The sequence below is a fragment of the Hordeum vulgare genome, chromosome 2H, assembly GCF_904849725.1.
Source record: "Hordeum vulgare subsp. vulgare chromosome 2H, MorexV3_pseudomolecules_assembly, whole genome shotgun sequence".
Lineage (NCBI taxonomy): Eukaryota > Viridiplantae > Streptophyta > Magnoliopsida > Poales > Poaceae > Hordeum > Hordeum vulgare.
In genome coordinates, this window is record NC_058519.1 from 368,791,571 (window position 1) to 368,863,659 (window position 72,089).

The following is a 72,089-nucleotide window of genomic DNA, read 5'->3' on the forward strand; positions in this document are numbered from 1 at the left end:
TCCCTTGTGCCCTAGACTTGTGCACGGGCACCGGCAACACCCCTGGCAGCCACGCACGAGGAAGACCGGCAGGAAGACAAACCAAGACCCACTGAAGCCACGCCCCCTCTCTGAGGGCGTAGAAGTATAGAAGCTTCAGGCACAAGGCCCCGACAAGCCCTCCTTGCTGGGAAGATTCGCAAGGCCCCAGCAAGCCCTCTTTGCCGGGAAGGCTCGCAAGGTTTCGCAAAGCCCCGGCAAGCCATCCTTGACGGGAAGACTCCTAAGGACTATCAAGGCCCCGGCAAGCCCTCCTTGTCGGGAAGATGTTCAAGCCCCCAGCAAGCCTTCCTTGCCGGGAAGATACTCAAGCTCTCCGACACGGACACCAGGCCACCAAGCTCCTTTCGCTCGCGAGGTGTCCTCCACCGTTTTTCTACCACAATCCCACCGCTCCAACACATCCCACATGCGCCAGCACAAGACCCAGGTGTCGATACACCTGGGTATGTGTCGCGACCACCTCGCTGCAGGTCAGGGGTCAGACAAGGCATTTATTGCCCCTGACACCACCGTAGAAGAAGAGCGGTGAACACTGTTCACTATGCGACCCATGGGCACACTGTTAGTGACCCCTTTGCCTATAAAAGGAGGCCCAAGGCTCATTCTCTAGGGGTTAGACTTTTTGGGATTTGAGACTCCCTAATCGCCAAACTATGAAAGTAGCATGTAATCGTGTCAGTTTATTGCTACTGTTTTCTGCATGTCAAGTATCTGTTTCTATGACCATGAGATCATGCAACTCCCGGGCACCGGAGAAATGCCTTGTGTGTATCAAACGTCACAATGTAACTGGGTGACTATAAAGGTGCTTGATAACCCACAAGTATAGGGGATCAATTGTAACCTTTCTCGATAAGTAAGAGTTCGAACCCAACGAGGAGCTAAAGGTAGGACAAATATTCCCTCAAGTTTTATCGACCACCGATACAACTCTACGCACACTTTACGTTCGCTTTACCTAGAACAAGTATGAAACTAGAAGTACTTTGTAGGTGTGATAGGATAGGTTTGCAAGAAAAGAAAGAACACGTAAATAAAAACTAGGGGCTGGTTAGAAACAAGTACGTTAGTTTAACGAGTGTGGAAAAGTGGTGGTAGGAGTTGCGGAATTGTCCCTAAGCAATTGACTACGTTACTAGACCGATAGCAAGTTTTATGTGGGAGAGGCCACTGCTAGCATGTCATCCCTTACTTGGAATTCTATGCACTTATGATTGGAACTATTAGCAAGCATCCGCAACTACTAATGTTCATTAAGGTAAAACCCAACCATAGCAATAAGATATATTGGTCCCCATTCAATCCCGTATGCATCAATTTCTATGCTAGGCTGAAGCTTCTGTCACCCTTGCCCTCCAATACATAGTCCTATCAACATACTACTTACCCTATGGTGTGATCCACATGCGCGCTCATATGATGGGCACCAAAGGACAACAAAATAACCACAAGCAAATTAAACCAATCATAGCAATTCATCAATCACCGATAGGACAACGAAAATCTACTCAGACATCATAGGATGGCAACACATCATTGGACAATAATATGAAGCATAAAGCACCATGTTCAAGTAGAGGGTACAATGGGTTGCAGGAGAGTGGACCGTTGAATATAGATGGGGGAAGGTGATGGAGGTGTTGGTGAAGATGACGGAGGTGTTGGTGTAGATCGCAGTCACGCGATGATGTCCCGGGCTGCGTTCCGGCGCCGCCGGGAGAGAGGGGGAGAGAGCCCCCCTTCTTATTATTCTTCCTTTACCTCCTCCCTAGATGGGAGAAGAGTTTCCCCTCTGGTTCATGGTCTCCATGGCGCGGAGGGGCGAGAGCCCCTCCGAGATTGGATCTCTCTCTCTGTGTCCTTCTGTTTCTGCGTTCCCAGATTCTGCCTTTCACCGTTTCTTAAATTCCCGGAGATCTGTAACTCCTATTGGGATGAAATTGTAACACAATTTTCTCCCGGATATTATCTTTCTTGTGGCGAAAGAAGGACCCCATCCTCCTTAGGGATTGGTCACAAGCCTGCTAGCCACGGCCTAGGGGGGGGGGGCGCCTCCTCGGCTTGTGACCCCCTCGGGCATCGTTTCGCGTTGATTCTTCTTCCCAAAAATCATAAATATTCCTTAAAAATCATCGTATGTTTTTTATTGCGTTTGAACTTCGTTTGGTATGGATATTCTGCGAAACAAAAAACATGCAACAAACAGGAACTTGCACTGGGCACTGGATCAATATGTTAGTCCCAGAAATAGTATAAAAAGTTGCCAAAAGTATATGAACGTTGTAGAATATTGGCATGAAACAATAAAAAATTATAGATACGACGGAGATGTATCAACATCCCCAAGCTTAATTCCTGCTCGTCCTCGAGTAGGTAAATGATAAAAAAGATAATTTTTGATGTGGAACGCTACCTAGCATAATCTTGATCATATAATCTAATCATGGCATGAATACTGAAACACGAGTGATTCGAAGCAATAGTCTATCATTTGACATAAAGACAATAATATTTCAAGCATACTAACAAAGCAATCATGTCTTCTCAAAATATCATGGCCAAAGAAAGTTATCCCTACAAAATCATATAGTCTGGCTATGCTCCATCTTCCCGACACAACGTATTTAAATCATGCACAACCCCGGTTTTAGCCAAGCAATTGTTTCATACTTTAGTGTTCTCAAACTTTTTCAACTTTCACGCAATACATGAGCGTGAGCCATGGACATAGCACTATAGGTGGAATAGAATATGGTGGTGATTGTGAGGCAAAAAGGAGGAGATGGTCACATCAACTAGGCACATCAACGGGCTATGGAGATGCCCATCAATAGATATCAATGTGAGCGAGTAGGGATTGCCATGCAAGAGATGCACAAGAGCTATAAGTTTATGAAAGCTCAAAAAGAAACTAAGTGGGTGTGCATCGAACTCCCTTGCTCACGAAGACCTAGGGAAATTGAGGATGCCCATCATTGGAATATACAAGCCAAGTTCTATAATGAAAATTCCCACTAGTATATGAAAGTGACAATATAGGAGACTCTCTATCATGAAGATCATGGTGCTACTTTGAAGCACAAGTGTGGTAAAGGATAGTAGCATTGTTGCTTCTCTCTTTTCTCTCATTTTTTTTATTATCATTTTTTTCTCTTTTTTTTGGTGGGCTTCTTTGGCCTTTTTTTTTATTTGGGCTTCATTGGCCTCTTTTATTACTTCCTCACATGGGAAAATGCTCTAATAATGATGATCATCACACTTTTATTTAATTACAACTCGATATTTAGAACAAAATATGACTCTATATGAATGCCTCCGGCGGTGTACCGGGATGTGCAATGATCTAGCGTAGCAATGACATAAAAAAACGGACAAGCCATGAAAACATCATGCTAGCTATCTTACGATCATGCAAAGCAATATGACAATGATGGTGCGTGTCATAATAAACGGAACGATGGAAGTTGCATGGCAATATATCTCAGAATGTCTATGAAAATGCCATAATAGGTAGGTATGGTGGCTGTTTTGAGGAAGGGTATATGGTGGGTGTAATGCTCCGGCGAAAGTTGTGCGGTACTAGAGAGGCTAGCAATGGTGGAAGGGTGCGTATAATCCATGGACTCAACATTAGTCATAAATAACTCACATACTTATTGCAAACGTCTATTAGTCATCGAAACAAGATACTACACGCATGCTCCTAGGGGAAGGGTTGGCAGGAATTATCCATTGCGCGATCCCGACCTCCACACAAAGGATGACAATCAATAAATAAATCATGCTCCGACTTCGTCACATAACGGTTCAACATACGTGCACGCTATGGGAATCACAAACCTTAACACAAGTATTTCTACGAATACACAATTACTCACTAGCATGACTCTAATATCACATCTTCATGTCGCAAAACTATTGCAAGGAATCAAACATATCATATTCAGTGATCTGCAAGTTTTATGTAGGATTTTATGACTAACCATGTGAATGAGCAACTCCTGTTAACTCTCTAAATAGGTATAAGTGAAGCATGAGAGTTTAATTCTTTCTACAAAAGATATGCCCCGCTCTAACAAATATAAGTGAAGCAAAAGAGCATTCTACAAACGGCGGTTTTCTATGTGTAGGGAAACAGGCAATCCAAACTTCAAATGATATAAGTGAAGCACATGAAGCATTCTATAAAGCCATACTCAAAAGATATAAGTGAAGTGCAAAGAGCATTATATAAATCAACCAAGGACTATCTCATACCATCATGGTGCATAAAGGAAAAAGGAAAAATAAACACAAAAGACGCTCCAAGCATTTGCACATATCATGTGACGAATAAAAATATAGCTCCGAGTAAAATTACCGATAGATTGTAGAAGAAAGAGGGGATGCCTTCCGGGGCATCCCCAAGCTTAGACGCTTGAGTCTTCCTTGAATATTACCTTGGGGTGCCTCAGGCATCCCCAAGCTTAGGCTCTTGCCTCTCCTTATTCCTTCATCCATCATGGTCTCACCCAAAACTTGAAAACTTCAGTCACACAAAACTCAACAAAACCTTCATGAGATCCGTTAGTATAATAAAGTAAATCACCACTTTAATTACGGTTGTGGACTCATTCCAAATTCATATTAGCATTATATCTACTGTAATCCAACTTCACCATGGTTCATACCCCCCGATAGTACCCATAGATTCATCAAAATAAGAGAACAATGCATAGAAAACAGAATCTGTCAAAAACATAACAGTTTGTAGTAATATGAACGCATACCATACTTCTGATACTCCAACAATTCTGAAAAAATTGTGAAAATTAGGGCTATTTGCATATCAATCAACAGCAAAAAGAATCAACTCAAAAGCTCTTTCTGGATAGGAATTAAAATAATTTCGTGAGCACAAAGTTTCTGTCTTTTTTCAGCATGATCAAACAACTATCACCCAAACTAATCATAAAGGATTTACTTGGCACATTATTTTTATACTACAATGGAATTGTACAAGGGGATAATTATTTTTGCGAGAAACTTCCATGAAAAATTCTACATTGTTTCCGTGAGCATGAACACAAATGTTCAAGGTCGACCCTCACTTCCGCAATGCATCACCTTTCAATCGCTTCTCTTTTTGAAAAAAGTTTTAAGTTCCCCTCTATATATATTTTTTGTTTTTAAACTATATAAAAGCACTCAACAGAAATAAATGAATCTCTAAAACTTCCGAGTTGTCTCCCAGACATCGCTTTCTTTAAAGCCATTAAGCTAGGCATAAAGTGCTCAAGTAATGGATCCACCCGGATCCCAAGGTATATCAAAGCCAATTGTAATTAACAATGATTTGTAATTTAGTAGTGAGCACAAGGTAACATATATCATGCAATGACGAAGTCTAACTCTCTTCCTATGCATTGGCATGTCATAAAAGAACAATTCATGCACATCAAGTAAAGGCCAATACATAGCATAAGCGGTTTCTTGCAATTTTATCGTATTGGAAACATGGAGAGGTGGAGATGTAGTTACTCTCTCATAATAATTGCAAGTAGGAGCAGCTAGCACATCCATATTATATTCATCAAAATCATCATGTGTAATAGTAGAAGGCAACCCATCTATGTAATCCCTAATAAGAGCAAACTTCTCCGATATAGTGTAGTTGGGAGAGTTCAAAAAGATAATAGGACTCTCATAAGTGGGTGCAATAGCAACAATTTCATGTTTAACATAAGGAACTATAGCAAGTTCATCTTCAGAAGCATCATTCCTATTGGCATTATGGCCACAAGCATAGCAAGCATCAAGTTCATCAAAAAGGGATATTTCAAATGAATCCAAGGGATCATAGCAATCAACATGGAATTCATCCTTCGGTAAGAACGAAGGGAAATTAAACAATGTATGAGTTGAAGAGTTACTCTAATTAGAAGGTGGGCACAGGTAGCTAGTCCGCTGTTCCTCCTTTTGTTCTTCGCTCTCCCCGTCATCTTTTTCATCTAATGAGCTCACAGTTTCGACATTTTCTTCTTCCATAGTTTCCTGCAAAATATTAGTCTCTTCTTGGGAAGCATAGAATTTATCCATAAATCAATCAATATGGGCATTATATTCATAATTAGTATAACAATAACGAAGCATAACCAAATTTTCAGATCGGCAAGTAGCATCATCATTATCATCACACCTTTTAAACAGAGCTTCAATTTCATAAGCACCCATAAAAGCAACAAACTCTTCTATTTGTTCCACATAATAGTAATCATATATACCATTAGCATAAGAAGCCAAGGTTTCATTAGCATTAAATTTACAAGAAAAGGGAAGGTGTTTAGCCTTCATCCTAGAGCAACAAGTAATATCATATCTCGAGCATAGCTCCCAAGCATACCATTTCAACATATGAATTTGTTCCCATAATAGTTTCCCTTTTTGAGTCAGGCGATAATCCCTAAAGTATTCACGTTGATCCAACGTGTATCCCATTATATAATTTAATGGGGTTTTCTCAGGATTATTAAAGAAGTGCATAATATTTTCCACATAACGAGCATCGAGGGTTTTAGGAGGTTCCCCATCTCCATGAGTAGCAAGTACACCTAATTTTTCTGGTATTTCGTGTTCCGTATCCATAATTAAAGATAGAGAACAACTTAGAACAGCAAATAAATCTACTTAGTGATAAAGCAAACAAGCACACACGAGAATATTCACCCCACGCTATTGCTCCCCGGCAACGACGCCAGAAAAAGGTCTTGATAACCCACAAGTATAGGGGATCAATTGTAGCCTTTCTTGATAAGTAAGAGTGTCGAACCCAACGAGGAGCTACAGGTAGGACAAATATTCGTCAAGTTCTATCGACCACCGATACAACTCTACGCACACTTTACGTTCGCTTTACCTAGAACAAGTATGAAACTAGAAGTACTTTGTAGGTGTGATAGGATAGGTTTGGAAGAAAAGAAAGAACACGTAAATAAAAACTACGGGCTGGTTAGAAACAAATACTTTAGTTTAACGAGTGTGGAAAAGTGGTGGTAGGAGTTGCGGAATTGTCCCTAAGCAATTGACTACGTTACTAGACCGATACCAAGTTTTATGTGGGAGAGGCCACTGCTAGCATGTCATCCCTTACTTGGAATTCTATGCACTTATGATTGGAACTATTAGCAAGCATCCGCAACTACTAACGTTCATTAAGGTAAAACCCAACCATAGCAATAAGATATATTGGTCCCCCTTCAATCCTGTACGCATCAATTTCTATGCTAGGCTGAAGCTTCTGTCACCCTTGCCCTCCAATACATAGTCCTATCAACATACTACTTACCCTATGGTGTGATCCACGCGGGCGCTCATATGATGGGCACCAAAGGACAACAACATAACCACAAGCAAATTAAACCAATCATAGCAATTCATCAATCACCGATAGGACAACGAAAATCTACTCAGACATCATAGGATGGCAACACATCATTGGTTAATAATATGAAGCATAAAGCACCATGTTCAAGTAGAGGGTACAGCGGGTTGCGGGAGAGTGGACCGCTGAATATAGATGGGGGAAGATGATGGAGGTGTTGGTGAAGATGACGGAGGTGTTGGTGTAGATCACCGTCACACGATGATGTCCCGGGCGGCGTTCCGACGCCGCCGGGAGAGAGGGGGAGAGAGCCCCCTTCTTCTTCTTCTTCCTTAACCTCCTCCCTAGATGGGAGACGGGGTTTCCCCTCTAGTCCATGGTCTCCATGGCGGCGGAGGGGCGAGAGCCCCTCCGAGATTGGATCTCTCTCTCTATGTCCTTCTGTTTCTGCGCACCCAGATTCTGCCTTTGAGCGTTTCTTAAATTCCCGGAGATCCATAACTCCGATTAGGATGAAATTTTAACACGATTTTCTTCCGGATATTAGCTTTCTTGCGGCAAAACAAGGGCCCCAACCGCCTTAGGGATTGGTCACAAGCCTGCCGGCCGCGGCCTAGGGGGGCATGCCTCCTCGGCTTGTGACCCCCTCGGGCATCGTTTCGCGTTGATTCTTCTTCCCAAAAATCATAAATTTTCCATAAAAAATCACCATAGGTTTTTTTATTGCGTTTGGACTTCGTTTGGTATGGATATTCTGCGAAACAAAAAACATGCAACAAACATGAACTGGCACTGGGCACTGGATCAATATGTTAGTTCCAAAAATAGTATAAAAAGTTGCCAAAATTATATGAAAGTTGTAGAATATTGGCATGAAACAATCAAAAATTATAGATACGACGGAGACATATCAGTGCTCTACAGGTATCTCCGAAGGTGTCTGTTGGGTTGGCGTGAATCGATATTGGGTTTTGTCACTCCGTATGACAGAGGGGTATCTCTGTGTTGGAGAACGTCGCATGGGAAACAAAAAATTTCCTACGCGCACGAAAACCTATCATGGTGATGTCCATCTACGAGAGGGGATACTCGATCTACGTACCCTTGTAGATCGCACAGCAGAAGCGTTAGTGAACGCGGTTGATGTAGTGGAACGTCCTCACGTCCCTCGATCCACCCCGCGAACCGTCCCGCGATCAGTCCCACGATCTAGTGCCGAACGGACGGCACCTCCTCGTTCAGCACACGTACAGCTCGACGATGATCTCGGCCTTCTTGATCCAGCAAGAGAGACAGAGAGGTAGATGAGTTCTCCGGCAGCGTGACGGCGCTCCGAAGGTTGGTGGTGATCTAATCTCAGCAGGGCTCCGCCCGAGCTCCGCAGAAACGCGATCTAGAGGTAAAACCGTGGAGATATGTGGTCGGGCTGCCGTGGCAAAGTTGTCTCAAATCAGCCCTAAAACCTCCGTATATATAGGGGGAAGAGGGGGAGCCTTGCCTTGGGGTCCAAGGACCCTCAAGGGGTTCGGCCGAGCCAAGGGGGGGAGTCCCCCCCTTCCAAACCGAATCCAACTAGGTTTGGAAGGAGGAGTCCTTCCCCCTTTTCCCACCTCCTCTTTTTTTCTCTTTGATTTTCTTCCTATGGCGCATAGGGCCTTCTTGGGCTGTCCCACTAGCCCACTAAGGGCTGGTGCGCCACCCCCAAGGCCTATGGGCTTCCCCGGGGTGGGTTGCCCCCCCGGTGAACACCCGGAACCCATTCGTCATTCCCGGTACATTCCTGGTAACTCCGAAAACCTTCCGGTAATCAAATGAGGTCATCCTATATATCAATCTTCGTTTCCGGACCATTCCGGAAACCCTCGTGACGTCCGTATCCGCATACCTATTTCAATCTCGTTTACCGGCAAGTCTCTTTACTCGTTCCGTAATACAAGATCCCGCAAGTTACACTAAGTCAGATTGCTTGCAAGGCTTGTGTGTGATGTTGTATTACCGAGTGGGCCCCGAGATACCTCTTCGTCACACGGAGTGACAAATCCCAGTCTCGATCCATACTAACTCAACGAACACCTTCGGAGATACCTGTAGAGCATCTTTATAGTCACCCAGTTACGTTGCGACGTTTGATACACACAAAGCATTCCTCCGGTGTCAGTGAGTTATATGATCTCATGGTCATAGGAACAAATACTTGACACGCAGAAAACAGTAGCAACAAAATGACACGATCAATATGCTACGTCTATTAGTTTGGGTCTAGTCCATCACGTGATTCTCCTAATGACGTGATCCAGTTATCAAGCAACAACACCTTGTTCATAATCAGAAGACCCTGACTATCTTTGATCAACTGGCTAGCCAACTAGAGGCTTGCTAGGGACAGTGTTTCGTCTATGTATCCACACATGTATATAAGTCTTCATTCAATACAATTATAGCTTGGATAATAAACGATTATCTTGATACAAGAATTATAATAATAACTATATTTATTATTGCCTCTAGGGCATAATTCCAACAGTCTCCCACTTGCACTAGAGTCAATAATCTAGCCCTCACATCATCATGTGAATTACATTGTAATAAATCTAACACCCATACAGTTCTGGTGTTGATCATGCTTTGCCAGTGGAAGAGGCTTAGTCAGCGGGTCTGCTACATTCAGATCCGTGTGCACTTTGCATATATTTACGTCCTCCCCTTCGACGTAGTCGCGGATGAGGTTGAAGCGTCGTTTGATGTGTTTGGACTTCTTGTGAAACCGTGGTTCCTTTGCTAGGGCAATGGCACCCGTTTTGTCACAGAACAAGGTTATTGGATTCAGTGCGCTTGGCACTACTCCAAGATCCGTCATGAACCGCTTCATCCAGACACCCTCCTTAGCCGCCTCCGAGGCAGCCATGTACTCCGCTTCACATGTAGAATCTGCTACGACGCTTTGCTTGGAACTGCACCAGCTTACCGCACCCCCATTAAGAATAAATACGTATCCGGTCTGCGACTTAGAGTCGTCCGGATCTGTGTCAAAGCTTGCATCGACGTAACCCTTTATGGCGAGCTCTTCGTCACCTCCATACACAAGAAACATCTCCTTAGTCCTTTTCAGGTACTTCAGGATATTCTTTACCGCCGTCCAGTGATCCACTCCTGGATTACTCTGGAACCTGCCTGCCATACTTATGGCCAAACTAACGTCCGGAATAGTGCACAGCATTGCATACATGATAGAACCTATGGCTGAAGCATAGGGGACGGTGCTCATATGCTCTCTATCCTCATCAGTTGCTGGGCACTGAGTCTTACTCAATCTCGTACCTTGTAAAACTGGCAAGAACCCTTTCTTGGACTGTTCCATTTTGAACCTCTTCAAAACTTTATCAAGGTATGTGCTTTGTGAAAGTCCTATCAGGCGTTTCGATCTATCCCTGTAGATCTTAATGCCTAGAATGTAAGCATCTTCTCCTAGGTCCTTCACAGAGAAACTTTTATTCAAGTAATCCTTTATGCTCTCCAAAAACTCTACATTGTTTCCAATCAGCAATATGTCATCCACATATAATATTAGAAACGCCACAGAGCTCCCACTCACTTTCTTGTAAATACAAGATTCTCCAACCACTTGTATAAACCCAAATGCTTTGATCACCTCATCAAAGCGTTTGTTCCAACTCCGAGATGCTTGCACCAGCCCATAAATGGGTCGCTGGAGCTTGCACACCTTGTTAGCATTCTTAGGATTGACAAAACCTTTGGGTTGCATCATATACAACTCTTCCTTAAGGAAACCGTTAAGGAACGCCGTTTTGACATCCATCAGCCAGATTTCATAATCGAAAAATGCAGCTATTGCTAACATGATTCTGACGGACTTAAGCATCGCTACGGGTGAGAATGTCTCATCGTAGTCAACTCCTTGAACTTGTGAAAAACCCTTTGCCACAAGTCGAGCTTTATAAACGGTCACATTGCCGTCAGCGTCCGTCTTCTTCTTAAAGATCCATTTGTTCTGAATAGCCTTGCGGCCCTCAGGTAGTACTTCCAAAGTCCATACTTTGTTCTCATACATGGATCCAATCTCGGACTTCACGGCCTCTAGCCATTTGTTGGAATCTGGGCCCACCATTGCTTCTTCATAATTTGCAGGTTCATTGTTGTATAACAACATGATTGACATGACGGGATTACCGTACCACTCTGGAGCAGCACGTGGTCTCGTCGACCTGCGTGGTTCAACAGGAACTTGAACCGGAGTTTCATGATCATCATCATTAACTTCCTCCTCAACCGGCGTCGCAATGACAGAGGTTTCCCCTTGCCCTGCGCCACCATCTAGAGGGATGAGAGGTTCGACAACCTCATCAAGCTCTATCTTCCTCCCACTCAATTCTCTCGAGAGAAACTCCTTCTCGAGAAAAGCTCCGTTTTTAGCAACAAACACTTTGCCCTCGGATTTGAGATAGAAGGTGTACCCAACTGTCTCTTTTGGGTAACCTGTGAAGATGCACTTTTCCGCTTTGGGTTCCAGCTTTTTAGGCTGAAGCTTTTTGACATAAGCATCACATCCCCAAACTTCAAGAAACGACAACTTTGGCCTTTTGCCATACCACAGTTCGTATGGTGTCGTCTCAACGGATTTTGATGGTGCCCTATTTAAAGTGAATGCAGCTGTTTCTAATGCATAACCCCAAAATGACAAGGCAAATCGGTAAGAGACATCATAGATCGCACCATCTCTAATAAAGTACGATTACGACGTTCGGACACACCATTACGCTGTGGTGTTCCAGGCGGTGTCAACTGTGAAACAATTCCACATTGTCTTAAGTGAGCACCAAACTCGAAACTCAGATATTCACCCCCACGATCAGACCGTAGGAACTTGATCTTCTTGTTACGATGATTTTCAACTTCACTCTGAAATTGCTTGAACTTTTCAAATGTTTCAGACTTGTGCTTCATTAAGTTGACATAACCATATCTACTCAAATCGTTAGTGAAGGTGAGAAAATAACGATATCCGCCGCGTGCCTCTACGCTCATCGGACCGCACACATCGGTATGTATGATTTCCAACAAGTCACTTAAACGCTCCATTGTTCCGGAGAACGGAGTTTTAGTCATCTTGCCCATGAGGCATGGTTCGCACGTGTCAAGTGAATCAAAGTCAAGTGACTCCAAAAGTCCATCGGCATGGAGTTTCTTCATGCGCTTTACACCAATATGACCCAAGCGGCAGTGCCACAAAAATATGGCGCTATCATTGTTAACTCTAACTCTTTTGGTCTCAATGTTATGTATGTGTGTATCACTATCAAGATTCAATATGAACAATCCTCTCACATTGGGTGCATGACCATAAAAGATGTTACTCATAGAAATAGAACAACCATTATTCTCTGACTTAAAAGAGTAACCGTCTCGCAATAAACAAGATCCAGATATAATGTTCATGCTCAACGCAGGCACTAAATAACAATGATTCAAGTTCATAACTAATCCTGATGATAACTGAAGTGAAACTGTGCCGACGGCGATTGCATCAACCTTGGAACCATTTCCTACGCGCATCGTCACTTCATCTTTCGCCAGCCTTCGTCTATTCCGCAGTTCCTATTTCGAGTTGCAAATATGAGCAACAGAACCGGTATCGAATACCCAGGCACTACTATGAGAGCCGGTTAAGTACACATCAATAACATGTATATCAAATATACCTGATTTTTCTTTGGCCGCCTTCTTATCAGCCAGATACTTGGGGCAGTTGCGCTTCCAGTGACCCATACCCTTGCAATAGTAACACTCTGTTTCAGGCTTAGGTCCAGCTTTGGGTTTCTTCGTCGGATTGGCAACAGGCTTGCCGCTCTTCTTTGAATTACCCTTCTTGCCTTTGCCGTTTCTCTTGAAACTAGTGGTCTTATTCACCATCAACACTTGATGCTCTTTACGGAGTTCAGACTCTGCGACTTTCAGCATCGCAAACAACTCGCCGGGTGACTTGTTCATCCCTTGCATGTTGTAGTTCAACACAAAGCCTTTATAGCTTGGCGGCAGTGATTGAAGGATTCTGTCAGTGATAGCCTCTTGCGGGAGTTCAATCCCCAGCTCAGCTAGACGGTTTGAGTACCCAGACATTTTGAGCACATGTTCACTGACAGACGAGTTCTCCTCCATCTTGCAAGCATAGAATTTATCGGAGGTCTCATACCTCTCAATCCGGGCGTTCTTCTGAAAGATGAACTTCAACTCCTGGAACATCTCAAATGCTCCATGACGCTCAAAGCGACGTTGAAGTCCCGGTTCCAAGCCATACAAGACTGCACATTGAACTACTGAATAGTCCTCCTTACGTGTTAACCAAGCGTTCTTAACATCCTGGTCAGCCGTAGCGGGTGGTTCATCTCCTAGCGCAGCATTAAGGACATAATCCTTCTTCCCAGCTTGTAAGATTAGCTTAAGATTACGAGACCAGTCTACAAAGTTGCTTCCATCATCTTTCAACTTAGCTTTCTCTAGGAACGTATTAAAATTCAGGGTGACTGTCGCATGAGCCATGATCTACAACACAAATATATTCAAAGTGGACTTAGACTATGTTCAAGATAATTAGAGTTTAACTTAATCAAATTACTCGCTAAACTCCCACTCAAAAAGTACATCTCTCTAGTCATTTGTGTGGTTCATGATCCACTTACACTAGCTCAAGTCCGATCATCACGTGAGTTGAGTATAGTTTCAGTGGTAAGCATCCCTATGCTAATCATATCATCTATATGATTCATGATCGACCTTTCGGTCTCATGTGTTCCGAGGACATGTCTGCACATGCTAGGCTCGTCAAGCTTAATCCGAGTGTTCCGCGTGTGCAACTGTTTTGCACCCGTTGTATGTGAACGTTGAGTCTATCACACCCGATCATCACGTGGTGTCTCGAAACGAAGAACTGTAGCAACGGTGCACAGCCGAGGAGAACACAATTTCGTCTTGAAATTTTAGTGAGAGATCACCTTATAATGCTACCGTCGTTCTAAGCAAAATAAGGTGCATAAAAGGATTAACATCACATGCAATTCATAAGTGACATGATATGGCCATCATCACGTGCTCCTTGATCTCCATCACCAAAGCACCGGCACGATCTTCTTGTCACCCGCGCCACACCATGATCTCCATCAACGTGTCGCCATCGGGGTTTTCGTGCTACTCATGCTATTACTACTAAAGCTACATCCTAGCAAAATAGTAAACGCATCTGCAAGCACAAACGTTAGTTTAAAGACAACCCTATGGCTCCTGCCGGTTGCCGTACCATCGACGTGCAAGTCAATATTATCTATTACAACATGATCATCTCATACATCCAATATATCACATCACATCGTTGGCCATATCACATCACAAGCATACCCTGCAAAAACAAGTTAGACGTCCTCTAATTTTGTTGTTGCATGTTTTACGTGGTGACCATGGGTATCTAGTAGGATCGCATCTTACTTACGCAAACACCGCAACGGAGATATATGAATTGCTATTTAACCTTATACAAGGACCTCATTGGTCAAATCCGATTCAAATAAAGTTGGAGAAGCTGACACTTGCGAGTCATCTTTGAGCAACGGGGTTACTCGTAGCGATGAAACCAGTCTCTCGTAAGCGTACGAGTAATGTCGGTCGAAGCCGCTTCAATCCAACAATACCGCGGAATGAAGAAAAGACTAAGGAGGGCAGAAAAACGCACATCACCGCCCACAAAAACTTTTGTGTTCTACTCGAGAAGACATCTACGCATGAACCTAGCTCATGATGCCACTGTTGGAGAACGTCGCATGGGAAACAAAAAATTTCCTACGCGGACGAAAACCTATCATGGTGATGTCCATCTACGAGAGGGGATATTCGATCTACGTACCCTTGTATATTGCACAACAGAAGCATTAGTGAACGCGGTTGATGTAGTGGAACGTCCTCACGTCCCTCGATCCGCCCCGTGAACCGTCCCGCGATCAGTCCCACGATCTAGTGCCGAACGGACGGCACCTCCTCGTTCAGCACACGTACAGCTTGACGATGATCTCGGCCTTCTTGATCCAGCAAGAGAGACGGAGAGGTAGATGAGTTCTCCGGCAGCGTGACGGCGCTCCGGAGGTTGGTGGTGATCTAATCTCAGCAGGGTTCCGCCCGAGCTCCGCCGAAACGCGATCTAGAGGTAAAACCGTGGAGATATGTGGTCGGGCTGCCGTGGCAAAGTTGTCTCAAATCAGCCCTAAAACCTCCGTATATATAGGGGGAAGAGGGGGAGCCTTGCCTTGGGGTCCAAGGACCCTCAAGGGGTTCGGCCGAGCCAAGGGGGGGAGTCCCCCCCTTCCAAACCGAATCCAACTAGGTTTGGAAGGAGGAGTCCTTCCCCCTTTTCCCACCTCCTCTTTTTTTCTCTTTGATTTTCTTCCTATGGCGCATAGGGCCTTCTTGGGCTGTCCCACTAGCCCACTAAGGGCTGGTGCGCCACCCCCAAGGCCTATGGGCTTCCCCGGGGTGGGTTGCCCCCCCCGGTGAACACCCGGAACCCATTCGTCATTCCCGGTACATTCCTGGTAACTCCGAAAACCTTCCGGTAATCAAATGAGGTCATCCTATATATCAATCTTCATTTCCGGACCATTCCGGAAACCCTCGTGACGTCCGTGATCTCATCCGGGACTCCGAACAACATTCGGTAACCAACCATATAACTCAAATACGCATAAAATAACGTCGAACCTTAAGTGTGCAGACCCTGCGGGTTCGAGAACTATGTAGACATGATCCGAGTGACTCCTTGGTCAATATCCAATAGCGGGACCTGGATGCCCATATTGGATCCCACATATTCTACGAAGATCTTATCGTTTGAACCTTAGTGCCAAGGATTCATATAATCCCGTATGTCATTCCCTTTGTCCTTCGGTATGTTACTTGCCCGAGATTCGATCGTCACTATCCGCGTACCTATTTCAATCTCGTTTACCGGCAAGTCTCTTTACTCGTTCCGTAATACAAGATCCCGCAACTTACACTAAGTCACATTGCTTGCAAGGCTTGTGCGTGATGTTGTATTACCGAGTGGGCCCCGAGATACCTCTCCGTCACACGGAGTGACAAATCCCAGTCTCGATCCATACTAACTCAACGAACACCTTCGGAGATACCTGTAGAGCATCTTTATAGTCACCCAGTTACGTTGCGACGTTTGATACACACAAAGCATTCCTCCGGTGTTAGTGAGTTATATGATCTCATGGTCATAGGAACAAATACTTGACACGCAGAAAACAGTAGCAACAAAATGACACGATCAATATGCTACGTCTATTAGTTTGGGTCTAGTCCATCACGTGATTCTCCTAATGACGTGATCTAGTTATCAAGCAACAACACCTTGTTCATAATCAGAAGACCCTGACTATCTTTGATCAACTAGCTAGCCAACTAGAGGCTTGCTAGGGACAGTGTTTCGTCTATGTATCCACACATGTATATAAGTCTTCATTCAATACAATTATAGCACGGATAATAAACGATTATCTTGATACAGAATTATAATAATAACTATATTTATTATTGCCTCTAGGGCATAATTCCAACACTTTGGGCCCACTCGGTAATACAACATCACAATGAGCTTGCAAGCTATGTGACTAAGCAGTTAGTCACGAGATCTTGTGTTACGAACGAGTAAAGAGACTTGCCCGTAACGAGACTAAACTAGGTATGCAGATACTGACGATCGAATGTCGAGCAAGTAACATATCGATGGACAAAGGGAACAACATACTGGATTAGCTGAGTCCTTGACATAGAGGTTCAACCGATAAAGATCTTCATATAATATGTGGGAACCAATATGGGCATCCAGGTCCCGCTATTGGTTATTGACCGGAGAGTGTCTCGGTCATGTCTACATAGTTCTCGAACCCGCAAGGTCTGCACACTTAAGGTTCGGTGATGTTACGGTATAGTTGAATTATGTATGTTGGTGAATGAAGGTTGTTCGGAGTCCCGGATGAGATTCCGGATGTCAGGAGGAGTTCCGGAATGGTGCGGAGACGAAGCTTGATATATAGGAAAGAGGTATACGGCTTCTGGAAAGGTTTTGAGCACTGCTGGTAAAGTACCGGGAGTAGAATGGGTTCCGGGGGTTCACCGGGAGGGGTCACCCACCCCGGAGGGCCACATAGGCCTAAGAGGTGGTGCACCAGTCCTTGGAGGGATGGGCGGCCAACCCCTATGGGCTTATGCATCGAAGTGTGATGACGGGAGGGAGTCCGAATTGGAGGAGGACTCCTCCCTAGCGCCCACACCTTCATAATTGGAGGAGGACTCCTGCTCTTAGGCGCCGTCGGCCAACCCTAAGGTTTTTTTCCTAGGGTGCCAACCCTTCCCTCCCTCCTATATATAGTGGAGAGGAGAGGCAGCCGACCCAAGCCACGACGCAACCCTCTCTCCCTCCTCTAGTTCGTTCTTCCTCTAGATCAATTTTGGTATTGCTTGGCGAAGCCCTGCCGGAACAGATCCACCACCACTGCTGCCATGCTGTCGTGCTGACGGAGAACTCATCTACCTCTCCAGCCTGGCTTGCTGGATCAAGCAGGTGGAGATCGTCATCGAGCTGTACGTGTGTTGAATGTGGAGGTGGCGTTCGTTCGACACTAGATCGGGATGGATCGTGATGGGATCTTGGGACGGATCGTGATGAGATCGCGGGACGGATCATGATTGGATCACGAAGATGTTCGACTACATCAACCGTGTTATATACGCTTCTGCTTAGCGATCTATAAGGGTATGTAGATGCACTTCCCCCTCTCGTAGATGTTAGTCTTCATAGATAGATCTTGGTGAGCGTAGGAATTTTTTAGTTTCCCATGCGATGTTCCCCATCAATGGTATCATGAGTTAGGTCTATGCGTAGATAACATCATGAGCAGAACACAATGGAGTTTGTGAGCATTGATATTCCAATTGCTTCCCTCCTTAGTCTTTAATTGATTCAGCGGTATTGTGGGATGAAGCGGCCGAGACTAACTTTACTCGTCCACATACGAGAGATCAGTTCTATCGACTAATGTGCAACTTGTTGCATAAAGATGGCTGGCGGGTGTCTGTCTCTCCTACTTTAGAAGAATCAGATTTGACACAGGCGGTCCTTGTAGAAGGTCAAATAACAACTTGCATATCATCGTTGTGGTTTTGTATAGGTAAGAAATGTTCTTACTAGATACCCATAGCAGCCACGTAAAACATGCAACAACAAATTAGATGACGTCTAACTTTTGTTTTGCAGGGTATGTTGTGATATGATATGGCCAAGGACATGATGATATATGTTTGATGTATGATATTATCATGTTGTAATAGTTACTATTGACTTTCATGTCGCTGCTACGACAACCGACATGAGCCATAGGGTGTGTTTAATTATTTATGACCTTCGTGTCACTCATTAAGCCCTATGTAAAGCTTTAGTTTATCTCTAAACGGTAGCAATAGTAGTACAAGCATGGTTGGCGCGACAACATCGATGGCAACGCAATGATGGAGATCATGGTGTGGTGCCGGTGACGATGGAGATCATGCCTATGCTTTGAAGATGGAGATCAAAAGCACAAGTTCACGACCATATCATGTCACTTATGACTTGCATGTGATGTTAATCCATTTTATGCACCTTGTTTTGCTTACGACGACGGTAGAATTATAAGGTGATCCCTCACTAAAATTTCAAAATAAAATTGTGTTCTCCCCGAGTGTGAACTATTGCGACAGTTCGTCGTTTTGAGGCACCACGTGATGATCGGGTGTGATAGATACTACATTCACGTACAACGGGTGTAAGACGGTTTTGCACACGCGGAACACTCGGGGTTAAACTTGACGAGCCTAGCATGTACATACATGGCCTCGGAACACAGGAGACCGAAAGGTCGAACATGAGTCATATAGTAGATATGATCAACATGGAGATGTTCACCATTGAAGCCACCTCGTCTCACGTGATGATCGGAGATGGGTTGGTGAATTTGGATCATGTACCATTCGAATGACCAGAGGGATGTCAATTTGAGTCAGAATTCTTAAGTAATATGATTAATTGAACTCATTATCATGAACATAGTCAAAATATCTTCGCAAATTACGTTGTAGATGATTAGCTTGTGTTGTAGCCCCCTTTTATTTTTATATGTTCCTAGAGAAAAAATAAGTTGAAAGATGATGGTAGCAATTATGCGGTCTGGGTCCATGAACTGAGGATTGTCCTCATTGCTGCACAGAGGGCTTATGTCCTTCATGCACCGCTCGGTGTGCTACCCCAAGCGTCGTCTGTAGATGTTGCGAAATCCTGACATACACGTTTTGATGACTACATGATAGTTCAACGTGTCTTGCTTTACGGCTTAGAATCGAGGCTCCAAAATGTTTTGAATGTCACGGAACATATGAGATGTTCGAAGAGCAGGAATTAGGATTTTAGGCTCGTGCTCGTGTTGGGAGGTGTGAGACCTCCGACAAGATTATTTGCCTACAAAGTAGGGGAGAAAAGCTCACTCGTTGAGCATGTGCTCAGATTGTCTGGGTGCTACAATCACTTGAATCAAGCGGAAGTTATTCTTCCAAATGAGATAGTGATTGACATAGTTCTGCAAAGTCACTTCCACCAAGCTACTGAGCTTTGTGATGAACTATAGCATACCAGGGATGGAGAAGATGATCCGTGAGCTATTTGCGAGGTTTGACACCGCGAAGGTAGAAATCAAGAAGGAGCATCAAGTGTTGATGGTTAGTAAAACCACTAGTTTCAATAAAGGCAAGGGAAAGAAGGGAAACTTCGAGAATGACAAGTCAGTTGTCACTGCAATGAAGAAACCCAAGGTTGAACCCAAAACCGAGACTAAGTGCTACTATCATGAGGGGAATGATTCCTGAGGCGGAACTGTCCTAGACATTTGGTAGATAAGAAGGATCACAACATCAACAGAAGTATATTAGATATACTTGTTATTGGTGTGTACTTTACCAGTACTCCTAGTAGCACATGGGTATTAGATACCAGTTAAGTTTCTAAATGTTAGTAAGTCAAAATAAAAGCTACAGAGTAGACGGAGACTAGCTAAAGGCGAGGAGACGATGTGTGTTGGAAGTGTTTCCAAGGTTGATGTGATCACCACACACGCTCCCTCGACCTTCAGGATTAGTCTTAAATCTAAATGTTGTTTGGTTTTTGCGTTGCGCATGAACATGATTGGATTGTGTTTATTGCAATACGGCTATTCATTTTAAAAGAATAATGGTTACTTTGTTTACTTGAATAGTACCTTCAATGGTCTTGCACCTAATAAAATGGTTTATTGAAACTCGATCGTAGTGATACACATGTTCATAATATTGATGCCAAAAGATACAAAGTAGTAATGATAGTACCACTTACTTGTGGCACTGCCGCTTAAGTCATATTGGTACAAAATGCATGACGAAGCTCCATGCTGATGGATCTTTGGTCTCACTCGTTTTTGAATCGTTTGAGACATGCGAGCCATGTCTATTGGTGTAAACGCATGAAGAAACTCCATGCAGATGGATCTTCGGACTCACTTGATTTTGAATCACTTGAGACATGCAAATCATGCCACATGGGCAAGATGACCGAAGGCCTCGTTTTCTACTAAGATGGAACGAGCAAGTGACTTATTGGAAATAATACATTTTGATGTATGCAGTCCAATGTGTGCTGAGGCACACCGTGGATATCGTTATGTTCTTACTTCATAGATGATTTCAGTGGATACAGGTGTATTTACTTGATGAATAACGAGTCTGAATTATTGAAAATTTCAAGCAATTTCAGAGTGAAGTTGAAGATCATCGTGGCAATAGGATGAAATGTCTACGATGTGATCATAGAGATAAATATCTTAGTTTCAAGTTTGGTATACATTTAAGACAATGTGAAAATTGTTTCACAACTTATGCCACCTGGAACACCATAGTGTGATGGTGTGTCTGAACGTCGTAGGCCCGCCCAATTGGATATGGTGCATGCTATGATGTCTCTTATCGAATTACCACTATCGTTTTGGGGTTATGCATTGGAGACAACCACATTCAATCTAATAGTGCACCACGTAATTCCATTGAGATGACACCATAAGAACTATGGTTTGGAGAAACCTAAGATGTCGTTTCTTAAAGTTTGGGGCTACGATGCTTATGTCAAAGGGATTTAGCCTAATAAGCTCGAACCCGAGGCGGATAAATGTATCTTCACATGATACCCAAAACAGTTGGGTATACCTCCTATCTCAAATCTGAATGGTAAAGTGTTTGTTGCTAAAACGGGTCCTTTCTCGAGAAAGAGTTTCTCTCGAAAGAATTGAGTGGGAGGGTGGTGGAACTTGATAAGGTTCCTGAATCTTCACTTCAAACGAAGTGTAGCAGGGCACAGGAAGTTGTTCCTATGGCGCATACACAAAATTGAAGAGAAAGCCAATGATGAGGATCATGAAGCTTCAGATCAAGTTACTACCGAACCTCGTATGTTGACAAGGACACGTACTGCTCCAGAGTGGTACGGTAATCCTGTCTTGGAGGTCATGTGATTGGACAACAATGAACCTACGAGCTATGGAGAAGCAATGGTGGGCCCGGATTCCGACAAATGTCTAGAGGCCATGAAATCCAAGATAGGATCCATGTATGAAACCAAAGTGTTAACTATGGAAGAACTACTTCATGGTCATAAGGCTTCTAAGTACAAATGGATCTTTAGAACAAAGATAGACAATGATGGTAAATGTCACCATTTGGAAAGCTCGACTTGTCGCAAAGAGGTTTGTGACAAGTTCAAGGAGTTGACTACGATGAGAGTTTTTCACTCGTAGCGATGCTAAAGTCTGTTGGAATTATGTGAGGAGTTGGTGCATTTTTTATTATGAAATCTGGGAAATGGATGTCAAAACATTGTTTCCTTAACGGTTTTCTTGAGGAAATGTTGTATATGATACAACCAGAAGGTTTTTTTGATCCTAAGGATGCTAACAAGTATGCAAGCTCTAGCGATCCTTCCATGGACTGGAGCAAGCACCTCGGAGTTGGAATATATGCTTTGATGAGATGATCAAAGCTTTTGGGATTTACAAAGTTTGTGAGAAACTTGTATTTCCAAGAAAGTGAGTGGGAGAACTATAGAATTTCTGATAAATATATGTGGTTGACATATTGTTGATGAGAAATGATGTAGGATTTCTATAGAGCATATAGAGTTGTTTGAAAGGAGTTTTCAAAGGAAAACCTGGATAAAGCTAGTTGAACATTGAGCATCAAGATCTATAGAGATAGCTCAAGACACTTGATAAAACTTTCAATTAATACATACCTTGACAAGTTATTGAAGGAGTTCAAAATAGATTAGTCAAAAAGGAGTTCTTGGCTATGTTATAAGGTGTGAATTTGAGTATGAATCAAAGCTCGACCACGACAAGAGAAAGAGAAAGGACGAAGGTCATCCCCTATGCCTTAGACATAGGCTCTATAGTATGCCATGCTGTGTACCACACCTGATGTGTGCCTTTCCATGAGTTTGTGAAGGGGTACAAGAGTGATCCAGGAATGGATCACTAGACAATGGTCAAAATTATCCCTAGTAACTTGAGGACTAAGGAGATGTTTCTCGATTATGGAGGTGATAAAAGAGTTCATCGTAAAGGGTTACGTCGATGCAAGCTTTGACAACAATTCGGATGACTCTGAGTAGCAGATCGGATTCGTATAATGGAGCAATCCTTTGGAATAATTCCAAATGGAGCATGGTAGCAACATCTATAGGATGACATAGAGATTTGTAAAGCATGCACGGATCTGAAAGGTTCACACTCGTTGACTAAAAACCTCTCTCACAAGCAAAACATAATTAAACCCCAGAACTCATTGGGTGTGAATCACATAGTGATGTGAACTAGATTATTGACTCTAGTACAAGTGCGAGACTGTTGGAAATATGCCCTAGAGGTAATAATAAATTAGTTATTATTATATTTCCTTGTTCATGATAATCGTTTATTATCCATGCTATAATTGTATTGATTGGAAACTCAAATACATGTGTGGGTCCATAGACAACACACTGTCCCTTGTGAGCCTCTAAGGACTATTTCGTTGATCAAAGATGGTCAAGGTTTCCTGACCATAGACATGAGTTGTCATTTGATAACGGGATCACATCATTAGGAGAATGATTTGATGGACAAGACCAAACTATGAACGTAGCATGTGATCGTGTCAGTTTATTGCTATTGTTTTTCTACATGTCAAGTATCCTTTTCTATGACCATGATATCATGCAACTCCCGGGCACTGGAGGAATGTCTTGTGTATATCAAACGTCACAACGTAACTGGGTGACTATAAAGGTTCTCTACAGTTATCTCCGAAGGTGTCTATTGGGTTGGCGTGAATCGAGACTGGGTTTTGTTACTCCAGATGATGGAGAGGTATCTCTCGGCCCACTCGGTAATACAACATCACAATGAGCTTGCAAGCAATGTGACTAAGGAGTTAGTCACGGGATCTTGTACTATGGAACGGGTAAAGAGACTTGTCGGCAACGAGATTGAACTAGGTATGGAGATACCCACGATTGATTCTCAGGCAAGTAACATACCGATGGACAAAGGGAACATCATACAGGATTAAGTGAATCCTTGACATAGAGCTTCAACTAATAAAGATCTTCATAGAATATGTGGGAACCAACAGGGGCATCCATGTCCTGCTATTGGCTATTGCGTGGAGAGTGTCTCGGTCATGTCTACATAGTTCTCGAACCTGCACGGTGTGCACACTTAAGATTCGATGATGTTTCGGTATAGTTGAATTATGTATGTTGGTGACTGATTGTTGTTCGGAGTCCTAGATGAGATGCCAGACGACATGAGGAGTTCCGGAATGGTCCGGATACGAAGATTGATATATAGGAAAGAGGTATACTGGTTCCAAAAAGGTTTTAGGCACTGCTCGTAAAGTACCGGGAGTGATGAATTGATTCTAGGGGTTCACCGGGAGGGGCCACCCACCCCGGATGGCCACATAGGCCTAATAGGTGGCGCACGAGCCCCTAGTGGGCTTGGCTACCAGCCCCTATGGGCCTATGTGCCGAAGTTTGAGGAGGGGAGGGAGTACTAATGTGAGGAGGACTCCTCCCTAGCACCTCCACCTCTCCAATCGGAGGAGGAGTCCTCCTCTTGGGCGCCGCCGGCCAACCCTAGGGTTTTTTTCCCTAGGGCGTCAACCCTTCCCTCCCACCTATATATAGTGGAGAGGAGATAGGCACGCTACCCAAGCCACATCGCAACCCTCTCTCTCTCTCCTCTAGTTCGTTCTTCCTCTAGATCGGTTTCTGTATTGCTTGGGAAAGCCCTGCCGGAACAGTTCCACCACCACCGCCGCCATGTCGTCGTGCTGACGGAGAAATCCTCTACCTCTCCATCCTCGCTTGTTGGATCAAGGAGGTGGAGATCATCATCGAGTTGTACGTGTGCTGAACGCGGAGGTGCCGTCCGTTCGGCACTAGATCGGGATGGACCATGATGGGATCAGGGGACGGATCGTGATGAGATCGCGACACTACTAGGGAAAAGCTTATAGACACATGCTTACTAGTAGCACGGGGTTTTACTCCTCGCTGCTGGTATTTACTAGTAGCGCAGATTTTTACCCCTCGCTACTACTAAGTTGATAGTAGTAGCACGGGTTTTTACCCCTCGCTACTACTAAGTGGTCTCAACCGTGCCTCCCGGGATATGCAATATTAGTAGCGCGGGGTATAAACCAGCTATACTACTAAGTTGATAGTAGTAGTGCTGGTTTATACACTTGGATATTAGTAAGTACAAGGTAGGTGAAGTCCATGTTTGTAATGCCCCAAGAGTGTAACTTGCCATATTTGGAACCTTCTTATATGTGGGTCCATCTTGTTATTGATATGAGAGGTCAATGCATGTGTTATTTCATGTGTCACCTTGTTTGTTTTTTCCTTTGCATGCATGCATTCCATTCATCCATGCCTATTGTGTTTGTTGTTCTTGTGATTGATGTTGTGGTGTGATGTCATGTGATGATATGTGGTTTATATGAGGTGTGGAGTAGTGTTGTTTGAAAGTAGGAAGCTTGTGGATTTCAACTAGGCTTTAAAACTTCCCCCTTCTCTATTTGTCTCAAGCCCAATATTCACTTGCTCCTTCTCTTTTTAAAAATGCCCATGTTTTAGTATGTTTTGTGGTGGTTGTGAGGACATGATTTTGCTGTTTTGAAACTAAGTTTTAAAGGTGCAAATATTCACAAAACAGCTCAAACAAATTCTGTTTTGTAAATATTTATTTGCTTCAAATATTTCTTTTCCATTTTATTCAAATAGGTCATATTTCCTTATTACCAGGGGTACGTTTGCTTTTTTTAGCATCAATAGTTGGCTTGTGCATTTATTTTTGTTGTCTCTGTTGTTTTTAAATAAGAAACCTCAGTGGGTTTCTTTTCCTCTATCAGGCGCCAGCTTGGGCCACTTCCCCTTCCCGTGGCCCAACTCTCCCTCTCTGTTCCTAGCGACAGCCCAAGCGCGCATGACCTCCTTCCTCCTGACGGCGTCGCCCCGTGCGCTTGCTTTCCGTCAGGGCTGCAGAGAGAGAAACCGAGAGAGTTGACGGCGCGTCCCATCCGTGGCCCCCATATAGCCTTGGCGTCTGTGCCCCCCTTGGCCTAGGGTTCCGCGTCCCCCTCCTTGCGCCGCCATGTCTCCTCCATCTCCTTCTTCCTCCCCAGGTAAGCTCTCTGTAGATCTGTTAGCAGAGAGAGAGGTAGCACGCCGCCATCATCCACCACTCATCCCTCATCTTCGGCGCCAGCCAGCATGTCCAGGGGCTCGGGGTAGGCGCTCGCGTTCCATTCCCGTCGTCGTTGAGGCCGGGGAGCGACCACACCGACGGGCATCTCCACGTCTCCGGCGTGTTCCCGGCGGACTCCGTCCCTGCTTCGGTTCCGCAACAACGCTTCTTCCATCTTCTTCAGATCGTGTTTGTTCTTCTTCTGGCCGCCTCCTCCGATCGGCCCTCTTCCTCCTTCCCCTCGGTGAGCCTAGATCCTCCTCCCTTTCCCCTCGGTAGTGTGTAAGTAGGTGCTCGTGGCCAAGCATCTCTGATCGGAGATGAGCTCGAATGTGCAGGGTTGATGTATGTGTGTTGTTGTGCGTGTGTGCCTGGGCTCGTGCTGTTGCACATAGCAGTAGGGTAGGGTAGATGATCCCCACGCGTAGCAGCAGTAGAAGGAGACCGCTCTGGTGAGCGTTGTTGCTGTTGCCGTCTCTGTCTTCAGAGCAGAGCAGGGCGACTCTTGGTAGGTCATCTTGTTAGATCCCGCTGTACTGTCAAGTTCCTGTTCGTAGCCTGGTGGTTTGCAGTGTGGTGCGTTGTTCAGTCGGTCGTGGGTTCAAGTCCCAGTGTTGCACCCCCTTTTTAATTCCTTGTTTCAGCAGAGAAGCGCATGAGATGGTTTACTTGCTTGCCTTCTCTGTTCCTGTCAAGTGCATGTTCAGTAGCAGAGTGGTGTTGTTGCTGATGGGGAACCAGGAAGTCCTGGGTTCGAATCCCCCCATTCCTTTTTATTTTTCTGTGCTATCCCTTTACTGCTTTGCATTTTTCTTGAACAAGTGCTGTGGTATGCTTGGCCACTTCATGTAGTTATTTTTCTTGCCTCATAACAGCATGTTGTCCCTAGTATATATGCTATCAAGTGTAGATATAGCATGTGTAGGTTCTTCTTTGTTGTAGATCCTAGCACTTGGTGTTTGTGCTTGTGGATGTGGTAGTGTAGGTGGAGCAAACTACCTTATGATACATGTGTGTGTGTGTGTGTGTATTAGTATGTGTGCTTTGCACTAGGATAGTGATGTGTGTGTGTGTTACTTAGTGCATGTGAGTGATGATCTTGTGCTCTAGCTTGTGCAAGTGATTTGTGTGTGTGTGTGTGGGTTTCCCCCCACATACTTTGTGTGTAGTGATGTGATCTTGTGTGTGTGTGTGTGCTTGTGTGTGTGTGTCTCACACATGCCCAAGGCATGATGTGCTTTGATAGTACATGAACAAGCTTGAATGTGTAGGAGTGCATGTGTAGGTGTTATTATGTTGTGCTTGATGCATGTGTGTGGGTGTGGTGTGCTAAGGCACATGAGCATGAGGTCTACCCCTCATGTGCATCATTGGTGTTGTGGACAAGTGCAAGAGCATGAATAAGTGATGATCTAGTGAGAAGCACATGTGATGATGCACTATTCATCTCTTTGTGATTCCATGTCTATTTTCTTCTTAGCTTTGTGCTCATTTATTCTATGCAAGTGCCTATGTATTATATATGTTTTTGGGGTAGAATCATCCCAGGAATCCAATGGTGGGTTCAAATTCCACTTTGGAACACTTTTTGGGAGTGTCATATTCTGTTTTGTTCAATGTTTAGAGTTTGGTTCCATGTGATGTGAGGAGCCCAAGAGGTTGATTCCTTGTTGTGGCATTAGAGGGTGACCCCCTCTATAACATGTTGGTTTTGTTTCATGCTTAGGAGTTCATATGTGCCTCTGGTGCCTAGTCAAAGTAGGCATGTGGCTGAAATTCCAGTTTAGTGCAAATCTGTGATTTTCACTAAGTCTGAGAATTTGCTTATATTTTCTTCTCCTGTTGTTGTGCTTGTAGAAGTCCATGTGTTGATAATTAGCCCTTGCTATCAACTGGAAAGTTGTAGCTTTTGTGTTTGTCTAGCCCTCTGTCAATTTTCATTCCATTTGGATTCCTATAGATATTGTTTTGGGTGCTGTCAAAATGCTTCAGAGCATAAACAGCTAGTGAGAAACTGAGATTTTCACTAAGTCCCTGAAAACTGATATTTTTTTCCAAGTTAGCAGCTGTAGAACTTTCTGTGTGAAACTCCTTTGTATTATGTTTTTGCTCATGCTTGTATAGCTTTTGAATAGCTTCTGCCAAATATCCTATTTGGCCTATTTGGGTGGTTGTAGGTGCTTTGCATGTAGCCCTCAAACTGCTATGATGCCGTTTAGGACAAATTGTGTAGTTTTGATGTTTTGATGCTTGTGAGTGCATAGTTGATGGTGTGGTGATATTATTTGCACCTCCACATACATACTTGTTTTTTTATGTCTTGGCAACCTGGGAATACCAGAAGTATGTCATTGGAGTGTGTTGTGATGGATTTGATACGTAGGACTCAATTTCTTGTTTCGTTGTTTCCGGTTAATCCGTAGCTCTGTTCGTAACGTTCTTTATATGTTTTTGCATTGTTTTCGCGTGACGCATCTGTTCATGTCATCCTCATACATATCAAGATAGCTTAGAGTGCAGTTCTGTGCAGGTGCTTGTATGTTTCTTCTCATGCTTGTGCTAGTGACTAGAATAGAGGTGCATGTTCATTTCATCTCATGCATCATGTGCTTGTTGCATCTTGTTGTGCTGTTGTTCATTGGCTGCTATTCTTATGTTGGGTAGCACCGGGATCGGAGAGCGATTACGTGGATCCGGGAGAGTACGTGCAGGACAAACAAGAGCAGTTCCAAGCTGAGGATGTCACATGCAAGATGATATGAACTTGATTCCATGTCTAGACTTGTTATGCTAGATTCACGTTTCCTTCGTCATATGCTCGCTGCCTACCACCGATATAATTGCCTCCTGATATTTCCATGAAACCCAAACACTTATCCCGTCCTAGCAAATCTTGAATGGCTAAGTAGGCTTTGCTCAACTTCTAATGTTAGCGTTGCTAGTTGCAGGTGAATTTGTCTCATGTGATAACATGAGCTTGATATCATTATGTTAAATCTGATATTAATTAATGCACCTATATACTTGGTAAATAACGGAAGGCCTAGACTTTTGCCGGGTGTTTTGTTCCGTTATTGCCGCCTTAGTTTCCGGCTACCGGTGTTTCATTCTATAATGAATCGCTCCTAACACGTTCAGGGTTGTTATGGGAACCCCCTTGATAAATCGTGTAGCGTTAAGACTTGTCCGGCAGGACCCAACATTGGTGTTAATTCGCTAATAACTTAATTATAATCTGCATAGGGAATAGCTACCATGAGGAATTGATCAACAACTCGGGCCAGTGCTCCTCATGAGTGTTGGTCCAACCCAGAGCAGCTTATTACGCTCCCCGGGGCAACTCGGTGTTTTGGCGTGGTAACCATCGCTCATCCGTCGTGTCCTGAGACTCAGAGACGCGGCTCTTATCGGGGTCGTCGACACGAGGGAGGTCCTACTAGCCTTGTATTACCTTAGCAATATATCTTGCATATAGGAATCCCGATGAAGCTTTGGCTCACCATAGAGTTGAGGTTTTCCTCTAAGGAATCCGACGAGATCACGAGATTCATGATAGAGGATTACTTTGCGGCCCGTGAACGTTTGTGATGGACTAGTTGGAGCACCCCTGCAGGGTTTAATCTTTCGGAAAGTCGTGCCCGCGGTTATGTGGCAACTTGGAATATTTGTTAACATCCGGTTATAGATAACTTGAACCTAATCTAATAAAATTGCCAACTGTGTGCATAACCGTGACTGTCCCCTTCGAAGACCTCTCTTCGACCGAGAACACGGTGGGATTTTGATTGATGTAAGTAGGTGTTCAGGATCACTTACTGATCAGCTAATCATCGACCGCTAGTATAAACCACCTTCAATACATGTTCTACGTAAGTTAGCCACCATAAATGCTTAGGATGCTGCAACCTAAACACTGAACCTTCCTTACCCAATAACTTGACTAGTTCTGGCACCGAGGTCATAGATTGTTGAGTCCCTATGGCTCACGGATTACTTCAACACCCCAACAGGTACAGGTACACCCGACACAGGTGACCCGACGGCACGCAGCTGGCGTGGCAGTACGATGAGGAGACCGACTGCTTGTACGTGAACTATCCAGAAGACTGAGGCGTGGTCGTGATCGTGGGCAAGCTTGCAGGGTAGCATAGCCTTTTCTCATGTTATGTAGTCCGTAGCGGAACTACCTTGTTTGAATAAATGTGTGATGTAAACTCTGATATTATTTATGAGATGACAGTTGAATCCCTAATTGTCATTGTATTATTACGTATGTGCTATGTTATCGTGCTTGCGAAACGCTTAGATGCGCTTCTTTCCATTTTGGGGCCCCGTTCCCTAAAACGGAAAGGACCGCATCTTAGTCGTTACACATATCCTTGGCCGAATCCCTCCTCTCTCCCTCGGTCTCCCCCTCTCTCCATAGGCTCTCCCATGGTGCTCCTGCCCAAGCACACCTCCTGCTCCATGGCGCCCAACGAGTCCCAAATCGAAACCCACACTCTCCTGATTCTGCTTCTCTCTGCCACCCACGATTCCCTTCCTCACCCACTGCCATCGCCGGCCTCACACCTCATAACCTCCCCCAAATCCGACGACCTCCACTCCCACCGCAGCCTCCTCGCTCCTTCTTGCTCCTTATGTGTTGTTGGAGGAGAGGGAGATCTAGCAGAGCGCCATCCATGGCGGTGGCGAGATCCTCCATGGACACAACCACCGGTTAGTTGCTCTTCCTACTCCTCTCAATCTCTCTCTCTCTCTCTCTTCGTCTTCTAAACGTTTTATTTTCTTTTGTAGTGGAAGTAGAGGAGAGGTGCGTGGATGAGTTGGTTGGGGAAGCACCATCACCATGGACGACTTCATCCCCTCTAGGACAAGCATCAGCCCTCGATGGAGAGGACGTTGATGCCCAACAGCACCAACAACCTTGGATGGATTTATATTTTTAATTCCTAATTAGTTAGTAGTAGCGCGGGACCCTTACCCGCGCTACAACTAAGTAGTAGTAGCGCGGGTGGCAACCGCGCTACTACTAGCAGAAGTAGTAGTAGCGCGAGTCCTACTAAAACTTAGCTGTAGCGATGTAGAAGTAGCGCGGTCCCCCGCACTACTAATAGGTCATTAACCCGCGCTACTACTAGGATTTTCCCTAGTAGTGCGGGACGGATCGTGATTGGATCGCGAAGATGTTTGACTACATCAATCGCGTTATATACGCTTCCGCTTAGCGATATACAAAGGTATGTCGATGCACTCCCCCCTCTCGTAGATGCTAGTGTGCACAGATAGGTCTTGGTGAGCGTAGGAATATTTTTGTTTTCGGTGGGACGTTCCCCATCACCTAAGAGCCTCCTCGCAGAAGTAAGCTATGTCGGGGTCGTAGTAGTCGTCGGCGGGATCAAGTGGCTCCTCGGCTCCGTCATCTTATCATAGCAATCGTATCGAGGAAAAGAGGAGGAAAGAAACCATGAGTACGCATCCAAAGTACTCGCAAGACTTACATCAGATCTAAACAAAATATGCATCGGTATCAAAGGAATGGGGCTTGATACGTCTCCAATGTATAGATAATTTATGAAGTATTCATGCCATATTCACCTATGTTTCTAGTACTTTTATATGGTTCTGATGCACATTATATGATTTATTTATAACTAACCCGGACTGACGTTGTTTTCACCAAAATTACCGTGGTATTGTTTTTTGTGCAAAAAATAAAAGTTCTTGGAATTACCCAAAACTTTTTGATGATTTTTTCTGGAATATATGAGCAATATTGGAGCAAAGAACCACCACAGGGGAGCCACCTGTGGGCCACAAGGCAACACGGCATGACCAATCCCCTAGCTGCGCCCTGATGCCTTGTGGGGCCCGCGTGGCTCCATTTAGCGTGTTTCTAATGCCAAAGATTCTTATATATAGAAATCCTTAGAAATAAACAAATAACTTCTAGTCCGCCGCCACAACTCTCTGTATCGATGAAAAACCCGTCTAGAGCCTTTTGAGTACCCTCTCAGAGAGGGGAAATCATCTCCGATGGCTATCTTCGTCATCCTGGTGGAGGCCATGACGAGAAGGGGGTAGTTCACCCTCGGGGCTGAGGGTATGCACGAGTATCTATGTGTTAAATCTCTCTCTCTCTCTCTCTCTCAATCTCTCTCTCTCTCTTGTGTTCTTGATATGTCATGATCTTGATGTATCATGGGCTTTGTTAATATAATTGGATCATCTGATGTTCTACCCTTGCTATCTTGTTGTTATGAATTGAATCTTTTCCTTTGAGATCTTGTTATGTTGGATTTAATATTGGATTTGAGAACACTTGATATACGTCTTGCATGTGGATACCCATGGTGACAATGGGGTATTCTATTGATTCACTTGATATATGTTATGGCATCAACTTGCGGATTCCGGTGACCTTGGAGATCTATGCATATGGGTTGATTGCATGTTTTCATACTACGTTCTCTGATAGAAATCTTGGGGTACTCTTTGAAGTTCTTTGGGCTCGATTGAATATCATGAATCTGAAATTGTTTGATGCATGTCATATAATTTACCCATGGATACTTGAGGTGACATTGGAGTATCTAGGTGACATTAGGGTCGATTGATATGTATCATGAGTGTTATTCTAGTACGACCTCTAGGGCTGTTTGTGACACTTAGAGGAATAGCTCAAAGTATTAATAAGGACGAATAAATTTGAGGTGTTTCTACTACCTACACCAATTTCATCTTATGCTCTTCGCTACTTATGAACTTCATAGTGATTCTTTGTTGAATGTTGAGGGATGATCATATGATCCTACTATGTTAGTATTGTTGAGAGATTGCACTAGTGAACGTATGAACCCAAGGCCTTAGTTCCAAGCATTTATACACTGTTTCACTCGCTGTTTTCCACTTGTTACCTTCCTGTTTTTCTATTTTCAGATTAGAAAACCTATATCTACTATGCATACTACACTTGTATCACCATCTCTTTGTCGAACTAGTGCATCTATACAATTTGCCATTGTATTGGGTGTGTTGGGGACACAAAAGTTTTGTTGTATTTGATTGCAAGGTTGCTTGAGAGACCATACTCATCCTACACCTCCCATGGATTGATAAACCTTAGGTCATCCACTTGAGGGAAATTTGTTGTTGTCCTAACAAACTCTACACTTGGAGGCCCAACAACGTCTATAAGAATAAAGCTGCGTAGTAGACATTAAGCTCTTTTTGGCACCGTTGCCGGGGAGGTGACTGCTTGAAGATATATCTTTAGATTTTGCAATTACATCTTTCAGTTATTGTTTATCACTAGTTTGGTTTTATAAACGAAAACTATAAAAAATGGAATTTAGGTTACCTCATTTGCTTCGTCTTTAGAATGTCTTCCGTGAAAATGATGGTTCGGACAATTGTGCTCATTTGTTAGAGTAAGAATTTATAAAAATGGTCAATGTGGAATCCTTGAATGACGGGCATGATACTAATATTGTTAGTATGAATTCTCTGAATATCCATGACGCTAATAATATGTAAAGCCACAAGCTTAGTGATGCTATATTCAATGAGGATGATGTTTTTAGTCCCCCAAGTTTTGATGAGCAAATTTGTTATGATGAGAGCACGCCCCCTATTTATGATGATTATATTGATGAAAGTGGGTTCGGAAGAGTCTCAACTCTAGGTACTAATGATCCCACTAATTTGGAGGGTGTTAAATCTTATTGTCATAATGAGAAAAGTGGATTTGGGGAGGTCATGACTTTATTTAGTGATGAGTCCACTAGTTTGGAAGATGTTTTAGTTGACTATGACAGCAAAGTTGCGATCTATGATGATTACTGCGATGACATGTATGCTATAAATAATAATAATAACCATGAAAATTGTTATCATGATTTTAATTTTCATTTGTATTACAAATCAAGTATCTCATCATAGTTTTTTTTTTGAGTTTACTCCCACTATTATGCATGACAAGAATTTTTCTTATGTGGAGAGTAATGAAAATTCTATGCTTGTGGATCATGAAAATAATGCTTATGTGATAGTTATATTGTTGAATTCCTTCATGATGCCACTGAAAATTATTATAGGGAGGAGCATATGCTTGTAGGAATTGCAATAATATCAAGTTTCTTCTCCATGTGTTGAAAATTTTGGTCATGCTTAATTTGCCTTCCTATGCTAGTTGATCCTTGCTCCCATAATTTCTTTGCTCACAAAATCCCTACAAATAGGAAGTGGGTTAGACTTAAATGTGCTTGCCATGTGACTCATGATACTCTTTTGCATATTTCAATTACTATTCTTATGTGAGCATTATTGAAATCATCATGCCTAGATGAAAGGCATTAAAGAAAAGTGTCTGTTGGGAGACAACCCAACAATTTTCCTATCTGTTTTTCCGTGTTAACACGATTAAACTACTGTAGTAATCATGTCTTGTGTCATTTATTTGAATAAGGTGCCAAGTAAAGCCTTTGGGATAGTGTGGATACTTGTTTGTTCGATTATATGCAAAAACAAAAACGTTTACGTCCAATGCAGAATTTCTCCGATTTTAGTGGAACATCAAAATATTATGAATTACTAAAACAGTTTTCATATGCAAATTTTGTGTGTTTTCCCTATTTTTCAGAACTTTTAGAGTTAGTGAAGTATGGTGTTCATTCAGATCTTCATAGACTGTACTGTTTTTCACATATTCTATTTTGCATGCATAGTTTGCTTACTGTAGTGTTTCCTTAGCTTATATTTAGTCATACCAATTATGGGAATGATATAATACAGTAGGTAACATGTGAAAACAATTATGAATCTTGTCTTGACAATACCTAAGAGAACGATCTTTCTTTATCACACTAACCCGTCTCACGAAGTTCCGTTGAGTTTTTTGTTATTGAAGTTTTCAAGTTTTGGGTGAGATGCCTATATGAGGTGAATAATGAACATTAAGAAACTAAGCCTGGGTATCCCCAAGGAAGTCCCAAGGTAATATCCAAGAAAGACTCAAGCGTCTAAGCTTGGGGATGCCCCGGAAGGCATCCCCTCTTTCGTCTGTGACATTATCGACATATCTTGCTTGGAGCTATATTTTTATTCGTCACACGATATGTGTTTTGCTTGGAGTGTCATTTTATTTTCTTTTTCTCTGTTAGATGTTACTTATAATCTTCTTTTTCAATAAAAAAGTTCCAATAATTTCTTTTAGAATGCTTGAATTGCATGTGTGATGTGTGCTGTACAAAACACACACTTTTGTTGTTGTATTTGAATTATCTGATTTTACTTGAATGTGGAAAATTTCTGAAATATTTACACAATACTCTCCAACAAATTATTTATCGTGTCCTATATTTTCATAATTTTTGGGGTTACATAAGTATACTGTTTTAATAGATTGCTACACACTGTTCTATTTGGACATATTACTGCCATAGTTTTGTTATCTACTTATCCTAGAGTTTTCATGGCTTATATTGGTAGATATAAATTGTGGAAATGATAGTAGACAGTACCTAATGTTTGAAAATTATGATGCAGTTGTCTTGGCAGTACATGAAGTGTTGATTTATTTTCATGTGTACTAACCTTCTCACAAGTTCTTTTCATGTTTTGTGTGGATGAATATTTTGAAACTTGGGTGAAACCGGGATATGAGAGGATTTAACGGAATTCCAAAATGAAGCTTGGGGATGCCCAAGGCACCCCAAGTAAGTATTCCGAGAAGTCTCAAGGATCTAAGATTAGGGATGCTACGCATGCCACCTCTCTTCATCAAACAAATATCGGTTATTCTATGTTGAACCTAAATTTTTATTTGTCCACATGATATATTCTATTCTTGGAGTGTCTTTTGTTTTATTTTTTGTTTGAATAAAATTCTCATATATGAAAAATATTTATTGAGAGAGAGTCCTCACATAGCTACCTAATTATTTGACTATGCATTGATCTTCACTTATATCTTTGGAGAGTAGTTTGATGTTTACTCTTGTGCTTCCCTTATATCTTACGAGTAAATTGTGAATGAATGAAATATCATAAATCTGAAATTATCAATGTGCTATATTCTTAAAAGTAGTTTCCCATTTGGTTTAGAAAGTAAAATCCATTGAAGTTTGACAATCATAGTATTGGTAATACAAGCAATTCATGAATGATTAGTATGAGAACAAGAACTTTCACATACAAATATATTTGATCATGCTTCATTATTGTTGACATTTATCTTTATGATAAGTATGTTGGGAGGCGAAACTTAAAGCCCCTATCTTTCTCTGTATTCGATGGATGTTGTTGTTCTAAATATATGCCTTGAGTATTAGCAATCATAGAATACTATATGACAATTGAGTATGTGGAGCTCTTACTTAGACTTGATGATACATTGAAGTTGTTTGGTGACTAAGAACATGGCTTGTTATGATTCAAGGGAATGCATTGTTTGAACCATGACATGTGAATTGATTGCTACTCAACCATGATGATTATTATAAAAAAAGTTGCTCGTTATGATGCAAGAAGAAGTGATTGAAATTATCATTGATCAAACTTATATACTATGCTAGCATTCACACTTCATAAACTATTACTTTTATCATTTACCTACTCGAGGACGAGTAGGAATTAAGCTTGGGGATGCTGATACATCTCCAACATATCGATAATTTATGAAGTATTCATGCCATATTAACCTATGTCTACAATATTTTTATATGGCATTGATGCCCTTTTGTGATTTATTTAGAACTAACCCGGACTGACGTTGTTTTCAGCAGAATTACCGTGGTGTTGTTTTTTGTGCAGAAAATGCAAGTTCTCGGAATCACCCGAAATTTTTGACAATTTTTTCTGGAACATATGAGAAATATGGGAGCGAAGAACCACCAGAGGGAGCCACCCGTGGGCCACAAGGCAATAGGGTGTGGCCACCCCGTGGAAGTGCCTTGATGTCTTGTGGGGCCCACGTAGCTCCGTTTAGCATGACTCCGACGCCAAAAAATCCTTTATATATAGAAACCCTCAGAAGTAAACAAAGAACTTCCGCTCCACCACCGCAACTATGTGTATCGACGAAAAACCCATCTCGAGACTTTCCCGTACCGGATCGGTGAGGGGAAATCATCTCCGGTTGCTATCTTCATCATCCTAGCGGAGGCCATGACGAGGAGGGAGTAATTCACCCTCGGGGATGAGGGTATGTACCAGTAGCTATGTGTTCAATCCCTCGCTCACGTTTTCTTGAGATGTAATGATATTGATGTATCACGGGCTTTGTTAATATAGTTGGATCATATGGTGTCCTTCCCTTGCTATCTTGTTGTGATGAATTGAATCTTTCCTTTTGAGATCTCGTTATGTTGGATTGAATATTGGATTTGAGAACACTTTGTCACATCCCTAGTTTCCATTTGCTTTGTGCCTTGCTAGAGTGTGCATCATGTTTAATTTTTCAAAATTTGAAATGGGGAATGATAAACCCTAGCACCTCACCTAGTTAAACCAATTCAAAAAGGTGTGATCTTCAATGAACCCAAAATGGCCTTCAAAATTGTTCACCATGTCATCTACATGTTGGCAACAACATATCAGATGTGAATTATAATTTTAAAACAACTTGGGCATTTTAAATAAATCAGCGGAGCCACTAAAAATATCAAATAAAAACACTATAACTATTTAGTTGCTCCAAAATTGCTAAAACTTTTGTGAGAGTTTGAAAATATTCAAACTATATTTTATAAAATGTTATAGCTATTTTGGGTTAACTATTTTTGGCCAAATAAAATAAAACAATGTCACAAATAAAAAAACAGAGCCAAAATAGAAAAAAGAGAAAACCCTTACCTGTCGCTCATTGTAGCTAGCCCAGCCCACCACGGGCACATGCGTCTTCTACGTGTGCCAGTATGCAGAGGAGGAGCTGGCCACCACGTGTTGTGCCTCCGGCACGCACTTGCGTGCTTGCTCGTCGTGTTGGCGAGCGGTATAAGCACCCGGTGTCGTCGCGATCCGTCCCAGCTTCCAGTCACCCCCTGTCATCTCTCCTCTCCCCTCTGCCGCCATGGCCGCCGTCCCCGAGCGCGTGTTGCCATTACTAGGCCTCTCCAATCTCGCCCCCTAGTTTCTAACTAGCCCCCGAGCTCCGCCTACACCCACTCATCCACACCGCCAAATCAATCGACGCCGGAGCCCCTCAAGCGACACTTCGGAGCTCATCTTCCTCCTTGGCTCCAACCGCCGCCGTCGTCGATTATCCATCTCCAGTGCATCACCAACCCTACCACCAGCGCCAGAAGCATCCCAGTGAGGCCCCGGACCCATTCCTCTTCTTCCCGGAGTACATTGCGCCTCATAGCCGTTGTCTGGTTCGAGCCCGAGAGCTACTTGCCGCCGGCGATGGTGCCGCCGTAGCCACGACTGCACAAGCTCAAACCTGAGAAAATAGGCGTCCTCACGAGGTGTTCACGAGCGTGTAGAAGCCAACGACTCTTCCCCTAGTTTGTGTGGCGTTGATTTGGTCGTCGGCCGAACTCCGGCTGCCGCAGGACTCCACGCCGGCAACATTCCGGTCAACCCCAAGCCATGGGGTTGCTCCCATTAGATGCACGTGCGAGAGGTTGATTTGTAGGTTCTATCCATCGGCCAAATGGTCGCCGGAGGAGGGATTCCAATCCCCTCCGCCGCATCTGGTGCCACCGGCGACTCAACGCCGGTGAGGCCGACTCCGCTGACCTCCAAGATTGACCCCGTGGGTTACTGGCAGGTGCGGCTAGCCCCATTTAGAATTTGGTTAAGTAAAATTAATTAACCTGTCTGATTAAAACCCTAATCAGTCACTGAGAGTGGGCCGAGCCCCATAAATTAAGTTTAAAGTTTAAAACTAATTCTTAATCAAAGGATGTGTCACTAACATGTGGACCCGACATGTCAGGTTTGACCTGCAACGACCGTATGACGTGCTGACCTCATGCTGATGCAATGCTGACGTAGTAATACATTTTTCGTTTAATTAAATTCCAGAAATGGACTAAAACTTCTAAAATTCATAGAAAATAATATCTAACTCAGACGGAAATAATTTATATATGAAAATTTATCATAAAAAATCCAAGGAATCCACTGTTGCTGTTATCATACATGACAGAACAAGTTATACCTGCTCATCACGTCAAATCAATTAAAGGGTAGTTGAAAATACCTTATTTGAAGTGGAATTTGAATCTTTGATTCAAACCAGCTTCAACCAATCTATTAATAGATGTATTAGCTCATCCAACATATTATTGTGATGCCATGATCCTGCATCATATTGTTGCACTTGCCGTGTATTGATTGTTACCTATTTGTTATATGCTCCCTTGGTGGTTTTGATAGTTCATGACAACACACATTATCTCTTGGACTAATAGTTTTATCTAGTTTATTTCAGATAAAGTCCACAGAGAAAATTGGCTCGGTTGTGGGGAGAAACCCCAAGGAAGGAGAAGAATAGATCTGGCCAAGCCTCAAGCTTCAAGACTCTACATTTTTATTTTATGTGAGAAATCACTGTTGAGTCCATAGGGAAGCCAATACTATTAAAAGGTGATGACGTATCTATGATGATCTGGTTGCTCAAGTGCTTAGAGTTAGCCACCAAATACCCTCATGAAATTCTCCCACAAATATTTTGTCCAAAGCCTAAACACTCAAATTCAGTGCCACCAATATTTCCAATTCGACCGTACTGAGTTTTACCTTAGATCGATATTATGCCAAACCCTAAGGTCTCAGTGACACCAAGTTCCATTCTGGTGAAACCGAAATCAGTGACCAACTTTCTATTGTCCCGTTTCTAAAAAATGGAATTTACAATTTTCGGAATCACTGACATCAAAATAGGTAACTGCCTAGGCCAGCCAAAATCACACCCACCGAGATCTATATATCGGTATCACCGACACATGAAAAGTTGCCACAGTTTTCACTCGTTGGTGCAACCGAGTTTTTTACTTCAGCTTCACCAAGTTGGGCAATAATTTTATAACGGTTGCATTTTGTTAGATGCCAATATATACCCCTCCACCAGCCTCTCATTCAGAGAGGAAGCACTCAGAATGAACCAATACTTGCGCCATCCATTTTCTGAGAGAGAGCCACCTACTCATGTGTTGAGATCAAGATATTCCATTCCTACCATACAAATCTTGACTTCTAGCCTCCCCAAGTTTCTTTCCACCGAATTAATCTCTTCTACCCAAGCCAAATCTGTCACATAGTGATTGAGTGTTGTAGAGACTATCTTTTGAAGCACAAGAGCAATGAGTTCATCGTACTACCACATCTATTACCTTTTGGAGAGTGGTGTATCCTAGTTTGGTTAGGTGTCGCTTGGGAGCCTCCGACTTCGTGTGGAGTTGAACCAAGAAGTTTGTAAGTGCAAGGAGATCGCCTACTTCGTGGATCTACCCCGAGTGAGGCTAGTCCTTCGTTGACGTAAGCCACGATGGAATAGACAAGGTTGCTTCTCCGTGGACCCTTGGTGGGTGGAGCCCTTCATGGACTCTCATAGCCATTATCGTCCATGGGTTGAAGTCTCCATCAATGTGGACGTATGATAGCACCACCTATCGGAACCACTGACTTGAATGTGTAGGGTGTGCTTGACTTGCTATAATTGCTAACATCTGCCAACCATTAAAATTGGAAAATGGTTAGGTTTTAATTTTCTACAGTAGTCTATTCACCCCCTCTAGACATCCCTTCTAGTGATTCCACAACACCTCACATCCACCAGGACCCCGAGGGGCAGCCCGACAGATCCTACAGCAGGAACGCCACCACCCTCGCCGCCAAAGGTCGCCGCACGCAAAGCCGGCCGAAGCCCACAACACCGCCAACGCCACCACCAACATGAACCACCACCATTACGCCGCCACCCGCACCAACCGACCGCCACGGCACAGGGCTACCACCCGCGCCCGACACTTCGCAAGGGCCAAATCGTAGCGTCCCGAAGAGGACACATCCGACCACTACGAGTGCCCCGCCACGAGGACGTCCGACACAGGGCCGACACCCTCCGCCACCCAACGGCACCGGCATGCCGTCGCGTTGCATCGCTGGCCCAGCCCGTCGCCAAGACCCGCGCTGAGGCTGCTGAATGAGGGGACAGGAGAATCCCCGCAGTCGTCGGTGGCGACCGGGCTTCGTACGGCCGCTCCCTCGGGCGGCGACGAGGGAGGAGGGAGAAGTGGAGGGGGCCTGGCGGCCGCGGAGACTAGGGTTCCCCCATGGTCGTTCGCGGGACAATGCTATGGGGAGGGGAAAAGAGCGATCTCCAATAGGGTCACTTATCCCTTTTTATTTAAGAGACGATCTCCTAGCATAATATGACTCGCCATGTATTTAGGAATAACTAGTACTTTTAGATAAGGCAAAAGATGATCTATTGTAAACATGTTTATATTGTCATCTTTAAATTACATACAAAATTAAAAATAAAATTATTTTATCATTCATTATACATGTCCGCATAATTTTACACGCAGTGGATGCACAATGCACAATGACAAATCACTGTTTTAACCCGACCAATCGCAAGGATCAAACCACTGTTCAGTCGGACGTTGTATATGCGGTATAAGCAGGACCTAGAATATCCGAGCTCGAGCTCAAATGCACCCGTATGAATAGAAAAAATCAAAAAAATCAAAAAATATTTTTTTTATGATGAACGTTGACAAATGTTCCAAATGCTTGCAAATTTTCATCATGAGATAACATTCAGGGAAAGCGTGACAAAAAGAATAAAAACGATGCTATGAAAAAACTACTTTCCAAAGCATTTTGAAACGATGATTTTTTTTTACCACGTCATAGACGAATGTGATCTGATGATAAAAATTTGCAAGCACTTACAATATTTGTTAAAATTCATAAAAAATGATTTTTTTGAAATGTTTTTTATTGTTATTGTTGGTGCATTTGAGGTCGAGTATAAAAAATACTTTCGGTGCAAGCAACCTAAAAACAAACAATGTAAGAAGAAAAACTCGGTAGGTGGAGGTGGAGGGGGGGGGGGGGGGGGGGGGGGGGGGCCAGAAGCCCAGGACACACCAATGTCTACATACGTGCAAAGTCCGCTGCATTTGTAGATGTTGTACGTGGCTGCATGCATGCGCTCTACAAGCCTCCACTCTCGCGGGCCCACGTCGCACGGAAGAAAAGCCAAGCCAAGCCAAGCCAAGCCTCGCCTGTGCTTTGGCCACCTAGGTGAGTGCCCTGGCACGAGAGGATGGGTGGCCCCGTCGTCACATGGCTCTGCGTTTCGTCTTGTTAGCCCACGGTGCGTTTCGTGGGGGCAGACTCGCACGACGTGATGTGAGTCTATCTGGGTCCGATCCGCCCCGCACCCCACCGATAATGTAGGTTGGATCCCTTTGGTTTGGCCGTGCATGCATTTTGTTTTCTATCGGGCTGGTTTGGACTTTGTACTCGGACGCAAATGCACCCACGTACTATTATTGACTACCTAGTCCGACTTCATAAAAGTAGCAAAAATGAGCTAATTCTTGGTTAGAACCGCCTGATTTGAAACCAATGTTTCTGGTAGAGATTGATGTCCATACATCATGAAAAAAAATATATACACGCCCACGTACGCTGTGCTTAACACCAACCGATCAATCAATCGATCTTGTATGATCATCGTTGCCAGTTTTTCGATAATTCTGCAGCTTCCGTGAGCGTTCTTCTTCTGGATCCTGTCGCTCGGTTCGTCGACCGGACCAAGGATCTCCTCCTGGCTCATCTTAGCTAGCTTACATTATTATCTGTCATCAGTATATGCATGGTTCATTAACATCCATGGAACAAATACTCATGAAAACATTCATTCATTCATCTAACTTGTGCATGGGTTGGCCGGGTGGAAGCATGCAATTATTGGGGAAGTGAAATACCCTGGTCTGGTGCACGTACGATTGTTTATGTTTTGGAATCAAATGGGTAGCAAGACGACAGATCAGCCATGTAATGCTGGTGGGTCAGCACGGCCGACGGACAAAGCTGTGTTTCACGGTAGCACGATCGATTGTCGACCGAGGTCGACGCATGCAAGAGATATTTCTCGTGGAGATATTTTTCAACATTTCGTTGTCGTATTAGTCCTTCACCGCCACATGTGAGTTGCCAAGTCAATTTGCCAAAGTAAACAAATAATGTGAGTACTTCCATATACCTCTTAAACTAGATACAATTAATTAGATCATCTTGAACGCTAACCAGTAAATTTGTTTCGGCATCCGTCGTAGACATGGCCTGGCCGCATATGTACGCTTGCATTTCAAATGTGTTTCAACAAAAATGAACTAATTTGATGCAAATTCAAACAAACCGGGCGATATTTGTTCATATTTGAATCAATTTTTACATAAACCGAATGATTTTTATTTAAACCGGAGCAAACTCATTACGTTTACACGTATTTCAATTAGACCCCACTCAAAATCTAGACTAAAATGACCGCCAACGCTCCCATCCTGCACATGAGCGCCAAAAATGGAGCCCCGTCTCCTCCACTCCAATAATATGTCTTTCCTATGTCCAACGGCCCGCTCGTCATACTGCCGGGAACCCTGGAGGTATTTGGTTCACCAGGAGGGGAAGAAAAGCCTCCATCTTCTCTTTGTTTGGCAGGGCCTCTCATGGAACATTATTACATGATGGTCGTAACATGACGCATGTACAGAAGACCCTTCGATCGAACTATGTGTGATGCACGAATCGTAAACTTTATAGTTATAGAACCGTATTCAATAAAGTAAACTATGTGCGATGACTGATCCATCAAGCACGATTCATATAAAAATTGCATGTGTGATACCTAGTACTACCTCCGTCCGAAAATACTTGTTCTAAAGATGAATATATCTAGACTTATTTTAATTGTAGATACATCCGTTATATGCATTTTTAGGACAAGTATTTCCGGACGGAGGGAGTATATAGTTGACTCCTACAAATTGTTTGCGATGATACAAACTAACACAAATGAATACACTCATCAAAGATGTGTGTGACATGTGGCATACATGTAATTCAGATGAACTGTTTGCAATGAGCCGAAATAACATAAAAGACTACACATATCAAGATGTGTGCGATAGACGGCAAAGGGACGTCCGGATGAACTGTCCGCGACATGCTAAAATGACACAAACGATTACACAGATCAAGATGCGTGTGATAAACGACATACAATTCAGTCGGATTAACTATTTGCGATTAGTCAAAATAACACGAACGATTAGACCAAGATGCGTGCAATAGGTGGCAAACAGGTCGCCCGGATGAACTGTTTGTGACATGCCAAAATAACACAAATGATTACATAGATGAAAATGTGTACGATAGATGGCATGCAGTTCAGCCGGATTAACTGTTTGCGATGAGTTAAAATAACAAAAATAATTTGTCGTAACAAGATGTGTATGGTATCCGACAAACATGTTAGTAATCCGAATTGTGTGAGAATACTCATCATAACACACACAATTCCTACTAACAAACTTAATAAACTTGGTGTGGTGTGGGCAAACCTTGCTCGTGTACAAGTGCCTCTAATTGTTCAAATCATCGTCGACCCCATTCCAACCATTAATGGCGTGCACCAACTCGTACTACAAACACAGATGCCCAGAGACGCCTCATGTCCAAATTAATGGTGTTATATGTGTTGGGGAATGTTGTATGGGAACAAAAAAATTCCTATGCACACGCAATACCTATCCATGATGATGATCATCCATGAGAGGGGAGAGTGAATCTAAATACTCTTGTAGATCGCTAAGCGGAAGCGTATATAACGCAGTTGATGTAATGGAACATCTTCGCGATTAAAATCGCAGCCCGTCCCATGATCTCATCACGATCCGTCCCGCAATCCCATCACGATCCATCCCGATCTAGTGCCGAACGGACGGCACCTCCGCGTTCAGCACACGTACAACTCGATGATGATCTCCGCTTTCTTGATCCATCAAGAGGGGCAGAGAGGTAGATGATTTCTCCAACACAACGGCGTGGTGGTGGTGGTGGTGAACTAATCCAGCAGGGCTTCGCCAAGCAATGATGAACTAAACTAGAGGAGAAACAAATCTTGATAAAGTAGAGGGAGGGCAATTAGGGTTAGGGGCTGCCCTCAAAATCCCTCAATATATATAGGAGGAAGGGGAGAGGAGGCAGCCTTGGCCCCTACTCCAAGGAGGTTTGGCCGAACAAAACAAGGAAGGAATCCAGCTCCCTAAAGGGAGGTGGAATTGTATTAGGACTCCTTTCTAATTTGGCCCTTTTTGCCTTTTCCTTTATCCTTTTGGCATGGCCCCTTAGTGGCTGGTTTGTCCAGCCCACTAGGGGATGGTGCACCACCTCTAAGGTCCATGTGCCCCTCGGAGTGGGTGGCCCCCTCCCGATGGTCACCCTGAACCCATGCGTCACTCCCGATACACTGTCGGAAATGCTCGAAACCTTTCCGGAGACCAAAACGGGACTTCCTATATATCAATCTTTACCTTCGGACCATTCTGGATCTCCTCGTGTCGTACGGGGTATCATCCGGGACTCCTAACAACCTTCGGTCACCACCATACATAACTTAATGCTACTGAAACATCATGGAACCTTAAGTGTGCAGACTTTGCGGGTTCGAGAACTATGCAGACATGACCGAGACACCTCTACGGTCAATAAAGAATAGCGGGACCTGGATGCCCATATTGGTTCCTACATGTTCTACGAAGATCTTTGTCGGTTGAACCTCTATGTCAAGGATTCATATAATCTCGTATGTTACTTGCCTGAGATTTGATCGTCGGTATCTCTATACCTAGTTCAATATCGTTACCGGCAAGTCTCTTTACTCATTCCATAATACAAGATCCCGTGGCTAATTCCTTAGTCACATTACTTGCAAGGCTTGTTGTGATGTTGTATTATCGAGTGGGCCCCGAGATGCCTCTCTGTCATACGGAGTGACAAATCCCAGTCTCGATTCACGCCAACCCAACAGACACCTTCGGAGATACCTGTAGAGCACCTTTATAGTCACCCAGTTAAGATGCGACGTTTGATACACACAAGGTATTCCTCCGGTGTCCGGGAGTTGCATGATCTCATGGTCATAGGAACATATACATTGAAATGCAGAAAACAATAGCAATAAACTGACATGATCATATGCTATGTTCATAGTTTGGGTCTTGTCCATCACATCATTCTCCTAATGATGTGATCCCGTTATCAAGTGACAACACTTGTCTATGGCCAGGAAACATTGGCCATCTTTGAAGAACGAGCTAGTCAAATAGAGGCTCACTAGGGACAGTGTGTTGTCTATGTATCCACACATGTATTTGAGTTTCCATTCAATGCAATTCTAGATGGACAATAAACTATTATCATGAACAAGTAAATATAATAATAACTAATTTATTATTGCCTCTAGGGCATATTTCCAACAATATGCGTGTCATGCAATCCACGCCAACACTTGTTGTGTTGTCTTCGTCAGTTTCCTGCCACAAACGAGTGGCTAGCTCTATATGACCCTTGCGGCAACGCACCACAGCGACATTGTGTGCATATCTAGCCAACTCACATCTACCATTAATTATTCTAAGAATGCCAGGCAACCAAAGCTTGGAGGTCGATGTCGTCCCCTTCATGATACATCTTCGATGAGAACGAGCCGGAGCAGGTCGGAGAGAGCGAGCTGGAGGAGTAGGTCGGAGAGAACGAGTCAAAGCAGGCCAGAAAGAAAGAGCTTCATCGGTTGGTGCAGACACCGTGGCCATCGGCAACTATATGGTCGTTTCATTCATTGGGGGCACAATGGATGCATTCCATAAGAAGTAGGAAGAGCTGCTTGCGATCTACTATGCAAAAGATCCATAGTTGCTAGGCGGCATGAACGATGACCCACCCAAAGAGTCATCGTCACTGGTGCCCACCAAGAATGGGCAGTAGCCATCTGCGAGTCATTTATGTGGATGCCTATCCGCCGCCTCATCTGTGCCCTCGACGGTTGATGACGAGATGATGTATATACTTCTCGCTCCTCATTGGTTATCCCAAGTGGAAGGTTGAGATGTAGTCAGCAACAAGTTTTCCCTCACACGGGAACAGTAAGGTTTATCGAACCAGGAGGACTCCTAGGATCAACAAGTAGGTGTCTTACACCCTTGCGCTAGCAGAAGACGTGGACCTGCACACGCTAGCAGAAGACGTGGACCTGCAGACACAACAAATAACTTTGCTCCCAACGAGTACATAGAGGTTGTCAATCACTCCGGCCTTGTAGTTTGCAAAGGATCAAAACACAAGCGGGAAGGTAATAGTGATTGCAACGGAAAAGTAAATGAAAACAGTAAATGATGGAGGTGTAAACAATGATGGTGATATGAACCAAAGTCACATGATGTTTACTAGTGATGTCTCTCTCCCAAAAGATGATAAACAACTATGCTTGGGTAAACAAATCGTAGTTGGGAATTGACAGAATTATGAACGCACCGCAATGCTAATTATGCTACTTGATAGTTAGAGGTTCAATAGTAATGGTCAGTACGCCAAGACAAGTAGACCGTTTATTCATCAGCATATACTTACTAATGATCCACCTTGAGATATCTATCAAGAACATCTCTCCGGTATTAAGTTGCGAACCCCACCCAAAGTGTAAACTCAAATAAACGGACAACTGCATTAACGAACTATGCGTAAGGTAAACAATCCTTGCAACCGTGGTCACAAGCACCGTTGTTTTCTCCCTCGTGGCAACAAGACATCTACTAGTCTCATGTTTCTGTCACTCAAGCTAGACATCGAGGGGCATGAACCTACAATCATGCATAACGCTCCCTCTTGGAGTTACAATCTACTAGTCGGCCAAAGCAATAAATAGCAACGGTGAACATGCATGAATCACTAAGGAACATAAGATAAAAGGATAATGAAATATATAACTCATAACAATCTGAACATAATCTCATAATCCGTCGGATCCCAACAAACCGAGCATAGCAATAGCAAGAGAATTACATAGATGCCTTGATAATGTAGGGCAGCTCACAAGGACTAACCATTGAAGCACAAGATTGGAGAGAAGACATCACATAGCTACTGGCCATGCACCTATGGTCCAAGGAGGACTACTCACGACACGTCCGGGAAGCGTCCATAGTGGTGGCGAAGCTCCCGGAGGTCAATCCTCCCACCGACAGGGTGCCGAGAAGAGGACTCCTGACGCTCCCAATCTCGGAAGCGCTGCGGCGGTGGAACGATGGATAAATTCGCGATTCTGTAAGTTGTCGAAGGGTTTCCACTCGGAGGACTAAATATAGGCAAAGGAGGGCACCGGTGGAGGTGGGGCCCATCCTGGCGGCCTCCTGGCGCGGCCAGGGGGTAGGCCGCGCCAGCAGGTCGCCTGGGGGTCCCCTGGCTCCCCTCTGGCCCATCTTCGGTGATCTGGAAGCTTCCATTAAGCTGATTTTTTATATATTTTTTCTGGAATATTTCGGGCATCGGAAAATTGGGTAAAAGCCCCTACAAAATAGACATTAGCAAACAGAAATTGGCACTGGGTGCACTGAGTTAGTAGGTTAGTCCAAATATGTGTAAAATGATATAAAAGTGTAGCAAACCATATAATAATGCCATCCAAAAGATCATGGAACAAGCAGAAATTATAGATACGTTTGGGACGTATCAACACCCCCAAGCTTAATTTATGCTCGTCCTCGAGTAGATAAATGATAACACAATAATTTCTGTGGTGACATGCTAACACACATATAAGAACTTCAAAGTAAAGCAAGTAAGATATGCAATTCAAGTCAAGACAATAACAAGCAAGAGTTTATATTTATCATCGAGTTTAGCAAAGTAAGAACATAAAGGTGCAAGAGCTCTCACTATCCATGACTCGAATGTCTCCAAATGGTGTTTGCGTGCAAGAAGTGGGAGATGGGTTGAGATCATAAAATATATTTTTAATTGAGAACTTAATCTACTCGAATTTCACACTTGGTCTCCTTCATAATCTTATTTTGACTCATCCCCATACCACTAGTCAGGCACAAGTCAAAATGATCCTCTCCCTTTCGACTTTGAGCACTCATGCAATGGATGAGCGTAAGCAAGATATGTTGGCACTTAGTATGGAAAATAGAATAATGATGGGGAAGGAAGACAAAAAGGCATGAAAGGCTCACATCAATGAGGACAACCATAGGCGAGAGAAAGCCAAATGATAGATATGATGTGAGGAGTAGGGATTGCCATGTAACAGATGCACATATGAGCTAAGGTAAGCTGTCCAATGGAACTAGTGGGGGTGCATCCAACTTGTTCGCTCATGAATACCTAGAGCTCATTTGAGGAGGCTCATCATATGAATATGCAAACCAAGTTCTATAGTGTAAGGGTCCCCACATAGTTATGCCTGAATGATAATATCTATGTAGTACAAATATAGCAATGGAGTACGAGTGTGGATCTTTCAAAAAGGAATAGTACTGGTGCCCCCTTCTCTCTTTTTCTATTTTTTCTTTATTTTTATTTTTTATTTTTTGTGGCCTCTTTGGCTCTTCCTATTTATTTCTCATTTGTCCTCATTGGGATCTTTTGTTTTGCCCTCTTTGGAATCTTTTCCTCAGTTAAGGGCAACACTCTATGTTTTACATGAATAAAAATAAGATCATCACACTTTATAAAAAGTACTCAACATAAAGACAAGTGAAAACTATCATGATGTATGCAAATGTATGCCTCTGCGACTGTAGCAGGATATGCAATGATACTAGCGCATCATGTAGCAGTAATAAGGGCAAGGCCGAACTATCATGTGGCTCTATGATCAAGCAAAATCATGTATGACATGAAGATCAAGTCATGAGATGGTGGATGTTGCATGACAATGTATCTCGGAAAGGCTATGGAAATGCCTTAATAGGTAGGTATGGTGGCTGTTTTGAGGAAAGATATAATGAGGCTTATGTATGACAGAGCGTATCACGTCATCGGTTTGGATGCACCAACTCTCAATGTGAGAAAGGGCAATGCATGGTACCGAAGAGGCTAGCAAAATATGGATGTTGGAAGTGCCAAAAATCGAATACTCACATTAGTCCGAAGAACTCATACACTTATTATCGATAACTCTCTATCTAGTTAGGAAACTCACAAAGAGACAAGTACCCCGAGGAGGAGTGTTTGGGGGTTTGGTTATCCTTGCGCACCCTCGACTCATGGTAACGTGAGGGTACTCTATATATTCCAACCGCTCCAGAGGTTAGCTATCAATTTAGTAGCTAGAGTTCTCAACTAATTTTTAGTTTTTTGGAAAACACACAGGTTTCCAAAAATATGACACCTGTCACTAATAGGCTCAAGCTCTTGGCACCAATAGTCCAAACATTACTCAAATCAATACCTCAAAACTATTGCAAGTTACTACTATACTTAAATAGCAATCTTAATTACCTACTCATGCAAGACACACAACTTAGTGCAACGAGCCAATTCTCTAAACAAGATACGCATGATAACTCAAGAGAGTTCTAAAATCAACCTAAATAAAAGATCTTAAAAATATAATCATGAAAACTAAGAGCTAAGCATGACAGTAGCTATGGAAAGATAGAGAACACACAAAAAAGATAAGCATGAAAACCTATGTTGTGTTCTAGAGTGGAATGGAGCGTGTCTCTCTCCCAAACAAGGTAGGATAGGTTCCGACTTGTTATGAACATCAAGCGAAAGTAAAACAAACTAAAAAGTAAAGAGCGGGACGCTCCAAGCATGACACATAACATATGAAGTGATAAAAATATAGCATGGAGATGGACGAACTGATGATTGTTGATAGAGAAGGGGATGCACTGGGGCATCCCCAAGCTTAGACACTTGAGTATCCTTGAATATTTCTTGGGGTGCATGGGGTCATCCCCAAGCTTGAGCGCTTGACACTCCTGTATCTTCTTTCATCATCTCCCATCGCATACTAGAAAACTACCTTCATACTAAACTCATCATAAGCTGATTAGAGTGGTTAGTACCCTTAATAAAAGAATTCATTACCTGCTGGAAATAAATAATTCATGAAAATATACCGCTTCTCATGATTTACAAAAGTTTTTTGCAAATAAAAAGTAAGCTTAGGATTTGCAAAACAATGGAAACGCAAAACATGGTAGGATCTGTGAAAAACAAAACAACAGGTAGTAATTAATTTATTCGAAGCACCTATGCAACTAAAATCAAAAAACTCAGAACAGATTCCAAAAAGGCGGTTATATAAAGCATGCTGTCAAAAAAGTTTAGATCAAAAAGATGATCGGGTGATTTCTGGCAAATTTTCCCTTAGGCAGACATAATCTGTTTCTCGACAGCATGTCACAATTTTTGAGCTTTCTTGCAATCGAAGGCTATAACTTGCTACAAAGCTTGAAAATAAAGATACAATGATGTTTCTACAGTAGTAACAAGCATCAAGACCACTAAAACTGAAAGTAAAAACAAATTGGGTTGCCTCCCAACAAGCACTTTCTTTTATGCCTTTGAGCTAGGCATAATGCTAGAAGATCAAGTATTATCAACTCAAAAAAAACCAACTTGCCCGAGTAACGGACTCATAAGGTAACTTAATCTTCTTTATAGGGAAGTGTTCCATTCCCTTTTAAGAGGAAATTGGAATTTAATAATTCCCTCTTTCATGTCAATGATAGCACCACCGATGCAGAGAAAAGGATGTCCCAAAATAATTGGACATGAAGGATCACATTCAATGGCCATAATAAGAAAATCAACGGGCACATAATTATCGCTAACAATAATAAGCACATCATCAATTATACCTAAAGGTTTCTTTCTGGAAGAATCAACAAGATGAACACCAAAAGAACATGGATCATAAGGTTTTCAATCAAGCATATCATACATTCTTTTGGGCATAACGGAGGCACTAGCTCCAACATCACACAAAGCAAAGCAAGAGATATTATTCAATTTAATTTTGACCATAGGATCCCAACCATCTTCTAGTTTCCTAGGAATAGAAGTCTAGCTTGAGATTCTCCTCCCTAGCTTTGATAAGAGCATTTGTAATATGCTCGGTGAAGTCAACATTGAGTGTACTAGTGTGGGGATCTTTAGCCATTATTTGCAAAAAGATCATCACTTCGGAAAGACTACAATTGTCAAAATCAAGGTAACTACCATTAACTAAAGTGGTAGTGATGTCATCTAAGCTCATTCTTTTCATAGTCTCTAAGTTCAAAGGACCTTCTTGTCCTATAGTTGAGGTATTAGAATCACCATTAATAGGTCCACTGGGAGCAAAGTTTTGAGATCCTCAACAACTTGTATAGTAGCAATGGTAGTGTGTGTAGGAAGGCTCTTAATTATTTCTCCCTCTTCCTTTTCTTGAGCCCATCTATCCTTAAGTTTGGCTAGCATTCTTATGTTGTCATTAATTTGGACTTGGATAGCATTCATGGGTGTAGTGTTCCTTTCCTCAAGAGGGGAAGTTCTAATTTTAAGCATCTCAACATCATGATCTATGTTGTCTACCTTCAAAGAGAGACTATCTAATTTTTCTAGTTTCTCTTTTACACTCTTGTTGAAGGCTTTTTGAGAAGTAATAAAATCTTTAAGCATGCTCTCTAATTCAGAAGCAGAGTTTTTGGTGCTAGGATAATTGTTGTTGTTCCCATAGTTGTTGGATGGGAACGGTCTAGGATTGCTACCAAAATTACTCCTATAAGCATTGTTATTAAAGTTGTTCCTAGAGATAAAATTAACATCAACTTGCTCTCTCTCTTGAGCAACCAAAGAATTTAAAGGAATATCATGAGGATCAATAGGATCTTTCTTAGTAAGTAGAGTCATGATCATGTCAATCTTATCATTAAGGGAGGATATATCCTCAACAGGGTTTACCTTCCTACCTATTGGAGCTCTCTCGGTGTGCCATTGAGAATAATTTGTCATCATCTCATCCAATAGCTTTGTGACAGCACCAAGTGTAGTTGACATAAAGGTTCCTCCCGCGTCCGAGTCTAACAGATTCCGCGAGGTAAAGTTCAATCCTCCATTGAAAGTTTGGATAACCATCCAAGTAGTCAAACCATGTGTAGGGCAATTCTTAACAGGATATTTCATACGTTCCCAAGCTTGAGCAACATGTTCATTATCCAATTGTCTAAAATTAATAATGTTACTCCTCAACTGGATAATCTTAGCAGGCGGGTAATAATTCCCAATAAAAGCATCTTTGCACTTATGCCAAGAATCTATGCTATTCCTAGGCAAAGGTTGAAGCCACACTTTAGCTCCTCCTCTCAAAGAGAAAGGAAAAGCTTAAGTTTAACAATATCACCATCCACTTCTTTATATTTTTGCATATCACAGAGCTCAACAAAATTGTTTAAGTGGAAGGCATCATCATCTGTAGCGCTGGAGAATTGATCTTTCATAACAAGGTTCAGTAAAGCAGGTTTAATCCAATAGGACGTAGCATCAGTGGCGGGAGCAGCAATAGGAGTGCAGATAGAGTCATTGTTGTTGTGACTAGTGAAGTCACACAACTTGGTGTTCTCAGTGGTACCCATAGCAGTGGCAACAAGCAAGTACAAAGCAACTATTTTTTTGTGGTTTTTGGTATAAGACTCTAAAGCAAAAACTAAAAAGCAAACTAACAAGACTAAAAAGCAAAGGTAAAAGATATCGTGCAACTCCCCTATCTTGAAGACTGGAGTCCCCGGCAACGGCGCCAGAAAACTTTGCTTGATGAAGAGATGATGTATATACTTCTCGCTCCTCGTTGCTTACCCCAAGTGGAAGGTTGAGATGTAGTCAGCAACAAGTTTTCCCTCACACGGGAACTGTAAGGTTTATCGAACCAGGAGGACTCCTAGGATCAACAAGTAGGTGTCTTCCACCCTGGCGCTAGCAGAAGACGTGGACCTGCACACACAACAAATAACTTTGCTCCCAACGAGTACAGAGAGGTTGTCAATCTCTCCGGCCTTATAGTTTGCAAAGGATCAAAACACAAGCGGGAAGGTAATAGTGATTGCAACAGAAAAGTAAATGAAAAAGGTAAATGATGGAGGTGTAAACAATGATGGTGATATGTACCGGAGTCACATGATGTTCACTAGTGATGTCTCTCTCCCAAAAGACGATAAACAACTATGCTTGGGTAAACAAATCATAGTTGGGCAATTGACAGAATTATGAACGCACCGCAATGCTAATTATGCTACTTGATAGTTAGAGGTTCAATAGTACTGGGTAGTATGCCAAGACAAGTGGCCCGTTTATTCATCAACATGTACTTACTAATCATCCACCTTGAGATATCTATGCAGAACATCTCTCCGGTATTAAGTTGCGAGCCCCAGCCGAAGTGTAAACTCAAAGCAACGAACATCTGCATTAACGAACTATGCGTAAGGTAAAAAAATCCTTGCAACTGTGGTCACAAGCACTGTTGTTTTCTCCTTGGTGGCAACAACACATCCCCTAGTCTCATGTTTCTGTTACTCAAGCTAGACATCCAGGGGCATGAACCCACAATCATGCATAACGCTCCCTCTTGGAGCTACAATCTACTACTCGGCCAAAGCAATAAATAGCAACAGAGAACATGCATGACTCACTAAGGAACATAATATAAAAGGATAATCAAATATATAACTCATAACAATCTGAACATAATCTCATAATCCATCGGATCCCAAGAAACCGAGCATAGCAATAGCAAGTGAATTACATAGATGCCCTGATCATGTAGGGCAGCTCACAAGGACTAACCATCGAAGCACAAGATTGGAGAGAAGTCATCACATAGCTACTGGTCCTGGACCCATAGTCCAAGGAGGACTAGTCACAACACGTCTGGGAAGCGTCCATGGCGGTGCAAAAGCTCCCGGAGGTCAATTCTCCCTCCGGCAGGGTGCCGGGAAGAGGTCTCGTGACGCTCCCGATCTCGGAAGCGTTGCGGCGGCGGAATGATGGAGAAATTTGCGATTCTGGAAGTTGTCGAAGGGTTTCCTCTCGGAGGACTAAATAGAGGCCAAAGGAGGGCACCGGACGAGGTGGGTGATACGTCTCCAACGTATCTATAATTTTTTGATGGTTTCATGCTATTATCTTCTCAAAATTTGGATGTTTTGTATGCCTTTTATATATTTTTTGGGACTAACTTAGTAACTAAGTGCCAAGTGCCAGTTTCTGTTTTTCCATGTTTTTGACCCCTTTCAGAGGAGGATTTTGAACGGAGTCCAAACGGAACGAAACTGCCTAAAAGATTTTTTCCGAAACAGAAAAAGATCGGGAAGCCTGAGAATCAGGGCAGGGGGCCTGCACGGACCCCACAAGCCCCCTAGCCGCGGCTAGGGAGCCTGCGCCTCCCTAGCTTGTGGGCTCCCTGGGCCACCTCTGCCCTAGGACTTTCGCCTATAAATTCCCTAAAATCCGAGAAAAAATCAGGAGATCATCGAAAGTAATTTTCCGCCGCCGCAAGCTTCTATCTCCGCAAGATCCCATCTGGGGCACATTCTGGTGCCCTGACGGAGGGGGGATTTGGATACGGAGGGCTTCTTCATCAACACCATGACCTCTCCGATGATGCGTGAGTAGTTCACCATAGACCTATGGGTCCATAGCTAGTAGCTAGATGGCTTCTTCTCTCTCTTGGATCTTCAATACAAAGTTCTCCATAATCTTCATGGAGATCTATCCGATGTAATCTTCTTTTGTGGTGTGTTTGTCGAGATCCTATGAATTGTGGATTTATGATCAGATTATCTATGAATCTTATTTGAGTTTCTTCTGATCTCTCTTATGCATGATTTCGTATCCTTGTAATTCTCTTCGAGTTGTGGGTTTTGTTTGGCCAACTAGATCTATGATTCTTGCAATGGGACAAGTGCTTGGTTTTGTGTTCGTACTGTGCGGTTTTCATCATGTCATCTTGCTATTGCCATCAAGGGGTAGCGAGGCACGCATCGTGTTATTGCCATCAAGGGTAAAAAGATGGGGTTTTCATCATTGGTTTGAGACTATCCCTCCACATCATGTCATCTTGCTTAAGGCGTTACTCTGTTCGTCATGAACTCAATACACTAGATGCATGCTGGAGAGCGGTCGATATGTGGAGTAATAGTAGTAGATGCAAAAAGTATCGGTCTACTTGTCTCAGACGTGATGCCTATATGTATGATCATTGCCTTAGATATCATCCTAACTTTGTGCGGTTCTATCAATTGCTCGACAGTAATTTGTTCACCCACCGTAATATTTGCTATTTTGAGAGAAGCCTCTAGTGAACACTATGGCCCCTGGGTCTACTCCACACCATATTTTCAGCCTTACACTTCTTCTTCGTTGCACTTTTCGCCTTCAGATCTCACTTTGCAATCAATCTTGAAGGGATTGACAACCCCTTTATAGCGTTGGGTGCAAGCTCTTTGTGTTTGTGTAGGTACTCTGGACTTGACGAGATTCTCCTACTGGATTGATACCTTGGTTCTCAAACTGAGGGAAATACTTACTGCTCCTATGCCGCATCACCCTTTCCTCTTCGAGGGAAAACCAACGCAAGCTCAAGAGACGACAACAGGTTTCTGTCGACATAGGAGAAGGATTTCTCGCGCCGTTGCCGGGGAGGATCAAGTCAAGAACTCATCCAAGTAAGTGTTGCAAACTCATCTCTTGCATTTACTTTTTTGCCTCTCGTTTTCCTCTCCCCCACTTCTGAAAAACAAAAATTTACAAAAAGATTTGCCTTTTTCGTTTGCCTTTTTCGTTTGCCTTTTCGTTTGCCCTTTTCTCTCACTTGCTCTTTGTTCGCTTGTGTGCTTGCTTGCTTGCTGAAGTCAACACGACTGAAAACACCAAACTTTGTGACTTCTCGAATACTAATAATAATGATTTTATTAGTACTCCAATTGCTCCCGCCACTAGTGCGGAGTCATACGAAATCAATGCCGCTTTGTTGAATCTTATTATGAAAGAGCAATTCTCCGGCCTTCCTTGTGAAGATGCCACATCCCATCTTAACACCTTCATTGAGCTTTGCGATATGCAAAAGAAGAAATATGTGGATAATGATGTGATTAAATTGAAGCTTTTTTCCTTTCTCGTTGCGAGATCGAGCAAAAACTTGGTTTTCGTCTTTGCCCAAAAATAATATCGATTCTTGGGATAAGTGCAAAGATGCTTATATACCCAAGTATTTTCCGCTGGCTAAGATTATCTCTCTCCGTAATGATATCATGAACTTTAAGCAACTTGATCATGAACATGTTGCACAATCTTGGGAGAGAATGAAATTGATGATTAGAAATTGTCCCGCTCATGGCTGAAGTCTTTGGATGATTATACAAATCTTCTATAGTGGCTTGAATTTCGCTTCTAGAAATATCTTGGACTCCGCCTCATGTGGAACGTTCATGGAAATCACGTTAGGAGAAGCCACAAAACTACTAGACAACATCATGACGAACCACTCTCAGTGGCACACTGAAAGGTCACCTACTAGTAAGAAGGCACACACTATAGAAGAAATTAACTCGTTGAGTGCTAAGATGGATGAGTTAATGAATTTGGTTGCTAGTAGAAGTGCTCCTTTAGATCCTGATGATATGCCCTTCTCTTCCTTGATTGAGAGCAGCAACTCTAGCTTGGACGTTAATTTTGTTGGTAGGAATAATTTTTGCAACAACAATGCTTTTAGAGGAAACTATGTTCCTAGGCCTTTTCCTAGTAACTCCTCTAATAACTTTGGCAACTCCTACAACAAGACTCATGGAAATTACAATAGATTACCCTCTGATCTAGAGAGTAATATCAAAGAGTTTATCAACTCACAAAAGATTTTCAATGCGTCCATAGAGGAAAAACTACTCAAAATTGACGATTTGGCTAAGAGCGTTGATAGAATGTCTAGTGATGTTGATGCTTTGAAAGTTATATGTGCTCCTCCCAAGATCAATATGGATGAAACTTTGAAAGCTATGCGTGTTTCCATGATGGAGAACAAAGAAAGAACCGCCCAAATTCGTGCTAGACATGAATGGCTTAAAAAGGCGTGTTCTCATGATAAGAATCACGAATATCTTAAAGTGCTTGGTGTGACTCCTATTGAATCTTGGTTTTCTTGTGTCAAACCCAATGATGATGGTGCTCGATATGAATCCACTTTGGTTGAAAAGCGCCCCAATGATTCGGAGTCCATCTATCTTGATGCTAAAAGCATTGAAAGTGGAGTAGAAGATATTAAAGCTTTGAGTACTAATGAAATTACTACTATGGACTTCAAGGAATTCAATTATGATAGTTGCTCCTTGATTGAATGCATTTCCTTGATGCAATCCATGTTAAACTCTCCACACACTTATAGACAAAGCAAGGCCTTTACCGATCATATCGTCGAAGCTATGCTAAAATCTCTTGAAGAGAAACTTGAATTGGAAGTCTCTATCCCTAGAAAGCTTCATGATGAGTGGGAACCTACTATCAAAATCAAAATCAAAAACTATGAATGCAATGCTTTGTGTGATTTGGGTGCTAGTGTTTCCGCGATTCCAAAGTCTTTATGTGATGTTCTGGGTTTTAATGAGATTGAAGAGTGTTCTCTTGATTTGCATCTTGCGGATTCTACTGTCAAGAAACCCATGGGAAGGATCAATGATGTTCTTATTATTGCAAATAGGAATTATGTACCCGTGGATTTCATTGTGCTTGAAATTGATTGCAATCCTACATGCCCTATTATTCTTGGTAGACCTTTCCAAAGGACTATCAGTGCTATCATCGATATGAAGGAGGGGAATATTATATTTAAATTTCCTTTAAAGAAGGGCATGGAGAACTTTCCTAGAAAGAAAATAAGATTGCATTATGAATCCATGATGAAGGCTACTTATGGTTTGAGCACCAAAGATGACGATACGTGATTTTATCGCCTTATCCCTAGCTAAGGGCGTTAAACAATAGCGCTTGTTGGGAGGCAACCCAATGAATTTATCTTTTTCTTTCTGTTTTGTTGCATCCACACCATCATAATTCTGTTGTGATTGTGTTTTTTGTGTTTCTTTTTGTGTTTGAGCCAACCAAAACCTTTATGACTAGTCTTGATGATGGTTGTTTGATCCTGCTGGAAAAAGACAGAAACTTTTCGCTCACAAGATGATTTTTCATTTTTATTCAGAAAGAGATTTTGAGTTGATTATTTTTGCTGCTTGTTGACATGCCCTTTTCCCAGGCTGTCGTAATTTTACAGAATTTTGGAGGTACCAGAAGTATATGAAGTATACAGATTGCTACACACTGGTCTGTTTTTGACAGATTCTGTTTTTGTTGAGTTGGTTGCTTGTTTTGATGAAACTATGGATAGTATCGGGAGATACTAGCCATGGAAAAGTGAGAATACAGTAGCACAAAACCAATATAAATAGAAATCAAGATTGCTACAGTACCCAAAGAGGTGATAGTTTGTTTTCTTGAGCTAATGTTATCACGAGTTTCTGTTTAAGTTTTGTGTTGTGAAGTTTTCAAGTTTTGGGTGATGTTCTCATGGACAAAGAGATAAGGAGTGGAAAGAGCTCAAGCTTGGGGATTGATGACCCACAAGTATAGGGGATCAATCGTAGTCCTTTCGATAAGTAAGAGTGTCGAACCCAACAAGGAGTAGAAGGATCTGACAAGTGGTTTTCAGCAAGGTAAAATCTGCACGCACTAAAATTGTCGGTAACAAGTGATTGTGTGGTGAGATGATTCGTAGTAAGCAACCAGTAACATAAGTAGAAACGGTGCAGCAAAGTGGCCCAATCCCTTTTGTAGCAAGGGACAAGCCTGGAGAAAGTCTTATAGGAGGAAAAACGGTCCCGAGGACATGCGGGAATTTCTGTCATGCTAGTTTCATCATGTTCATATGATTCGCGTTTGTTACTTTGATAGTTTGATATGTGGGTGGACCGGCACTTGGGTACTGCCCTTACTTGGACAAGCATACCACTTATGATTAACCCCTCTCGCAAGAATCCGCAACTACGAAAGAAGAATTAAGACAAAGTCTAACCATATCATTAAACTAGTGGATCCAAATCAGCCCCTTGCGAAGCAACAAATGAACTAGGGTTTAAGCTTCTGTCACACTAGCAACCCATAATCTAGTTACTACTTACCAATGCCTTCCTCCAGGCCCAAATAATGGTGAAGTGTTGTGTAGTCGATGTTCACATAACACCACTAGAGGAAAACCAACCTATAACATATCAAAATACCGAACGAATACCAAATTCACATGACTATTATTAGCATGACTTATCCCATGTCCTCAGGAACAAAAGTAACTACTCACAAAGCATAATCATAATCATGATGAGAGGTGTAATGAGTAGCATCAAGGATCTGAACATAAACTCTTCCACCAAGTAATCCAACTAGCATCAACTACAAAGAGTAATCAACACTACTAGCAACCTTACAAGTACTAATCAGAGTCGCGAGACGGAGATTGGTTACAAGTGATGAACTAGGGTTTGGAGATGAGATGGTGCTAATGAAGATGTTGATGGAGATGAGTCCCCTACGATGAGAGGAGTGTTGGTGATGACGATGGCGACGATTTCCCCCTCCAGGAGGGAAGTTTCCCCGACAGGATCGTCCTGCCGGAGCTCTAGATTGGTTGTGCTCAACTTCCGCCTCGTGGCGGCAGCGAAACCACGAAAAAGCTCCCTTCTGATTTTTTTTCTGGACGAAACCCTCCATATAGCAAAAGAGGGGGCCAGTGGGCCAACAGGGTGCCCACAAGCCCCCATGGCGCGGCCTGAGGGGCTCACCGTGCCGTGCAGGCTTGTGGCCACCCCTGGCCCTCCTCCGGTACTTCTTCGGCCCAGTATTTTTTATATATTGGGAAAAAAATCTCCGTTGATTTTCACGGTGTTTGGAGTTGCACAGAATAGGTATCTCAACTTTGCTCCACTTTCAGGCCAGAATTCCAGTTGCCGGTATTCTCCCTCTTCATGTAAACCTTGCAAAATAAGAGAGAAAAGGCATAAGAATAGCACCGTGACGTGAAATAACAGCCAAAGAAGCGATAAATATCAACATGAAAACATGATGCAAAATGGACGTATCAACTCCCCCAAGCTTAGACCTCGCTTGTCCTCAAGTGAAAGCCTAGCTCGCTAAATATGTCCACACGTTTAGGGAGAGAGGTGTAGACAAAACAAGATACGAACATGCATGCATCATGATCAAGATTAGAACAGCAATACCAACATATAATCTCTCATGCTAAAGTGATAATTCCTTCACAAAGTAAAGCATGGATCAAGAACCTTACCCAGAAGTAACTACCGATAGCCTTTAGTCATTGAAGCAATTGCAATTTATCACAACATCATAAAGAGTCAAATAAGAGTTTGTAAAGAAAATCCACATACTCAATCATTCTTTCGTTCTCTACAATTTCTACAACTCACGTGGTACTCATGAGATCAAAGTTTCAGTTGGACATAGAGAAAGATAGGGGCTTATATTTGCCTCCCAACTACTTACCTCAAGGGTAATGTCAACAATAATAATTCATGAATACTCACCTCCAAGTTGACATATGAATATAGATCTTTCCCAAGCATGTGATAGTAGCCAAGACAAAGGCAAAATAGGGAATTGGTGAAGATCACCATGCCTCTTTCAGGGACAAAAAGTAAAGGTACAAGATAGACCCTACGCAGAGGGAAGTAGAGGTTGTCATGCGCTTTCGAGGTTTGGATGCGTGTCCTCTTAGTGCGGAGGAACGTCACTTTATATTGCCCCCTGTGATAAAGAACTTTATTATGCAGTCTGTCGCTTTTATGTCTTCCTCATCACAGGTTTGTACAAAGCTTATTTTTCACACACTAATAGATCATACATAGTAGAGAGCAATTTTTATTGCTTGCACTGATGACAACTTACTTGAGGGATCTTATTCAATCCATAGGTAGGTATGGTGGACACTCATGGCAAAACTGGTTTGAAGGTTTATGGATGCACAAGTAGTATCTCTACTTGGTGCGGGAGTTTTGGCTAATATGAGGTGGAAGCAATCGTCACATGCTAAGGGATCTCTAATAATATAACATTGTTCAGAGCCAAGCAAACACAATCCATTACGTTGTATTCCTTGTCCAACATCTACTTCTAGGCATGCAATAGTTTAGTGAGTGTTCACAATCATAGATGGTGTCAGAGATGATATATTTATATGTGAACCTCTCCTTCTTTATCACTTCCTATTAATTGCAACAATGACCAAGGTCTACGTTTTCCTACCCACAACAAGTTTCAATCCTCATTCTTTTTATATGTGAAGCCATCACTTCCCATAAGATCATTACATGATCTTTCATGCTTTTGTTCTGTTCTCACTCTTTTGATCATGGCAAGAGGCAAAGCCCTTCAACTAAGACACTCTTTTTTATATGGCTCACGAGCAAGAATACATCGGGGGTGACACAAAGCAAAACTCAAGACTAAAACACTAAGACTTTTAAACTACTAGAGAAAAAGAAAACTGAAAAGGAAAACTAAAACAAAGGTAAAGGCAAAAGATGTGATGGTGATACGATACCGGGGCAACTCCCCCAAGCTTGGCAACAACCAAGGGGATTGCCCATACCAATGCTCAGTTGTCTTCCTTTGGTGGTGATGGTGGAGTTGTTGCAACATGAGTTTGATCCTCCATATTCCAAGGCATAGGTGCTCCATCATGGAAAGATAAACGAGTCGCCGGAATCCTCAAATCTGCATCCAACCGTATTGATTTAAATCTATACTCATACTCACAGTTTTGGTTCTGCAGGTCATAGATCTGGCCCTGGAGTTGATCAACCGTGTCATAGAGCCTGGAGAGGTGCTCCCCAATGCCGTTGGCATCCATCTTGTGCTTGTTGGTGAACTCCGTGATCATTATGTGGTTGGCGTTGAGTCCATGCTCCACCATCCCTTGGCACTTGAAGACTTGTTGCTCCATTGCTTCGAGCCTCGTCTCCACGCTTCCGGTCTTCTTAGGCCCCTCAACATCACGGATGTGCAACATCCCCTCACGCATCTCAATAGATTGAGGGTGTTGCAGCACTTCCGTGAGGTAGGGATTGATGACCTTCTCGAAGATCTTGTCCTTAGGAACTTTCGAGGAAGTCATGGCGATCTAGATCTGCAACAGAAACAGGCTCGAAATGAAAAACAGAGGAAATCTGCGTGATACGGGGTCAGACCAAACGAAAGTATATATACTGATTTTTTTTCTAGTCCAGAAGGAATCCCCTACACGAAAACAGAGTCCGGGAGGCGCACGAGGTGGCCACAAGCCCTCACGGCGCAGCCAGGGGGTGGGCCCGCGCCGTGCAGGCTTGTCGCCTCGTCGCGCACTTTCAAATATTTTTGTATTTTTTCAAATTTTTGTATTTTTTAAAATATACCAAAACGGAGAAAATTTCCGATTGGAAAAGTTTTGGACTCTGTTTTCTTAACGAATCTCATACCTCTTCGTTTTCGGAGTCTGAAACAAGGTGATAAATGTCCCTTAGGTATTCTTCCGGAGTTATGGTATTGATGATATTGCTTTCAACATTTATGGGAGTACCTGGGATATAATGCTTGATTCTCTGGCCCTTTAACACTCTCGGACAATTACCTTCCTTGTTGTTGATCTTGATAGAGCCGGAGCAATATACTTCCTCAACAACATAGGGACCTTCCCATTTAGAGAGAAGCTTGTCTGCAAAGAATCTTAACGAGAGTTATATAGCAAGACATAATCACCTACATTGAACTCACGCTTTTGTATCCTCTTATTATACCACCTCTTAACCTTCTCTTTGAAGAGCTTGGCATTCTCATATGCTTGAGTTCTCCACTCATCAAGCGAGCTAATGTCAAATAACCTCTTCTCACCGGCAAGTTTGAAATCAAAGTTGAGCTCTTTGATTGCCTAATAAGCTTTATGCTCTAGCTCAAGAGGTAAGTGACATGCTTTCCCATACACCATTTTGTACGGAGACATGCCCATGGGATTCTTATAGGCAGTTCTATAAGCCCACAGTGCATCATCGAGCTTCTTAGACCAATTCTTTCTAGACCTGTTTACAGTCTTTTGCAGAATCAGTTTAATCTCTCTATTGCTTAGCTCTACTTGACCACTGGTCTGAGGGTGGTAGGGAGACACAATTCTATGGTTGACATCGTACTTAGCAAGCGTTTTACGGAAAGCACCATGAATGAAGTGTGAACCACCGTCGGTCATTAGATATCTAGGGACTCCAAATCTAGGGAAGATAACTTCTTTCAGCATCTTGATAGAGGTGTTGTGATCAGCACTACTAGTGGGGATAGCTTCTACCCACTCAGTGACATAATCAGCAGCAACTAAGATGTGAGTATACCCATTATATTTTGGAAAAGGTCCCATATAATCAAAGCCCCACACATCAAAGGGTTTAATGACAAGTGAATTGTTCATAGGCATTTCCTGACGTTTGCTAATTTTACCTATTCTTTGACATTCGTCACAAGACAAGACAAACTTTCGGGCATCCTTGAAGAGAGTGGGCCAATAGAAACCTGATTGCAATACGTTGTGTGCAGTTCTATCTCCCGCATGGTGTCCTATGTAGGCCTCGGAATGACACTTCTATAGGATCTGTCCCTTTTCATGTTCAGGTACACAACGTCGAATAACACCATCTACTCCTTCCTTATAAAGGTGAGGATCATCCCAAAAGTAGTGTCTTAAGTCAAAGAACAATTTCTTCTTTTGCTGGTACGTGAAACTAGGTGGTATATATTTGGCATAGATATAGTTTGCATAATCAGCATACCACGGTGCACTACGTGAAGCATTGATGACATTCAATTGCTCACCGAGAAAGCTATCATCAATAGGTTGTGGGTCATCAAGAACGTTCTACAACCTAGACAAGTTATCTGCTACTGGGTTATCAGCACCCTTTCTGTCGACAAGTGCAGATCAAATTCTTGTAGCAAGAGAACCCATCTGATAAGTCTAGGTTTAGCGTCCTTCTTATCCATGAGGTACTTAATAGCAGAATGATCAGTGTGAATAGTGACTTTGGAATCAACTATGTAAGAGCTGAAATTTCACATGCAAACACGACTGCTAAAAATTCCTTCTCCGTAGTGGCATAGTTTCTTTGGGCACTGTCTAGAGTTTTACTAGCGTAGTGAATAACATTCAACTTCTTATCAACTCTTTGCCCTAGAACAACACCAACAACATAATCACTAGCATCACACATGATCTCAAAAGGCAAGTTCCAATCAGGTGGTTGAACAATAGATGCAGTTATCAAAGCCCTCTTAAGTATTTCAAAGGCTTCCTCACAATCATCGTCAAAAACAAAAGGAATATCCTTTTGCAAGAGATTGGTAAGAGGCCTAGAAATCTTAGAGAAGTCTTTGATGAACCTTCTATAGTAACCATCATGACCAAGGAAACTTCTTATCCCTCTGATATCTGTGGGGTATGGCATTTTCTCGATTGCATCAACCTTAGCCTTATCGACTTCAATACCTCTTTCAGGAATTTTATGTCCTAAGACGATGCCTTCATTAACCATAAAGTGGCACTTATCACAATTCAAGACAAGGTTGGTGTCTTTACATCTCTGTAAGACTTGATCAAGGTTGTTGAGGCAATCATCAAAGGAAGACCCGTAAACAGAGAAGTCATCCATGAAAAACTCAACAATCTTTTCACAGAAGTGAGAGAATATAGCCATCATACATCTTTGAAAGGTGGCAGGTGCATTACAGAAGCCAAAAGGCATGCGTCTATAAGCAAAGGTACCGAAAGGGCAGGTGAAAGTGGTTTTCTCCTGATCAGATTGTGCAACTGGTATTTGGGAGAAACGAAAATAACCGTCTAGAAAGCAGAAGTGTGTGTGTTTAGACAACCTTTCTAGCATTTGGTCGATAAAAGACAGAGGGTAATGATCTTTCCTAGTGGCCTTATTCAACTTCCTAAAATCAATCACCATCCTATAGCCAGTAATAATCCTCTGTGGGATCAACTCATCCTTATCATTAGGGACAACGGTGATGCCTCCCTTCTTAGGAACGCAATGCACCGGACTCACCCAATCGCTATGAGCAACAAGATAGATAATACCTGCTTCCAGGAGCTTTAGTATTTCTTTTCTCACTACTTCTTTCATCTTAGGATTCAATCTCCTTTGATGATCAGCAACTGGTTTGAATTCATGATCAGTTTTGATCTTGTGCTGGCATAGAGTGGGGCTAATGCCCTTAAGATCATCAATAGTATATCCAATAGCAGCACGGTGCTTCCTCAGAGTTTTTAGCAACTTCTTTTCTTCATGCTCTCAGAGGCTAGCACTAATTATGACATGATATATCTCCTTCTCATCAAGATAGGCATACTTAAGAGTATCAGGAAACTGTTTAAGCTCGAACACAGGATCACCCTTGGGTGGAGGAGGATCCCCAAGCAGTTCAACAGGCAGGTTATTCTTAAGGATAGGATATTGTTCTAAGACAACTCTATCTATTTCATCCCTTTCATCTATATGCATATCATTTTCATGCTCAAGCAAGTATTGCTCTAAAGGATCAGTAGGAGGCACGGTAATAGAAGCTAAGGCAATAGTTTCATCTCTAGTAGGCAACTCCTTTTCATGAGGTTGTCTACCAAACTTAGAGAAATTGAACTCATGCGACACACCTTCAAAGCCAACAGTGACAGTTTGCTTCTCACAATCAATATGAGCATTGATAGTGTTGAGAAAAGGTGTACCAAATATGATGGGACAAAAGCTATCTTGAGCGGTAGCAAGAACGAGGAAATCAGCAGGATACTTCGTTTTACCATACAAGACTTCAACATCCCTAACAATTCCCATAGGGCAGATAGTATCTCTATTGGAAACTGAATAGTGACACCTGTAGGTTCTATCTCAACAGGTGCAATCTCATCTTTGACTTCATCGTATAATGATTGAGGTATTGCACTAACACTAGCACCCAAGTCACATAAACCATGATAACAATGATCTCCTATCTTAACAGAAACCACAAGCATGCCAACAACATGCCTATGTTTGTTTCTAACGTGAGGTTTAGCAATTCTAGTAGCATCTTCACAAAAGTGAATATTATGTCCCTCAACTTCTTCAGACAGAAGATCTTTGATAATAGCAATGTTAGGTTCAACTCTATTTTGCTCAGGGGGTGTAGGTGTTCTAATATAGCCTCTACATATCACAGTTGAAGGTTTAGAATGATCCTTTATCCTAACAGGGAAAGGTGGTTTCTCAATGTAAGCACTGGGAACCACAGGATGATTATATGCAATGACTTTCTCTTCAACTGGAGTGGGTTTAACTACATTAACTTCTAAAGGAGGATGGAATTTAAACCACTTCTCTTTGGGGAGATCAACAGGAGCAGCAAAAGATTCACACAATGAAGCTACTATCTCAGAGTCAAGTCCATACTTAGCGCTAAAGTCACAAAAAGTATTTGTCTCAACAAAGGATTTAACGCAATCAAAAGTGAAGTTCATACCTGGCCCCTTACCTTCTTCAATCTTCCAATCTTGAGAGTTGCATTTAATTCTTTCCAATAAATTCCACTTGAAGTCAGTATCTCTTCATAAAAGAATCGGTACAAGAAGTGTCAAGCATGGTGCGATCATCATGAGAAAGCCGAGCATAGAAGTTCTGAATGATAATTTCTCTCAAGAGCTCATGATTGGTGAATGAATATAGCATTGATTTAAGCCTCCCCCAAGCTTGAGCGATGCTTTCTCTGTCACGAGGCCAAAAATTATAAATATAATTCCGATCACGATGTACTAAATGGATAAGATAAAACTTTTGATGAAATTCCAATTTCAACCGATTGTAGTCCCATGATCCAGTATCATCACATAGCCTATACCATGTCAATGCCTTATCCTTCAAAGATAAAGGAAAGACCTTCTTCTTGACCTCATCCTCGGGCACACCTGCAAGCTTACATAAACCACAAACCTCATCTACATAGATCAGATGCAAGTCTAGATGTGATGTTCCATCTCCTATAAAAGGGTTAGCCAGCAGTTTCTCAAGCATATCCGGAGGAAATTGAAAGAAAATATTTTCAATAGGTGCAGAAACTTGAGGAGCAACTATTTGTGCTTCCATTCGAGGTGAAGATACCCCGAACAAGCCCCTCAAAGGATTAGTATCCATAGTGACAAGTGACAAGAAATTTCAGCACACTATATGAATGTTTCCTTACCAAGTTCCAGTTACCAAAGGCGCTTCACTCCCCGGCAACGGCGCCAGAAAAGAGTCTTGATGACCCACAAGTATAGGGGATCAATCGTAGTCCTTTCGATAAGTAAGAGTGTCAAACCCAACGAGGAGCAGAAGGATGTGACAGGTGGTTTTCAGCAAGGTAAAATCTGCAGGCACTGAAATTGTCGGTAACAAGTGATTGTGTGGTGAGATGATTCGTAGCAAGCAACAAGTAACAAAAGTAGCAATGGTGCAGCAAAGTGGCCCAATCCCTTTTGTAGCAAGGGACAAGCCTGGACAAAGTCTTATAGCAGGAAAAACGCTCCCGAGGACACACGGGAATTTCTGTCATGCTAGTTTCATCATGTTCATATGATTCGCGTTCGTTACATTGATAGTTTGATATGTGGGTGGACCGGCGCTTGGGTACTGTCCTTGCTTGGACAAGCATCCCACTTATGATTAACCCCTCTCGCAAGCATCCGCAACTACGAAACAAGAATTAAGAAAAAGTCTAACCATAGCATTAAACTAGTGGATCCAAATCAGCCCCTTCTGAAGCAACACATAAACTAGGGTTTAAGCTTCTGTCACTCTAGCAACCCATCATCTACTTACTACTTCCCAATGCCTTCCTCTAGGCCTAAATAATTGTGAAGTGTTATGTAGTCGACGTTCACATAACACCACTAGAGGAAAAACAACATACAACATATCAAAATACCGAACGAATACCAAATTCACATGACTATTATTAGCATGACTTATCACATGTCCTCAGGAACAAAAGTAACTACTCAAAAAGCATAATCATAATCATGATCAGAGGTGTAATGAGTAGCATCAAGGATCTGAACATAAACTCTTCCACCAAGTAATCCAACTAGCATCAACTACAAAGAGTAATCAACACTATTAGCAACCTTACAAGTACCAATCGGAGTCGCAAGACGGAGATTGGTTACAAGTGATGAACTAGGGTTGGAGATGAGATGGTGCTGATGAAGATGTTGATGGAGATGAGTCTCCTCCGATGAGAGGATTGTTGGTGATGACGATGGCGATGACTTCCCCCTCCGGGAGGGAAGTTTCCCCGGCAGGATCGTCCTGCCGGAGCTCTAGCTTGGTCCTGCTCAAGTTCCGCCTCGTGGCGGCGGAGAAACCACGAAAAAGCTCTCTTCTGATATTTTTCTGGATGAAATCCTCCATGTAGAAAAAGAGGGGGGCCAGTGGGCCAACAGGGTGCCCACAAGCCCCCAAGGTGCGGCCTGGGGGGTGGCCGCGCCGTGCAGGCTTGTGGCCACCCCCTGGCCCTCCTCCGGTACTTCTTCGGCCCTGTATTTTTTATATATTGGGAAAAAAATCTCCGTTGATTTTCACGGTGTTTGGAGTTGCGCAGAATAGGTATCTCAACTTTGCTCCACTTTCAGGCCCGAATTCCAGTTGCCGGTATTCTCCCTCTTCATGTAAACCTTGCAAAATAAGAGAGAAAAGGCATAAGAATAGTACCATGAAGTGAAATAAAAGCCAAAGAAGCGAGAAATATCAACATGAAAACATGATGCAAAATGGACGTATCAGGGATGACCAAGGCATCCCAAGGCAAATTCAAGGACACCAAAAAGCCTAAGCTTGGGGATGCCCCGGGAAGGCATCCCCTCTTTCGTCTTCAATCCATCGGTAACATTACTTGGAGCTATATTTTTATTCACCACATGATATGTGTTTTGCTTGGAGCATCTTGTATTGTAGGAGTCTTTTCTTTTTGTTGTGTCACAATCATCCTTGCTGCACACCTTTAGATAGAGACATGCAGTCATCATGATTTTGCTAGAATGCTCATAGTGCTTCACTTATATATTTTAGCTAGATAATTTTGCTCTTTGTGCCTCACTTAGATCTTTTAGAGCACGGCGGTGCGTGACTTGGTAGTTGTCTTATGCTATGAAAGTAGTCCCAAAGGTGATAGGTACCCAAATAGGATACAAAAACCTCCATCTTCATGTGCATTGAGTAGAAAGAGAAGTCTTGATTCCTCTCAATTAGTTTTGAGACGTGGATTTGGTAATATTAAGAGCTATGTTAGTAGGGTGTTGTGAATCTAGAAATACTTGTGTTAAAGTTAGTGATTCCCGTAGAATGCACGTATGGTGAATCGCTATGTTAGGAAGTAGGAGCATAATTGATCTATTGATTGTCATCCTTTGTGTTGAGGTCGGGATCACGCGATGGTTAACACCTACCAACCCTTCCCCTAGGAGTATGCGTTTAGCACTTTGTTTCGATTACTAATAAAAACTTTCGCAACAAGTATGTGAGTTCTTCATGACTAATGTGAGTCCATGGTATAGATGCACTGTCACCTTCCAACATTGTTAGCCTCTCTAGTACCGCGCAACTTTCGCCGGTGCACAAACCCACCATATGCCTTCCTCAAAACAGCCACCATACCTACCCACTATGGCATTTTCATCGCCATTCCAAGATATATTGCCATGCAACTCCCAACGTTCCGTCTCATGACTTGTGCCGTCACTCTCATATTGCCATTGCATGATCGTAAGATAGCTAGCGAGATGTTTCAACGTCATCCGCCAAGCTAGATCGTTGCACATCCCAGTACACTGCCGGAGGCATTTCCTTTAGAGTCATCATCGTTCTAAGCTTTGAGCTGTGAGTAAATAAAAGTGTGATGATCATCATTATTGGAGCATTGTCCCATGTGAGTAAATAAAAATAAGAGGCTAAAGTGCCCAAATAAAAAAAAGAGAAAAGATAAAAAAGAGGCCCAAGAGCCCAAATAAAAAAAAGAGAGAAAAAGAGAGAAGGGACAATGCTACTATCTTTTTCCAGACTTGTGCTTCATAATAGCACCATGTTCTTCATGATTGAGAGCTTCTTGGTTTGTCACTACCATATGCTAGTGGGAATCTTCATTATATAACTTGGCTTGTATATTCCAATGACGGGCTTCCTCAAAATTGCCCTAGGTCTTCGTGAGCAAGCAAGTTAGATGCACACCCACTAGTTGTCCTTTTGAGCTTGCACATACTTATTGCTCTAGTGCATACCTTGTATGGCAATCCCTCCTCATTCACATTGATATCTATTAATGGACATCTCCATAGCCCTTTGATACGCCGAGTCAATGTGATCATCTCCTCCTTTTTTGTCTCACAACCACCACCACACTCTATTCCACCTATAGTGCTATATCCATGGCTCACGCTCATGTATTGCGTGATAGTTATAAAAAGTTTGATAAAGTAAGAGTGTGAAAACAATTACTTGGCCAATACCGGGGTTGTGCATGATTTATGTTAGTTGTGTGAGGATGATGGAGCATAGCCAGACTATATGATTTTGTAGGGATAACTTTCCTTGGCCTTGTTATTTTGAAAGTTCACGATTACG